Genomic DNA, 72,089 nt, shown 5'->3' with positions numbered 1-72,089 from the left:
TTGTCCTGCTGCAGAATACATTTGGGACGATCAGACGCCTCCCTGATGGACTTGTATTATGAAGAAGAATCTAAACATCTAAAGGGCCCAAAACGTTTGCACAGTGCTCATCAATTCAATGTACAGTATGAGCGTATATCCCTCAATCACACTGCCAACTAGAATAACAATACACAGTGACAATGTGAAAGTAGTAAGTGGACTACTCATAAATGACACAAGTGACCGTGTGCAATAATTCAGAGCTGTCTTAGGACCAACAAGGACGTTTAAACATGCAACCTAATTAGATACAAAACACAAGGTGCTCAACTCTTTCAAGGAGGACCTAATGAAACAAGACTGGAATAAGGTGTATGTGCAAGATGTAAATGAAGACTAGGAGGCATTTTTAGAGAGAGAGACAACTGCTCTCTATAAAACCTCAGACCAGGTTTAACATGGACGCTGGATGGGAAAATTACAACTGTGTCAGTCTTAAACTAACAAAGACACTTGCGTCACTGTGTAAGATAGGACCCATAATCACAAAACATAATGTACTGAGGAAATATCAACTGCAACAGAAAATAAAACAATATGCAGTGGGGGTATTCATAGATCTGTTGACCATGACTTATTATTGTAGAAATAACGAAGCTAGGCAATTAGAGGGGTAGCACTCTTTAATTTAAACTGTTACCTGGAGAAAAGGTATCAATAACTTCAAATCACAACTACTGGAGGTTACTTGTGGGGTTCCTCAGGGCTCAGTGTTGAGACCACTGTTGTTTTTCTACATAAACAATATATGTGAGGTTATTTGCAGATGATAGATATTTATTTCATTGTGTAAGAAACAACTTTTGGATACAGTGGAGAATGAACTGGAGTCTGTTTGATTCTAATGAACAAACGGTGCAACTAAGTAAAACGGAATTTATTAATCTTTGTAAATTGTGTAACTGAATCAAACTGGAAACTCATCTTATATGAAGTAGAAATCGAAAAAGTGTCTTAAATTAAATGTCTTGGAGTCAACTGCAGATTTATATACAGTCGAAGATCTTCTAAATCAAGCTTCGTTATACACCTCATACTGTTCCTGTACAGTCCTGTATGTTACTCTGTGGAAGTGTGTAAACAAAACCACTTACAGAGAACCATCAAACCCACCCTTTATTAAATTAAAAGCACTAAAATCTCAAAATCAGCTGCAAAATATTAACGTGAGAAATTTCCAATATATTTGTAACCAATAAATCTACCCTCGATCAATATAATTTGATCTATATACTGTAAATAATGTAGAGAATAACAGTTTAAATTTTACTAGCAATACATTTAGATAAAACTGTCACAGCACAAAACTGATAACAGTTTCCGAGTTTTTAGACAGTTTTTATTGTCAGCATCTTGTTTTAAAGGAGGAATGACACTTTATGAATCTCTGCATGAATAGATATAACAGGCTCAAAGGATTGTTTAATGTACTCAGTTTTAAAGTGTTTGGAAGATGGATTTCTTTCTTATTTGATGGAGCTAAGTTAACTGTGTCCCTCTGCTTACAGTCTTTGTGCTAAGCTGGACTAACCAAGTCCTGGACCCACCTGTACTGGAAACACAGATGAAACAAATACTGACTCAAATACTGAATAAGCATGTGTGAAATAAGAATAACAATAAGAATCATCAGTAACCAAGATCTTTTTAAAATTTTTATTTCAAGATTAATTAAACTCGTAATGTTTTTAATTAAATTTATAGAAAATGTTTTAATTACTAACATCTGGAGATAATAAGATCTAATCTTTCTTCTCTCTCCAGCTTCCTCCCATCAGCCCCCCCTCTCCCCCCACCATCACCCCCAACCAGACTCCGCCCCTCCTCCCCCACACCTCCCCCCTCCTCCTCCTCAGTATCAACTCCAGTCCCCGCCCCCCTCCTCCTTCCCCACCCAGAGCTCCGCCCCCTCCTCGTCTTCCTCAGCTCCTCCTGCCCTCCCTCAGTGGCCCCCCTCTGACCAGTCTCCCCTTTTTCTGGCCAGTGTGCTCTCTCTGGCCATGAGTGTGGCTCAGTCCTTCATGCCCGCCGCCGGGGCCCCCAACCAGGGCTTTCACCCCCAACCACAGCCCCCGTCTTCCCCGTTCCCCTCCCCCCAGACTCCCCTCTCTCCCCCCATGTCCCCATCCCTGGGCCCTAAGCTCCACCCTCCAAGCCACACCTCCCTCTCTGCTCCCTCCCTCCCCCAGCTGACCCACAGCCCCCCCACGCCTCAGACAGGCTCCGCCCCCGACAGCCAGCAGGGGGCGTCACTCAGCCGGAGTCCAGACTCTCCTCAGGTAGGAAAGAACCCAGCTGTGTGCCGACGGGAGCCCGGTTTTTGTAGTCGGGGGGTAGAACCAGGAAATATTCCTTCATTCATTCATTTTTTTAAATTGTTCATTGATTCGTTACAGCATCAGAGTCCAGTTCAGCTGAAGGTCAGCTCAGCTTCTCCCCCTCAAGGTGAGTCGCTGCTGACGTCACAGAGTGACATCACAGAGTGACATCACAGAGTGACGTCACAGCACACAGAACACACTGACTGATCATTTATCTGACTCATTCACAGGTTCAGAGACTGTCTCTGCTCCCAGTCTGACCAGCACTCCCAGTCCCAGAGGAGAGTTCTCTGACTCCTCCCCCTCCTCCCCGCTGGCCTCGACTCCTCACAACACAGTACTACTGTTCTCATTAACCTCTCATTTATGAAATACAGATCACTTTGCTCTCATGTTTGTGTTTGCTCTGCCTTTTTGTTTCATTGGTTTTATGCTCTTGTTCGTGTGCAGGTGTCGTCCCCCGTCTGCCCGTCACCGGGACCGTCGTCCACACAGGAAGGTAAGACGTAGCTGCCCGTCTCTGGGGATCCACTGAAATATTGTGCAGATGTTATCAGATGTTCTTTTAAAGTTTTATTTAATTTTTAATTAGTGTTTCACGACTGTCCTCCCAAGAAAAACAGCAGCGTCAATCGTTCACAAAGTGTTTTAAATCAAAGAAAAACACACTATTAAAATAGCAATGACAACAAACAGGGCGGAGCTGACAAGTATATAAACAAGTACACAGGCGAGGAAATAAGCCTCCATTCAGACAGTCTGAGTCGTGATCTCTTGTTATTTCTAGTTAAAAGCCAAGCAGCTCTACTTTGGACAGTTTGGAGGTTCAGAGAAGTTTGATTTAAACAGGTAAAAACAGCGTAACAATAATCTAAACAGGAAGAAATAAAAGCATGCATAATCATCTCAACCTCGGTCACCACAGAGCGAATGAACTGGCTGACGTGATTATCAAAGACATGATTAACAGTGATTGTTTTGAAGGTTGTGCTGAACACAATCACTTAACAACCCCATATACTCACTAACACACTGCCCCATAATGCATCACATCTCTTCAGACTGTCCACTTTATTAAGTTTTAATATTTTTCTGACCGTTTGGATTCCCAGTTGTTGGTCAATTTATCAAAATAACATTTGGTTTCCGTTTTGGAAGACACGCAGAAATGATCCTGCTAATATGAGCATCAGATCAAAAATTCTGGAGGGTAATTAAAAATAAAATGTTTTGTTGTTTCTTTCTTTGAGTTTTCTCCGTCCACACTTTCTCCAAACAGACGCTCACTGTAGAGACGAATATTAAAATCGAAAAACAAAGTTGAAGTTGATTTTAATAGAAATGAACTGAATTCTGTCTTATTATTTATCGTTTTGTCTCTAAAATGTCAGTAAATAGTGAAAAAATGATCATTTCATATCACTATTATCATTTCTTAGAGGCCATTCAACACTCCAAAATACAAAGATATTCAGTATTTATAGATCATGTTTGACATATAAAAGCTTCAACAGCTGCAACCAGTAAATGATTAATTTTCTGTCACTTGACTAATTGATTAACTGATCACTGATCACTGATCACTGATCACTGATCATTGATCACTGATCACTGATCACTCTGACGTTTTTCTTCTGTCTCTCTTTCAGTGACGAAACCTTCAGTCTTCACCGTTGGTCGTTTCCAGGTGATGCCTTCCAAAGACACTCCTGCTGTCCATCATCAGGAGCCACGCCCACTCAACCAGGCCACGCCCACCGCACACTCCCCGCCTCCGTCCAGGCCGAGCCAATCAGAGAGCTCAGAGAGCAGCACGGAGGAGCAGAGCGAATCAGAGATGAGCGTCAGCACGGGGAGGGTCTCCCCACCTGGGCATCGTCGTCGTCTGGGTTACCATGACAACCACGGAGAACAGGAGGAGAGGAGAAGAAAAGGGGATGAGGACCAAAACGAGGAGGAGGAGGAGGAGAAGAAGAAGAGGGTCAGCCTGTGGGAGGGGTCGGCCGGCAGCCCCGGGCTGAGCGGCAGCGGCTTCAGCCAATCGTGGACCCGCTCCGCGTCCTACATGAGCTCCGACGAATCAGAGAGTGAGAAGGAGGAGATTTGGGCGGAGCTACAGCAGCTTCGGGAAAGGTAAGCGGGAGGTTGATGAGACGACACCGAGTCTGTTGATCGGACAAAAACAAATGTCTTGATATCGGTGAACAGAACATAGAGTAATGATCCTAAACGTTTGACTTTGTAAATTTTGATGACATCATCCCAAACATGATACTAAACTTCTTAACTGCACTGATCAGATGTAATATTTCCACATTGTATTACACCAAATACATTTATGTCTTTGTTCAATCATTTGAAAATGAGGAGGGTAGATAATAAGATAATATGGCGACGTTTGAAACAGAAAACAGCAAAGCTCATCAATTCCAATCTGATTTTTCTGAGTTTCTATGCAAATTATTTTACAAGACTCGTATCCTGCACATGTGTATATTTATATTCTGGGGCTCCGCTGGAACGTAGCTGCATGATTTACAGTTAAAAACTTCAGTTTCATTGATATTTAAACATTGGAGATAAAGGACAACCCTGTCTCATCCCTCTGCTTGAAGAAAAGAACTCTGATGCATTATGGGTAATGACCGTTGCCGTGAGGTTTCTACATAACGCTCTAATCCAACCAATAAAACAGTATCTCTACAAAAAGAGAGGAAAACCGAATAGATTATGTGTTCTTACCTTTTGTTAATTTGCAAAATAAATGCAAAATAAAATCAAAGATCAATATAAGTAACAAACATTTTACAACTAAATGCCTCGTTTTCTATTTTATTTCAGAAGAATCAGATAAATCAGTCTGACGTCATCAGTTCCTTCAGTTTAACCTCTGAATGCTGAGATGAGCACTATTTTCTAACAGGAAGTCCTTAAATGTCCTTTTTCAACCCCTCTCACCTTTTCCCAGACACCTGGCAGAGGTGCTCAACCTGCAGGTCAATCAGAAGCAAGAGATCGAGGCGCTTTACCTGAAGATGGGTAAAGTCCCGCCCCCTGTCATCGTCTCTCCGGCCATCATGTTGAACCACCGCCCACGCCGCCTCTCCATGACCGGACACTACCCTCCCGCTCGCAGAAACAGCCTGCAGAGACCGGACGTCCTGCCCCCTGCAGGTAGAGAGGACGCACTGCAGCCTGCGCACCACCCTGCTGCCGGAAACAGAGAATAATAATAATAAAGTTTCTTATAATAAGGTGGAATGTCTCTATTGTTGCGTCGTAGGTATCATGAGGAACAGCGGCAGCAGCAGTGGATCTCAGGAGAGGGCAGGGAAAGGTGTGACCTTTGCCCCCGAACACAGCTACATGGTGAGCTCACTGTCACAACTCAAAACCTGCAGCTTTAAGGCCTAATAACACCAAAAACCAGACAATTACATCCTCAGGAATTGACAAAAAACACTCCTATGATAAGACCAACAATACATCTCAAAATCCACAGAATACGACAGAAAACTGGAAATAAAAACTACTGAAAACAAATCAAAAGTCTTTTTGCCTCCTAGTAGTAAAAAATGAGCTTTAACAAGTATTTTTTCTGACTTTATTCTTGAGTATTGTTTCCATATGTCGGGCTTATCTGATGTGGTCTCTATCTGTGACTAACCTTTGACCTTTTCCTTCCAGTGAGCGATAGAGGGAAGTGCTGTCTAACTAAAGACATGACGGAGACCATTGAAGAGGAAGACGAGAAGTCGCCTCTGTACACAAACGTCACTTTATTATCAAACCAGCAGAAACATGAAAATCTCTCATTTTATTCAAAAATCTTCAACTGACTTGAACGACTCTGCTGAAACCAAATAGTTCTTAGTTGAACTGAGAAATAGCAGTATCCCCGTCGCAATGTTTAGCTTGTTTCCAGATAAGAGATTTGTTGTGTTCTGGTTTTGTTTATTTTGAATTGAGACATTTGAAACATTATAATAACGTTTCAGCACTTTAGAAAGAAACCAACGAGCCTTAATGAGCCTCATGCAGAAACAGTTTCTTATTCTTTACATTCTGTGGTTCTGCAGATTTATCTTATAAATCATCTTTAAACGCTCGAGTGTAACAAACACAGACTGCATCGTGGAGTATTATATCACACATCTAATACATCGTACAGACAGCAGAAGCCAGGAAATTTATTTTACATTATTTTGCAAGTAGTTATTATAGATAAAGAGAAAAATGCTGCTTTTTGACTACAGAACAATCATCCAGTGACCTGCCGGGGATGCATCAGCTGAGGCGTCATCATGCGTCGATGCTGCTGACGTCGTTCCCAGAGGTCGAACCTAAAAACCAGAATCTGAAAAACACTCAGCAACTTACACTTCCTTGAGGATAATTCTGGTGATTTTCTATATTTTATAGTCTTCGGAGCCGTTTCTGAACAAACTAACGTGACCAAACTCTTGATGATGAAGGATCATGTGACCCAGTGATGTGTCTTTAATCAGATATATCAGCTTTGACACACACACACAGTACTGGTTAGTAGATCAGTTCATTGATGGTTTGGATCCAAACATGAAGACAATTATAGAATATTAACCAGAATGATCCTTTAATAGTGATTTTCTTAATCAGCTCTAAGTGAACACGTTGTTAGAACCACGCTGCTGCTTTCACATATTTCACAAACACTCAGATTTGTGTTTGATTGCAACGTGAAACAAATCAAACAGTTTAGATGAATGATGTCGTTTTATTACGCAGGACGTTTTGATGATGAGAAATGCTTCATATTTTAGTTTTCATGTGTTATTAGAATGAATCTGTTCTTGCACGAGGGTCTTCTGCACTTTTACACCAGTATCTCATGTCTGTATATCTGGAATACATGTTTATAGTCTGTATACAGCAAATGTAACTTGGACTGAATGCGTGCCTTATTTAAAGACAATGTATTTCACTTTCTGTGTATTATTTAAAGATAATTAAAGAAGTAATGTGTGTATTATTTAGAGAAAGTGTTTCACATCTGAGTTCAGACTCTGTTTATGTGCTTTTAAACAATCAGCTGTTATGATTTGATCTACTTGATGTGACTGAAGTCTGTCTGACATGATTCACATCATCGTTATTATCTTCTGTCCATGTTTATGCTTCACTTCTCTGCTGTTCCATGTAATGAAAAAATAATCACATTTTTGTTTATAAAAGATAGATTTAAGTAGAGTTTGGCTTTTTTTAATGTTTCTGTTTCTTGTCTCTTTAATTTAATTGAAGTTTTATTTAACGCAAGAGTCACATTTAAATATGTGTGAAAAAGGAAAACGTGAATAAATGAGCGGAGAAACATAACGAATGCAGATGCCATCAGATCGGTCACATCTGGAGGTTCAGGCCGTTACACACACGAATAAACGACACGAAACTGATTTATTTCATTCATTGGCTTCATTTCTCCGAACACTGTAGCGAGTGAACCGACCCGTCTGCCTGCAGGGCTCACAGACCTGGAGCTGATCAATCAATATAGATACGGTCAATAAGTTCAAAACACACACAGCAGGAAACTCAACGCCCCGCGTGTTGTTTGGTCTACTGATCATTGAATATAAACTCTATACATTATCAATGAACTCAGTAATTTTGTTCTTATTAGGATTTAAATTAACATGAATATATACTATCAACCTGTAGGAACATCCATCAGCAGAGTCCTATAACTCTACTCTCTGTCATTAAAGTATTAGTCCACTTATCAACGTTAGTTTATGCATTGTTTTTTGTTTTACACTTTTTTGTAACTACTTTTAGATTGATCCACTGGCACACAAAGTTATTGTGGGAATTGTGATGTGCGCTCTACATTCTAGAATTTCACTAATATCACTAATACCACGGGTTTCCTGCCTGATGTATGTTGTGTTTACACGTGTGAATAATCAAAGGTTATGTACCCACATGAGGAAAGAACCACTAAAAGAAAGATTAAGGTGTTCCTGGAGTCTGCAGGGTCAATTTGACTCAAAAATTGTCCTGTGAGTAGTTAAATGATTACGTGCAACAGTTTTCACTAATGTACTATTTACACGCTTTAGAGCATTCATAAGGAAAACAAGCTGTAATGTGTAAAGTGGACATGCAGCACTCTCCCTCATAGATGGCACATCTTAAAAGTGAAGATCTTACCTTCTTTTATACATCCTGATGTGGGTTTTATTATTAACGGTAATGCTATATGTATACTGTATGTATTTCTTTAAATTTGATGTTTGACTTGTGTCTAATCAAACAGAGGAAAATATCATGCAATCCTCACGCCATTCTACTAATGCTACGCTGCATTTCATTATAATCAAAGATGAACAACAATAGAAAAACAAGAGCCGAACGTAGATTGTTTCAGTCATTTCGTTTTCTTTATTGGCTCTATCAACATGAAAAATCCAATATGGAACTCAACATTAACATGATGTAGAGTTATTTATCTGTTTGGTCTCTCGCCCAGATGTGCAGATGTGAGGGCTACAGTGTGAGAAAGCTTAGATATTTTTTGGAATAACATTGTGCAGGTTAACACTTTGCAGAGGGTAAAGAAAGCATAAAGCGTGGAGCAGACAGCTTCCCAGTGTCGCAGGTGTGTGTCTCTGTTTGTATGCAGCTCACATTGACCCAAACATTGTATGAAGGACATACATGTGTGGGGATTGTAGCGTACGTACACAATGATTTTTTTTTCTTTTACGTGTTCTTCATCCAAAATAAGACAAGACCTGAAGTTTCAGGTTGAAAAATTGTATCCTTGTATCATCTTTCTTGTAGAAAACATTTGAAATGGGTCGTTTTGACCCAAACACTACATAAAGGTTAATCTGAACATATTTGCTGAACACTGTTTGTCTTAACAGATGATCTAAGCAGCCTGTGCTTTTATTGTGAAATGGAGGACCAGGACGAAGCATAACGGGTAATTTCTTCACATTGCAAAATGTAGAAAAATGAAAAGGAACATTTTTTTTTGGACTCTATCAACATTAGTGTCGCACTGGTAATTACAACAACAGCATCTACTGACAAAGGCATGATTAATGCTGTGCTCATCCTGTGTAGACATGTAAGATCACTTACTTTCCGTTGTACAACATGTGCTGTCGAAAATTCAGTTTTTAGTTCGGACACAACATTTATGATAGTGAAAACTTCCAAAAAATGAAAGAATAGTAAGAATACTAGTAGTCAATTAATTTAGAGATATACTATATTTAGGGATACTCTATAATGTAAAACTTACTGATAGAAAAATCTGTACATTGTGTACCATGTATGGTTATATATATATATATATATATATATATATATATTAGATTGCAGGATCATGAGGGTAAAAGTGGGACAAAGTCATGGATATCATGTGGAAGGGAGAGCTCTGTAAAGCTTTGTCTGGGTCTGGTAGGAATCTGTAAACAACTAAAGGTGCCTCAATATACACCAGTGAATTTCTTTTCTTCTTCAGGATTCTTCACGGAGACTCTGCGGACTCTCTGTGTCTGTAACATATGTTCAGCCTGTTGATAATTTATCCATCACTTACGTACCCTGTTACAAATCCCTGTTTTCCAGATTTGCTGTGCCACCATGAATGTGTAAGGTGGCCTCCAGTGGATGCAGCCTGTCCCCTGCATGCAAGTAATGGTGCAAATTGGACAAAGAGTTCACAAGTAACAAAGTACTTCCTGTTTAACATGTGTTTTTCCAAAATTCAATTGCATCTATTACAGATTTAAATGTGCACTAAAATGCACCTTTAGATATGATTAGAAGAAATAATGTCTGATTCTTGTGTCATCTATGTATATGTCACTGAATGTAACCTGAGTTTTGCAGAAACCTCAGTAGTAATGTTCTGGAACACTACTGTACAGTACTGGACAGAAAATACTGTTTCAATGCTGTGAATGAAGACAGGAGGACTAATCAGATTCCACATCTTTACCATGTGACCTCATTGTACTGTAACTGAAGTTAAGTGAGCTGAAAAGATCATGGAGTGTTGCTGAAACCTTCTGAAACCTTCTGATACAAACACCAGCTGCTAGTCAGCTTGTGTGCTGAGTTCAATTACACAGCTGTTAGCAATAATTCCTGTTATTATTAGTGACTTACTCTGACTACTTAGAAATGACAGCAATGAAATCCAAAATGTTAATATGTAAGAATATGAGACAGATTCAGGCTGCTAGCTGCTGACGCTAACTGGACCCGCTGCTAACTGTGTTTCTGTGTGTTTAATGTGAAAACTTGAGTCCTGCAGCAGACACAGTGATGACAGAAATATTCAGAGCTCAGACACTGACAGAGAACCCAGTTTGTCCAAAAAAAAAAGTAAATTTAGGAGCAGAAAGAGACAATGAAGGCTCTGAAATAAAGAACAACAGACAGCAGCAAAAACAAAACAAAACAAAGCAGAGCAAGGAGAGAGTCTCAGACTCAGAAGCTTCTATCTGATCTAGAAAACCTCATTTAAAAATGTGGTAGGATTTTGAAATGATATATTTAAAGTACATTAAGAGCGTCTGTTATTTTGAAATATAAAAGAGCTACTAATTCAAAGCAGGAATGCAGGATATACTCTATGCACATTTCATGCCGCTGAAAGCTGCAGGGAACATGTACGGCAGCTGCACACAGTCATCATGTAATGGTTTTACACTGTTGAACACTAAATATGCACTTTACCTCAGTCACCACAAGAGGGCACTATTAATACACTACGTTGGATATAAACAAGCTTAACTCCAAACATAACTCCAAAAAGTGAGTGTCATTTTTAAATTGTTAAACAGGTGAAATAAATGATGATCCTATAAGTTATCTCCACAGCTCTAATAAATATTGATAGTAATATTAATGGTAATAGACTTCAAGAGGAAAGAGGTGAACCACCATCCCCTGCATGTCTGTGGCAGAAAGGCTGAGCAGTGGACAATCTCATCTGAACCCAAAACACCACCAATCTGACTAAAAGGGCCCAGCAGCAAATATGCTTCCTGAAGAGACTGAAACAGGCAAGACTCCCACCCACACTGGTAACCACAGGTCCTGAACTGGGCAGAACATCAACTCTTTATGGATACAGCAGAGTCTGAGCTGGTACACAGAGAGGATGAGAACTACTGTTGAAATTAACTTTGTTATAGTTCCTGGAGATCAACACACCACCAGGCAGGTACGACACGGTCCGAAGTACTACCTTTATAATATACAGTATAAAACAATGTCTGCGTCAAAGTCCACCCCAGTATCTCACATCAAGCCATTGTTTGATTTAGTGTCAGATGTCTTTTGGTTTGTTGCATAAACGGTATCATAAAAGGTTTGCAATATCAAAGCCCAAAGCAATGTCAAATATTAAACCATAATGTCCAGTATCAGACTGCAATATGAAGCCTCTGGCAGAGGAATTACATAACAGGTTGTACTTTTATCAGTCCATTTGGTTAATAGTTAATAAGTGGAGCACCCTGTTATTTAAAGGCATGCTTGTTTCATCTGATTGGCCTCAGCTGTTTTCAGTAAGCTCTCAGTCACCTACTAATTTACAGCTGTGTGGCCGATATGTTTATTGGGGGGATTAGCTCTCTATGAACAATTAAATGCTTAATGTACTGCAGCATCTTGGTAACTCAGAAATGAAGTAGCAACAGAAAATTGGATCTGATGTTTGAACAGTAATTATTGGGCCAGACCAGAAGAGGAGGTCTAATTATGTGCTACTGACCAATCAGTTCACCGAAAAATATTCTGATAAGAGGTGTTTTTCCCAGAAGACAGTCTGACTTATCATAGCAGGAAAAGTATTTAAACTTCCCCATGAACCATGACAATCTGACAGTGAGACAACATTTGATTTCGCAGGACCCTGAAACTGAACTCAGACATCATTCACTTTAGTATTTAGAGCAGACAGTCTGACTTATCTTAGCAGGAAAAGTAAAGGTGTTACTAATCTTAACTTGTTTGTTAAAACGTGGTGTAACCGGACCTCAACCTGTAGCTCAGGTTCAGTGGAGCTCTGGTTTCTGATTTCTTTTGCAGACAAGTGGAGGAAGATGATGTCTGGAAGTGTCAGGAACATATAGGCTTCATTCAGAAGGAGGTGGACAGCCGAGAGCACAAAGGAGCGCACAAGTAAGGAGTGAAAAATCACTGTGTGCTTTCATCACTCTGTGTCTCTGTGTAGTCGTTTCTCTTTGTGGTTGTTTGCATCTTTATAGTTGTTTTCCATCTCGTTGTAGTCATTTTGCATTTCTTTGCACTCTTTTGGTTGTTTTTTTGTCTTTGTGTTTTTGTGGTCGTTTTGCATCTCTTTGCGGTTACACAATGTTTGACCCGGGTGGATGGGAGGCTCATGAGGGACCACTACAATATGCAAGACAAGGGTCACATGAGTAAAGAAGCTAGTAAACTTTGAGCTATTACTTTAATTTTATCTGACAATCACCACTAGTGGTTTTATTAATGAAAGATGGTTTTGGTTAAATAAAGTTAAGATGAAAAACACCACAATCTTTCTGGAACCTTGTTGTGAGTTCCTAAACATAGCCATGAAAAATGTTGATTGAATTTAGTTGCTACAAGTGGAGAAAAAATATGTTAGTGCTGCTGTGCATTGAGCTAACGTCAGCATGCTAACATGCTTGTTGAGCGAGTGTAATGTTTACTATGTTCACAAACACAAAGTACAGCTGAGGCTGATGGGAACATCATCAGTTTTTGGTCATAAACCAAATTGTTGGACAAATTTGGGCATATTTTGGCCTGCTGGTGGCGCTAGAAGAAAAGTCAGGAATTCACCAAAGTAAGTAGATTTAATTTCCTGAGAAACATGAATGTCTGAACCAAATTTCATGACAATCCATCCAACAGTTGTCGAGATATTTCAGTCTGGACCAAAGTGATGGACTGACAGACCTTACTATTCATGGGGCCATGCTGCTAGCATGGCTAATAACATAATTAGGGTGGCATTATGTTTCTGTGAAAATGTATTTTCTGTTGATAATTAATAGTACAGAGATGTACCTCCTAAGAGACGCCAGTGATGTTTGTCAAACCATTGAAAGTGACTATAAGGGCCGACTAAATTGAAGCTACTACCGAAATGTTTTCTACATTCCTCTTGGCTATTAAAAAGAGCGAGGAGACAAAAATGAGTTTATAAATTTGTTAGCATCTAAGCTTATTGAATCTGAGACCAGGAACCGGATCCAAAATCGAGAAGGGCTACTGGAACCCAACCCTACCTTCAGCTGCTTCCGACAATAACGTGACCCTTGCTTTGCGTGCCGGAGGGATCTTTTGAAAGCAGCCCTCTTAAGCATCAGAGATCGCTGCTTGAGGTTTTATTCTAGCCTTGATATGTTCTGCTATCAGTATCCCAGCAGCTCCCATTACACCTCCAACAACAGCTCCCACTGGAATCCCTACTGCAAATGAGCTACCAAGAAAGTGTACTGCTGCTCCTCCAACACCTGCTCCAGCTACCGCGGTACCATTAATAGCCAATGCAATTTTCTTTCTAAGGCCAGCACGGAGCTCGTAGTGGGATGGATTATTTTTCTTAACCATTTCATTGATCTTCCTCAGTAGCTCAGTGACTTGAGACTGATCCTGGTCCTTTTTCTCAGTGACATAAACCCACTGACATTTGGCAGTGAACTTTTTGAGATCATCATTTTCTTCAATGAACTCGACTATGTCTTTCTTGTTTTTCTTCAGCTTGTCTCCATGGGTGAACACAGCTGCGGTGTAAGCTTGTACCTTTTCGCTGAAGGTCTTCTGAAAAATGGCCACTGTGTCCTGTGCTTGCTTTGTGAATGGCTCCAATTTCAGCACAAACAGGAACACATGAGGACCAGGAGCAGCAAGTGTGACACATTTTTGGATCTCTTTCATCACGTCCTCATCCTTTCTTTCTGCGTCAGCCAGACCCGGAGTGTCAACAACAACCACATCCTGCCTACCGATCCTTCCTTTTTTCATCCATCCATCATCATCTTTCTGATTTTCCTCTGAGTCCCTCAGAATGGTGTTCATGAGCGAAGTCTTCCCAGCTCCGACCATCCCAATGAGCACAATCCTCAGCTCTGATTCGTCTGCTGGAAAAATTTACACCAACATTAATGATGTTAAAAACAGACGTCAAACTTCACTTCTACATCATACATTCTATTACATCTGATGATCTGTACTACCAGTAGACTGAAAAGCCGGATATGTGCAAAGGTTGACGTATCTTTTAAGTGTCTTTTTTTCCACAGCATTTAGTCTGGTCTCACATTTTTAATTATAAGTCTGTTGTAATTTAAATATCACAGTCCAGGGGCCTCATTTATAAAAGAACAAAACAGGGCTTGAAAGATACGTACGTCACTTCCTACAAAAAAGTTGGAATTTATAAAAACTAAAGAATGTGCGCATGTGTTTGGAAATTCTGACCTGAGCATACAAACATATCTTGGAGAAAGGAGAAACTGACAGGTGGTGAATTGAAGTCTCTCACACATTTAATTTCACTTCATGTCAAACATTAATTATAGATCCACATGATTGTAAACATTCAAACCAGCAGTGTTACTTCTGCTTGTGTTAGTGACTTGACTCTATTCTCCAATTTCTATCCACACAAAGTCAACTTAAAGAATTTTTAGAGTAGATTAATCAATAATTAAATAAAATTACATTAATTATCTAGCTTGTCCTCTGTGTTTTAATTTGTATCCACTTGTCTCACATCTGTCTAAAATATTTTCAACTAAACATGAGTTTTATTGCTGAGTCCTTTAATCTTTTAATCTGTATGTTATGTTAGATTTCTAGTTTTGTCTTTTAAAAGAAGCAGTTTTAGCCAGAACTTAATGTTAGTTTTTATGTCTCCAAGACCAACAAAATATCAGGGGATTATGCAAATGCTCTTGGAGAGTAAATATAATATATTTATGGCAAATTTTCATTGTAAGATGAAGCAAAGTGTTAGGTTGTAAGGTGAAGAAGTGTTAATTAGGTCTGTACAGACATTAAGAAAAAAATAATATATGAAATATCATAATTGTAGATGACTTTCTAGATGTTCAGCCATGAATCCTGGAGGCAGCTTTACAGTCTGTACAGCAGTACAACATCAATATTATTCCATATATAAAATCCAAATACTACCTCAAGCAGTAAAAGTAACACACTTACCAGACTGAAGAAGATGTTTGCTGGCCATCTGTGTCTTGTAAATGCAGCTGATCTGTGATGTCTGGTAAATGTTGATGTCTTGTTCTGACTACTTTTATTTCCATCTCATCATTATATTATAGCCTGCTGCTAGTTCCCTCCCCTGAAATCCACATCACCTGTTCCCAGCTGAAATCTGACCAATCACAGAGCAAACAAACCAGGGGGCTGCACAGTAGGTAATAGACATTTCCACAAGTACAGAGGACTGCTCCATTCACACATGAACATGCAGGTTGGAGTATCATTATTCTGAAGAATCCCACAGCAGTGACATGTTCAATGAAATACCAGTAAAACCAGTAAAATAGGAATGCCTGTACAACAAAGTGCTGTTGACAGTGTGTCAGAGATGAAAGACTGGAGTTGATTCAGCTCTGTGGTCATTTTGGAGGCTGCAGTTTTAGTTGTGTTGCACTGGACTGAGAGGTGTTTAATATTAATTTATCAGTGCTCCACATCACTGAAATGTGTCAATAATGGTTCCATAATGAAACACAATAAAAAATATATCACATTATCCAACAACTATATAATTGTAATTGTGATATTTCAGTGAAAATCATGTTTGTACAAACTTTACTTTGACCGCAGTTCAACTCCACCCAAGAAAAAATATTATCCATAAAAGCAGAATTTTACAATTTTAAAGTCTTAAAGTTTTGGCAGGAATTCAAATACGTTCTCAGAGGCTGTCGGACTCCGGCAGGAATTTTCCTTCTCACCGATTCTGTTTGTGGTTTTCACGGACAGGATCTCAAGGCGCAGCTGGGGGGTGGGGGGTGGGGGGGGGGGGGGGGGGGGGGGATGGGGTGTCCGGTTTGGAGACCTCAGGATCGCATCTTTGATTTTAGTATTTAGTAGATGATGTGGTTCTGTTGGCTTCATCAGACTGTGACCTCCAGACAAAGACAAAGACATCAGGATGAGAGTCAGCACCTCCAAGTCTGAGGCCATGGAAGCTTCTCGATGCCATCCCATCCTGATCATATTCTTCATATATGTTATCAATCTCTCAATAATTTTGTCATCCTGTTTTTCCATGCTCTATTCTGCACACACATCTATTTCCTGTCTGTCCGTCCTGGGGGAGGGATTCCTCCTCTGTTGCTCCTCCTGAGGTTTTTCCTTATTCAAATCGAGGGTTTAAGGTTAGAGGATGTAGTTGCTGTACAGATTGTAAAGCCCATTGAGGCCCATTGAGATATTGGGCTAACCCTGCTGGAAAACTGTGATGTCCGGGTCACGTTACTCAGTCTGCTGCCACCACGGCCCAGTCCTGGATAAGCTGGCTGGATGGATAAGGACTTTTTATATCATTAATAGAATAACAGTAATGAAAGCACACAAGAAATGAAAGAGATGGAGTGATTGAAAAAGACAAATCAAAGCCTTGCCTTCTGATCCAAAACCATCTGGATGCTTCAACGTGGTCTTGATGGCTCTTTGCTTCGCTGCATCCATGAAGCTCAGCTATCACTGCTAGGGCTGTAACGATTCTCCAGATCCACTAACGTTATAAATAAAACATAAATAAATACATACATTTTGCTGAGGACCCATCTATATATTAACTACGTGAACAAACATAAATAAATAAAACACTTCTCTTAAGACCAGTCTACATATTAATTAAGTAAACACAATTAAATAAATAAATAAATACTCAGTAGAGTGCAGATCTCTGCCAGGTGTGATCACTTGTGGCTTTGAGGAATCAGCAGTCAGCCAGTCAGTGGCGGTTATAAAATAGGTTTTTAAAAAAATTGTCAATCAACAAACCATGAGAGGCCCTGAAGCTCATAAGTGGAGATTAGCTGCAGACAGATACGTACATGACCAAACACATAATCACATGATGATGCTCCATAATGAGAGCTCAACACAACCCAACTGGTGAAGGCAGATTCCAGCCATCTAGAGCCCAGTTCAGCTGCTCATGGAGGAATGTTGTGTCTGTAAATTACAGTCTAGACCTGCTCCATGTGAAAAGTGCTCTGAGATAACTTCTGTTGTGATTTGGTGCTATATAAATGAAATTGAATTGAATTGAAATATTAATTTACATGTTATTTTTTTGATTTTCTCACCACACAAGCGCTTCATCCCAGTGCCCTGCCAGTGCCATATGCACACTAGTGATGTGCGGAGAGCCCAGTATTTGTATTTGTATCTATATTTGTTGAGGCAGCAAAATTATTTATATTTGTATTCGAATAAAAGTGGAAATAGGTGTAAAAAATACAGTTTTTGTTTTTATTACACTTAATTTTAGGATATTAAAGTGTTAAAATAAGTGTTTATGATTAAACTATCTTATGAAGGAGGTCCCCACGCCGGGTTTCGAATTCAAGTCTCCCAGATCGTAGACGACTGCGTTGACTACTGAGCAAAAAGCAGATATGTTGCAAATGTGGAGACAGACCTCTACTTATTTATACACCTGTAACACAGAGACAACACAGCATGTAACAACAGAACTTCAAAGGTGATTCTTGCTTTGCACTTTTCATTTATTGCCTCTTTTTTTACAACCGAACGTTGTGGAAAGGAGAAGAGGAACAGCTGGTTATGGAGAGTCTCTTGGGAGGACTTATTTGGATTCAGGCACACCCCTAATGCACACAAGCGCGTACCAAAGTTGACTTAGCAAGTGTTAACAGCAGTGCATGGTTTGCATCTGTTTTTTTAAGGAGTCAATTTTATCGATCAAATGCTTACATAAAAGTAAAATATACAGCTGCAAGTAAAGTAGAATTGTTTCAGGTATTATCTATAATTTCAGTTAATTGAGTCTTTAGAGAGAATTTTTTTGGTGAAACATTACATTAGTGAAATGTTCATCATTCAGTTGTTCACCATCAAAAAGTTGTGTCAGCTTGGTGTACTCAATTTCTGTTATGACTCATTAAATATATAAATTGATTTTACAACATTTTGTGTGTTGTTCTTGCATATTGTCGCGGTTCAGGCCTCTAGAGAGTAATGACCACAGATGAGTAGACGTGCTGGTCCTTCGCTGACTGGTTAGTGGCTTCATGGGAACCCTCCTTCGCTTCACACACACAGTTTTTATTACTTTACTTAAAGCACCTAATGACCACTTAGAGTAACTTATAATCACATTACAATGCATTATAAAATTATTATAATACTCTATGATCCTTGCAAAAAGCAGATTAAATTATGATACTTGACCTTATAAGTCATTATAAAATGCTTTATAATGTGTTATGATTATTGTTATAAAGTATTATGATTATTGATGAGTGCTTAATACTATAATTTTACAGTGCTATATGCAGATTATGATGCATTATAGAAAATGTTACCCTGCTTTCTCCTCCACAAGGCTAAACTCTCTGCAAAGTTTACAACGGCTGCCGTCATTGTCTCAAGCGGTCCAGTGTGCTTCTCTTTTGGCCGCCACCTCAATGCATCTTCCTCAGACTGCAGCCATGCCTCACACTCACTGGCCGGAACCCAACAATATTCAACTACTCCACTTGGGGCAGGAACCTCTGGAGTTTGGAGGTTCTGGGCTCCACTTGCATCTTGCCAGGAGTGGATTCTGTGTGTTTTGTTGTTCTTGCCTGTCCCAGGCACTGATGGATTTTCAGGCCTTTGCGTGAATGTGCTCCATTCATGCGAAGGTCTTATGATCCACATGCTGGGGGGCCAATTCTGACCCGCCTCTTAGGCACTCTTGAGGGTGTCTTTCTGAGGGTCTGTGTGTCGCTATCTTGGGTTTTTCTTTACACAAGAAGCGGGTTGGGCTGCTAATCATTCATTACCCAGATGCCATGTTTCTGAACTGCCAACTGCCTCTCCAGTCATCCTCTACCTGCAAAAATTGAGGTTAACATATGTAAAAATGCTCCTTGGAGGTCAAAAGCCAGGGCTTCAAGCTGCTCTGAACGCTTTGTTTACAAAGTTACCTCTCCTTCATCCTCGTGAAGACATCAGGTTGTTCACACATGCCCACAAACAGCCGTCCGTTCCGTAGTTCTTGTTGCTAAGGTGTTTCCATGGGATGTTTGCATTGTCCACTGGATCTGATTCAGCTCCAACATGTACGGATGGATTTGAGAAGTTGACATTTGGAGTAAAGAAGAAGAAAAAGAAGTGAAATCCTGCTACTATAGTTCATTTACTTCTGCTTTCCTTCAACTGGCTGATATCAGTAAATTTAGCTGATAATACTTCTGTACCTTTACTTAAGTAGGATCTTAAATGCAGGAAGTTTACTTGTAATGGAGTAATTTTACATTGCGGTGTTGTTACATTTAATCGAGTAAAGGATCTGAGTCCTTCACTTACATACAGTTCACTGAACTTCTGTACAAGTGACTTCCAAGTGGAAAAAGTGCAGAAGCAGAGAGGACGGCGACTGTTTGTAAAATACACACATGCAATGTGTGTAATTATATGTCAGAAATTGTGAATGTGTTGTACAATAATGGGCTTCAAACAGATAGATTAGGCCCATTTATATTTATTAATATGATGCAACATGGATAACATACCAGGGATGCACAGGGACTGAACAATAGCCCTGGATTTTACACCACCACCCATACAGCCCACATCTCACATGAAGAAGTGATTCAGGATAATAATAAAAAGACATAATAAGAGATAAAATAACACCAGCCTCATCATTTAAGCGTGATCCTCACACAGCGTTGCCAGATGTACAATAATTATCATATCTGTATGATTATTTTGCCCTTTGTAAGACGTATGATCAATAATGGCAAAAGTCCCATTATGTATGATAATTTCATCATTTTGTGACACTTAATATTAGTACAGGGTAACCTGTGCGTCTTGTTGTGGAAATTTTCTCTCGAGAAAGAAGGCACACGGAGACATAACGAAAGCATTAAACATTGTTACTTGTTGAAGCAGTTGTAAACACTGTACAATCCATCACATCATCAGTAACAATTATACAAATGTCCAAACACAAACAAAAATACAATCATCTTGTATTTTTGGAGAGAAAGCATGTTGTTCAGCCGGTCCTTTCCCTAAAGATTGTGAACTCAAACTAGACAGCTTTATACGTCTCCAGAAGCAAAGCTAAAAACAGTCTGGTCCCTAAACGGACACTTCCACAAACCGTTACACCTTCTTACAAACAAGTATGGTCTCTAAAACAGCAGGCTTAAGACAAAGATATCTCTAGTTAACCCCAGAGGTCAGCAAGCAACCCTCAGATAGAAACAGGTTCAAGAGTTCAACTAGCCTAGGAGCAGGATTTCTTCACCAACATGTATCCCCAAAATGACGATGACATTACATCACATTCAGTTGATAACAAACATTGACTCCTTAGTTTGAAAACATTTGTAACATATATACAAAAGATTTATAAAATGATAGCCTACTATTCAACTTTCTTTCACAGTCTTCCAGTGCTGTGGGAAATTAAATCCTCACATCTACAGCACAGATGTCCAGAGCAACATCTAAACATCACACTGTGTAAACAGCCTCTAACATGCATGTTTTCTTCTCCAATACGCCTCCTATGAAAAGATATTTTACATCAGTAATTTAGAAATGTTTTTGAGTCGTATTTTGACCACACATGTTCAAAGTGGGACTTTATGATGCGTCAGCGAACGCAGCACAGGCAGCAGCAACAGACCCTGTTTTCTAAAATTACAGATTTACGCCTGTTTGTTCTCTTGGTTATGACTCACGTACGATAATTTTAAGCCTCTGGTACAATTATTTAACATTTCCCATCTGGCAACGCTTCACTCACAATACATCATTTCCCAAAAAAAAACAGAATATTGTAATTAAAGAGGAATTCTGTTCAACAGACACATATATGTAAATAAGCATTCAAAGATTTTTCAACATAAGTTAATTTCAAAAAAAGAAAATTTTAATTAATTCCAGCGTTTGATGATCATTTACAGAAATGTCTGAAGGTTTATACAGTTATACAGAGTAAAAAGAATAAACTGATTTTCCTTTAACACAAAATTAAAATTGATATCATTCATTAATTCATTTTTTGTTTGTTTGTTTTTATTATTATTCTCCATTTCATCAAACTATAGATGCTATAAGCAATTATTTATATGCCAAAATTATGGGAAGAAAATCAGACATCTGATCGAGAAATCAATTCAAAGTTGGCGCAGTTTCGTCTTTGGTCTCGACTTTTAATTTGTTTAAGTTCTGATTTGGATTTTTTTTAATAAAGCACTGATTTTAGCATTGATTTTGTGAAGTTATATATTGAACAATGTGCGTCGTTTCTCCCAGAAATTAGCCTGTTGTTTAAGATACTTTCATGACAAAGCAGAAAAATAAATGAAATGAAATGAAATCGGCCTTTCATCACTATGACTTTCTCTGTGCCGTGTGGTTTTTAGTGCTGCTTTAATGAGCTTCAGGTGGCATCAATTTCACCACCAAGTCCACCAAACACTTAGTAAAGTTTTTCATATTTCCAAAAATTGGCATTTCTATTTTCTCAAGTATATGATCAAAGATTTCCTCTTTACGTTCTAAGAATCGCATCACACTTTCAGCTGCTGAGTCTTTCTCGGCCTTTTCCTTTTCTCCTTCCTTGATTTCCTCAACTCCTTTGAACAGATCATTGCTGCACCAGCCTCCTCCATTTTTCTTGACCACTTTTTCGATCTTCTGCATTAGGCCGTCAACATCTGGCTCCTCGGTGAAGACATGGAACTCCACTTGACCTTCATCAATGAACTTTTTGAGACCTTCGTTCTTCTTAATGAATTCCTGACAATCACCTTCATCTGTGAACAAGACGATAGTGTGACGGGCTTCTTTTTCTAAGAATTGCTGGAAGAAATTCAGCACACTTTGATCTTCTCTGGAGAATGAACCCAGCTTCATCACCAACAGGAGCACATGAGGACCGGGAGAAATCAACGCGGCGCATTGTAAGAGCTCTCTGGCCACCTCTGCTGGTGTTTTCCTGGTGTGACACAAGCCTGGAGTGTCAACAACAAGCAGTTTTTTTTCACCAACCTCCCGTGTCTTCTTCTCACACATTTGGGTCACAGATGAAGAAGACAAACCAACCTTAAAACCTTCGCTCCCAGTAAGCCCAAGGATTGCGTTTCCTGACTGACTCTTCCCCACTCCAGTTTTTCCCATGAGCACAATCCTCCGCTCGAATGTCTTCGAAGGCTCTGTTGGAAAATTTTACACAAACATTATCAATATTATAAAGAGTTGTCTCAGCACACACAGTAACGCTTCAAAATTACACCGAGAGACAAATTGTGGAATGCAATGCCAATAAATTACAGTAAAATGATATGGCATACTGTATTGTTTTAAGAAAATATATATTAATTTTATTTTTCAGGCTCATATTTTTTGGGCCTGAACTCAAACATCCTTCTTGAACCAAGTAATTCAGAAAGAAAGAACTTTGACTCTTTGGCCTCATGACATAAACTATAACATTTACATCAGGGCGATGTGTGTTTACGTTGGCTGAGTAATCCTGATGTGTACGTGTGTGTTTGACAGTCTTTATGAAATAATACACCAAACAAGTCTTCATGATTAAAGGACAAACTCTGTGATTCATCCATAAATGTCAGAATGACAAACAGGAGTGTTTTCTGATCTGACGCTCCAATCAGCAGGACCACATCATCTGTCTGAGCCTTCAAACACCGTAATGATGTTTTATGACGGGTTTTGAGGTTCTTGTACTTTACTTGAGTATTTCCATTTGGTTATGGGATGATGTTTGTTTTAAACCATGACCACAATCAGCTTCTACTCTCAACCATGTGGTTATTATTGTAACCATGACAACAAAGTATTGATTTTAAAGGTATAATATGTAATTATTCCACATTAAAATGTCTAAAAACAACTAGACCTATGTTATATATGTTGTTGAGTTGTGTACTTACATTATCCCAAATGTTTCCAACAGTATTCAAACCCAGAGAAATCTGTAATTTAATCAAAGTAATGGACCGTTTCATTTGGTCACCTGTCGATGGCGTCATACCTCCTCTACCAAAGAGTAAACACGCACCAGATGCATACGGCGGCGCTGTGTTTGTCCGCTACAATGGCGTCTACCAAAGAGTAACTTACACACACGTTAGCAGCAGCTCGGCTAACAGCCCGTACCGGACGTCCGGTGGTCACCAAACATCGTCGGAGAAATATTGATTTTTTAGGTGAAACAGCTTTAATTAGTATTTTTAATGATTTTAATCTGCATGTACGTTTGTTTTTGGAGAGGAGGAGACCTCTGCGGATAATTCGGCTCCCGGTAGAAACCGGCCGAACGTCTGGATCTAAAGTTATAAGAGAAATAAACAGCTTTATTCAGTGTTTTTACCTGTAATCTCCGGGTCCATTTGTTCTGGAGAGGACAGGTTATTAACAGGTTAGAGCAGCTACAGAGCTGCTGCAACATCACGTCATCTAAAGATTCAGTGTCTCACTTATTTGTTGATAATTATATTGACATCATATCAGCAATATTACACTTTTCACTATAGTTCGAATATCTATCCATTGAATATGTCACAGACATGAAAAAATATAAAGTGTCACTACTGCAGGTCAACCTGCATGCTGCACGCCGGGGCAGGAAGCCTCTCTGGCAGTGAAGTCCAGCAGGGAACGTCGGTGACACACAGAGCTTCTTTTCTCGACTCCTGCTCACTTTCTGTGATATTAGTTCAAACCGGGACTCCTGCCTGTTGTTTCACCTGCTTACAGACAGAGATTTGGTTTTGTTATTTTCCTTATTTGTTCTCAGTTTCCCTCCTGACAGTTAGTTTGGAGGATTGTGTTTGGCTTGTTTGGGGAACTTGGTGTCGTCTGGAGGAATTGAAGAACTGACAGAAGCGTTGGACTATAACAAAATAATTTCAATGTTCAATGTAATCGAAAGAAGCTAATTTACCATTTCAGACTGTAGTAGCCTATTTCCTGTTTTAATATTGTTTATTGGCTATAGTTACAATTAGATTTTATGCTGTATATATGTTTATGTTTGCCATCTGTGTGTGTGTGTGTGTGTGTGTGTGGTTTATGTGGCCATATTAACTCTGTTCAGGTGACATTTATTAATGTTACTGGGCATGTTGGTGCTGGTGTGCTTCTATCCATACGCTCAATTAAAGATGCTGTTGCGTCTGTCAGCTGTGTGTGTGTGTGTGTGTGTGTGTGTGTGTGTGTGTGTGTGTGTGTGTGTGTAACATGACCTCTGATGATGTATAAGGCTTGTATGATTAAACTTTGGTGCATTCAGGCACATATAGTCGTAATGGCCTGTATTAGTTAACATATGCATTTAAGAACCTATTAAGTATGATTGATCTTGGACGGGCTCGGCCCACTCTGTGATTTCTGTCTATGCTGCTGACTTACAAGGAGTTGGTTCCATTCATTTAACAGTATGCACTCAAATTAGCTTTATTGCCCAAAGAAATTAAATGTAATCAGTTAAATTACTTTGATGAAGTAATTCAGATATTCCTTATTACATATTTAACAGGGTAACTAGTAATCTATAACCTATTACATTTGAAAACTAACCTTCTCAACACTGCACACAGGCTAGAAGGATGAATGACGTCTTTCATTTTTCATCCATCAAGCAATTTAGTTTTCTGGTGGATAATGAACATTTCAGCCTCACAGGGGCATTAATGTGGATATATATTAATAATCTAAATGCAGCTTGTTAACGTCATATATTTTCTATATGCTGATGACACTGCTCTCTATATGTCTTCAGTGAACTTGTGTTTACAAATTCTCTCTCTTACTTCATTATATAAGTTGGTTTCTGATAACAGGATATATATATATATATATATATACATATATATATATATATATATATATATATAAACTATGACAGACATACAGGTTTTTGTCAAGATCGGGGAATATTTTCCTACTGCAAGAAATATGTTATGTGGGATGCAAACTACATGGGTATCTATTAGGTAAAAAATACAGTTGTATCAAAAAGCTAGATGCTATTTTAACTGGTTAAGCTGCTTTTCCTGATGGTGAAACTTTCTTGTCAATAGTTTGAGAATTTATTAAAAGTTGTTTAATTAGGCTGCCACAATTCAATGAAAATAAGTAACAAAAAGCTAAATAAGAAATTGATATGGGTCATTTTGAAACTCCATTCACATAAAATGTGGTAACAGTAGAACAATTATCATTTATGTGTATGTTGCTCACATATACCCCGAGGAGTCAAAGGTTTTTTACTTTTGAAGAATAAATACATAAATGTAGTTACTTCAGGTATTTTCTGATACAGGAATTTATAAACCAGAGCATAAAAGGTCATCAAAACAAACATCAAAAAAATCTGCACATCTTAAACATGTGCTGTGAAAAGATAATCAAATATAACACAGTGCAATTATGGGGAAAATAAAACATACTACATGAGTATAGATATCTAAATAATAAGATGCTGTAAAATATGAATTTTGTTATGAAGTAAAGTGATGTGTAAAACAACAAATCTGATCTGTGATGACTGAACAATCACAAATAAAATCAACTTGTAAGTTGTAACTCACTGACAAGGTGGTCAGTAAAATAAACACTAACAGTGGAGGCTTGAATATGATTTCTTTTAAACATCATTACTGTTACAGATTCATGAAAACAGTAGAAATAAGAAGAGGATGAGATGCTCAGCAGCTGGTTTATAAATCCTCAAAACTTCCCTGAGTAGAAGTATGAAATATACTTACCAGGCTGTTGATGTTTGCTGGCCATCTTTGTCTTGTAAAGGTGTAGTTGATAAGTGATGTCTGGTCAAAGTTTAAGTAGTGTTGTTGAATAGTTTGTCATTTCATCTTTATATTAGAAAGTGCTTGTAGTTCCCTCCCCTTCAACACTTGTCACCAGTTACATCAAACAGAAGCCAACCAGTCACAGATTAGAAACAAAATGTAGCTGCAAGCAGCAAATCAGGGAGTGCAACAAGCAGAGAACATTTTACGATGGGATTGACCACTAGTTTACAACATGTTTCAGTTGTGTTTGTCTTCATGTTGAGGTTGAATCACTGATTTCATGTGTTAGAGAGGATTTAGTATATGCTGATTAAGCCTATCACTACCAGATAAATCTGTCTGTATTTCATAGCATACAGAGTTTTTAAATCTCATGTTGGGAGGGACATGAGACAGCACACGCAGAGACTTCCACCGGCCAAGCTGGCTAACTTCTGGTTAGCTCTCTGCTAACTTGAAAGGGGATAAAATAATTTAATTCTGAAGCTCTTCTAGACTTTCCAAATGTTATTGGACCAAATGGATCAAATTCTGACAGTTAAATGAGTTATTTCGTGGGGTTTGTGTGATGATCAAAACAATTTATCCACTGTTTTTCAGCCGCAACAGTAGAAACAGAGTTGGCCATGGTGGAGGCAATGACATAAGCACGTGTTGACAGTGTTTTAGTAATTACTCTCACTGCCAGAAGGGGGAGACACAAGTCCCACACTCCAGCTTTAATCAATGTGCTGTTTCCTTGCATGTAGATATTCACATTTGTTGGTATATGTGCTGTGGGATTAGATTATCCATGTGTGGACACAGTCAGCCTAATGAGGGTACCTGGTAAATCGGCCTTCCTAAAAAAAGAAGCATGTCTAAGGGCACTTTCAAACCTATACTTAATTTGCTCTGATTCGAATCAGTGGATGAGTTATTAACCTTGTGTTTTACCCCTTGGGCAGGGTGACTATCTGGGTCCAAGTTCTGGAAAACAAGCAGCTGTTTGGAGGAGTGAGAACTGATGGATTGTAAAAAAATGGAGGAGTGCAGTGTTCTAATTGGGTAATGGGGTACTATACTATACTATGAGCTCTTTAAGATATTATGGTGCCTTACCATTCAGGGCTTTGTAGGTAGTAGTAGGAGTAGAAGGATTTTAAATTCTATTCTAGATTTTACAGGAAGCCAATGCAGCGAAGCTAAAATGGGAGAAATGTGATCTCTTTTTCTAGTTTTAGTCAGAACACGTGCAGCTGCGTTCTGGACCAGCTGGAGAGTCTTTAGAGACTTGTTAGAGCAGTCTGATAATAAGGAATTGCAATAATCCAGTCTAGAAGTAACAAATGCGTGAACTAGTTTTTCTGCATCTTTTAGGGACAGGATGTGCCTGATTTTTGTGATATTACGTAAGTGAAAAAAGGCAGTCCTTGAGATTTGATGTATGTGGGAGTTAAAGGACATATCCTGATCAAAGATAACTCCCAGATTCCTTACGGTGGTGCTGGAGGCCAGGGTAATGCCATCCAGAGTAACTATATCATTAGATAATGTGTTTCTAAGGTGTTTAGTGCCAAGCACAATAACTTCAGTTTTATCTGAGTTTAATAGTAGAAAATTGCAGGTCATCCAGGTCTTTATGTCCTTAAGGCATGCTTGGAGTTTGTTTAACTGATTGGTTTCATCTGGCTTCATTGATAAATATAATTGGGTATCGTCTGCGTAACAATGAAAATTTATGGAGTGTTTCCTAATAATATTACCTAAAGGAAGCATATACAAGGTGAATAGTATTGGTCCAAGTACAGAACCTTGTGGAACTCCGTGTCTAACTTTTGCCTTCACGGAGGATTCATCATTCACATGTACAAACTGAAATCGGTCTGATAAATATGACTTAAACCAGCTTAATGCAGTTCCTTTAATGCCAATTAAATGTTTCAGTCTCTGCAAAAGGATTTGATGGTCAATTGTGTCGAATGCAGCACTAAGATCTAACAGGACAAGTATAGAGACAAATCCTTTGTCCGATGCAGTTAGGAGGTCATTAGTGACTTTCACCAGTGCTGTCTCTGTGCTATGATGCCTCTAAATCCTGACTGAAAATCCTCAAATAAACTATTGTTATGTAGAAAGTCACATAACTGATTAGAGACTGCTTTCTCAAGGATCTTAGAGAGAAATGGAAGGTTAGATATAGGTCTATAATTGGGTAAAACACCTGAATCAAGAGTAGGCTTCTTAAGAAGAGGTTTAATTACAGCTACTTTAAAGGACTGTGGTACATAGCCTGTTACTAAAGACAGATTGATCATATCTAGTAAAGAAGTGCTCACTAAGGGTAAGGCTTCCTTAAGCAGTCTAGTTGGGATGGGGTCTAAGAGACAGGTTGATGGTTTAGCTGAACAAATCATTGAAGTTAGTTCAGACAAGTCTACTGGAGAAAAACAGTCCAAATATATGTCAGGATTTACAGCTGTTTCTAAGGTTCCTGTGTTTGGGGAGAGAACGGTGCCTGTTGAGGGCAGGAGATGGTTAATTTTGTCTCTAATAGTTAGAATTTTATCATTAAAGAAGCTCATAAAGTCGTTACTACTGAGAGCTATAGGAATACATGGATCAGTAGAGTTATGACTCTTTGTCAGCCAAAGTGCTGAAAAGGAACCTAGGGCTGTTTTTATTCTCTTCTATTAATGCTGAGTAATAGGCAGTTCTGGCATTACAGAGGGCCTTCCTATATGTTTTAACACTATCTTGCCAGACTAAGCGAGACTCTTCTACTTTGGTGGAACGCCAAATCCTTTCCAATTTTCACGATGTTTGCTTTAATTTGCAGGTTTGGGAGTTAAACCATGGAGCTAACCTCTTATGTTTTATTATCTTCCTTTTTAAGGGGGCGATGGAGTTGAGTGTTATTTGTAATGAGCCTGCAGCACTATCAATAAGATTATCAGTTTGGGAGGAACTAAAGTTAACATAAGAGTCCTCTGTAGTATTGAGACATGGCAGTGAATTCAGTACTGATGGAACTGCTTCCTTAAATTTATCTACAACACTATCAGAGAGACATCTAGTGAGGACATTTTTGTCTAATGGTGTGTAATCCAGTAATAGGAATTCAAAAGTTATTAAGTCATGATCTGATAAAATAGGATTTTGTGGAAAAACTATCAAATGTTCAATTTCGATGCCATAAGTCAGAACAAGGTGGAGGGTGTGGTTAAGACAGTGAGTGGGATTATTTACACACTGAGAGAAGCCAGTTGAGTCTAATAATGAGATAAATGCAGTACTGAGACTGTCACTATCGATGTTCACATTATTATATTAAAATCACCTACTATAATTACTTTATCTGTACTAAGGACTAAGTTTGATAAAAACTTTGAGAATTCAGATAAGAGTTCAGAGTACGGACCAGGAGGACGGTTCACTATAACACATAGAACTGGCTGTAAAGTTTTCCAGGTTGGCTGAGAGACTAAGAACAAGGCTTTCTAATGAGTTATAATTAAGTTTTATTTGATTTATTGATTGGGACAGTGTGCAGTTTTTAAACATTAAAGATGCACTGCACCGGAGTTAGCTCAAAGCTAATTTGCATTCACAGTCCCCTACAATCAAAACATTTAGGTCTAGAGTTGATAATTAGATCACTTTAGATGATAGTGATTTAATGTTTAAGAGTCCACATTTCTCATGTTTTGTTGTGCAATTGCAGCTGTGGTGTTATTTTTTTTTAACATTTTTATTTTTATTTTTATTTTAAGATTTTTATGAATCCTCTTCTGTTTACTTTGGATTTAATTGATTTAAGTGGTCGGGGAACAGACACGGTCTCTATGTGGTTTTGGGGACAGACACAGTTTCTATGCGGTTTTGGGGACAGACACAGTCTCTATGTGGTTTTGGGGACAGACACAGTTTCTATGTGGTTTTGGGGACAGACACAGTCTCTATGTGGTTTTGGGGACAGACACAGTCTCTATGTGGTTTTGGGGACAGACGTGGTCTCTATGTGGTTTTGGTTGGGTAACTGCTCTAATGGAAGTTCAGAGAAGCGTGTAGGACTGCAGCTCTGCCTCCTGGTCTCAGCTCTGGGTTGTCATGGTTTTGGTCTACTAATAAACTCAGGCATATTTCTAGATATGAGAGCAGCTCCATCCAGAGTGGGATGTATGCCGTCTCTCCTAATCAGACCAGGTCTTCCCCAGAAAGTCTGCCAGTTATCTATGAAGCCCACATCGTTTGCTGGACGCCACCTCGACAGCCAGCGGTTGAATTGTGACATGCGGCTATACATGACATCACTGGTCAGATTAGGCAGCGGCGCAGAGAATATGACAGAGTCCCACATTGTCTTCGTATATATGCACACTGACTCAACATTCATTTTAGTGACCTCCGATTAGCTTAATTGCCTTGGCATGTCTTTCAGAGTTCTCAAGAAGAGAACAATAAGCGCTGTCATAAACTCACCTCCTGTTTGCTCTTTGAACACCTGAGCATGTGTGTGTGTGTGTGTGTGTGTGTGTGTGTGTGTGTGTGTGTGTGTGTGTGTGTGTGTGTGGTCACTGTTGCAAGGGCCTCATAGCTTTTTACCTTTTATCTTTACCTGTCTTGTGTTTTGGCTGACCCTCCCAGTAATAAAACTCCTGTCAAAGACTGCCTGAGTGGTGATAAAACCTCTCTCTGACATATATATCTTTAAAGTTGCAATAGTTTATAAAATTTACAGGTCATTTTAATTACATCACACCAAATCACAACAAAAGTCATCTCAGGGCACTTTTCACATAGAGCAGGTCTAGACTGTACTCTTTAAATTACAGAGACCCAACATTCCTCCATGAGCAGCAGCAGGAAAAACTCCCCTTTAACGGGAAGAAACGTCAAGCAGAACCGGACTCTAGGTGGACGCTGCCTTGACCGGTGGGGTTGATAGAGAAAGAGGGAGGGGGAGAGGAGAGAAAGAGACAAAGAGAAGCACAAAAAACAAAAATAATAACACTAACAACAAAAATAATAATAGAAAAATAACTAATGATAATAATAGCAGCAGCGGTGGGCGTCACACTGGACAGCTGTTGGTCTGCAGCCGAAGGTCTCCTGCGAGACGAGAAAGCAGAAAACTCCGGGGAAGAAACCATGTTAGTAATATGTATTAATGGTACATGAATGTATAGGGATGGAGAGGAAGATAGAGGAGCTCAGTGCATCATGGGAAGTCCCCCAGCAGTCTAGGCCTATAGCAGCATAATTAAGGGCTGGCCCTTAATTAGGCCTGACCAGAAACGTTGATCAATGGTCAGCTCATCAGTGAAGAAATTGTCCAGGAGCCTTCGATGTCTTATGCTGAGAATATTTATTGAACACTTGGCCAAGCGGAGAACAGAAACAGTGATCATCATAGTTGTCAGCACAAGATGCCATCTCTTACTGTTTTGGTCTTTAACCCCAACAGATCATCCTACAATATGACGTAGGAGCTTCAGGTCACCATCAGCACATTCTGGTTTGAATGCCAATGGATTGTGCCATTGGAATTTACGCAGCCACCTATCTGTGTTGTCTAGGAAGGCCCCCGCCGACCTTGGTAACCACAGCAACACCGATTTACCCTTTATCAGAAAGGCTTCCGCCTCCCCAAACATCACAGACAGTTCTGAGTCTCAAGGAGAGGAAACATTGTCTCCTTCAGCCTAAGACCCAGTGTTGCTCACTCTGTGACCTCAAGGCCCAGGCTTGACCCAGTGTTACTCAATTCTTAGCTCCTACAGATAGAAAATTCCATAACACTAACTATAAGCTTTATCAAAAAGGAAGGCTTTGGGCCTACTCTTAAATGTAAAGAGGGTGTACAAATAGGCTCAAATTATCTGTGTTGAAACGATGCAAAATCCAGTGGGAGTGATGAGGGAAATTCATGTCCACAGCCAAAATATACTCATTTGTGCACTCAATACACTGATTTTTGTCCACCCACAGTTACACTGCATTCACTGAGTTTCATTATTACCTCAGAACACTTAACTGAGTCTCTAAGGACGCTCTTTATTGGCAATTGAAACCTTATTTCCTACCGTGTGAGTCTCTTTCACCAGTCTGGCTACAGCCACAGTAACTTTCCCTTTTGTCATCTCAATAAGCCAATAAATAAAATAAGGTGTGTACATTCATTGATTTACTAATCTTGTTTGCATGTTGGGAATATTTAGTTATAAAAAGAACAATCATCCACTTTTACCCGACATACTTTATGACAGAACAAAGGGTCTGCAGGATTATTGTCATGACAAAGAAAGCAAAGCGAATATAATCAGAGGCACGGTTTAGATAACAGTTTTACAAGGTGCGTCTGTTTTAATGTGCTGAGACAGGAAGAGACCTTTTTATGATCAGCCTTTAAACACAATAATCTGTTACTCCAACCGGACTTGCTGGATCGTATTTCATTGTCTCACCAGCACTTTAAATAACACGCCCGCACCAACACAGCCCCTTACTGTTTTACACAGTGCTGTTTTCAGCAAATCTTCAGTCAGACATTTGGGGAGGGAGTCCAAGTGGGTATGGGGTTTTAGGCTTATCTCAGCCAAATGTCCTGACAGCTATGATGGAGCTCAGGATTCATCCATAACGGTGCTTTATTACAAACAATTCCACTTTATAAACCTGGAATCTGTGTGTAACAGCTGACCTTTTTATATACAGTCAATGGTGTAGATGTGTAACAGAATGCAGAACATTAATAACCGTCAGATCCTGACAGGAGCGGGTGTTAATGAAGTTATTGCTGCTGTGCCACCTGCATAAATTTGTACATCAACTCTCAAAAGACATGTATCATTTCAGCTGCTGCGTGATGCTACACGTATTTAATAAAGTCCAAGGCAATAATCAGATGCACAGCAGCTGTGGAAAACAGAACATCATTGCTGATGTTTCTGCAGCATCTCAGATTATATTCAGGGCCCTATTTTAGTGCAACAACAAGGACAGCGTGGTCGGTCTTAGATTCACAGACAGTGTGGGTGTCTCCACGCAAATCTGCTATTTTGGTTCATGAAGAGCAACATGAGAAAGAGTTGGATGAAGGTGATAGTTTATAGTCAACAAATGTGCGTAATGGCACCGTGCTCTGGCTGCAGATTGATCAACATATCAGTCCTGCTGCCTTCAGACGCTGCAGGGATTTAATGAAGTGAAGGAGAAGCTTTTCATACAGTATAAACAGCTGCAGATACGGTGAGAATCACCCACATTCATTTATAGATCAATATAGACTGATTTATACCTTTCTTGTTTTAACCACATTAAACATTATTTTCTGTGCCGATTTTGGTCGGAGAGTGTTTAATTGAAATAAATAATTCATATTTTAAGCATTAATCCATTATTGCAACATGTCTGCAGCAAGTATTTAGGTTGATCTTGTCTATAAAATCACCGAATCATCAGTGGATTGAGATTGCACCACAAACGGATGTGTTTCTGAGACGTCTGTTTTTAATGAAACCACTCTACCTCCTGAGCCACAGTCGCCCCAATAAATCCCAACTGTGGTGCGATTGTCTCTTCTCACCAACACGTCTCCCCTGAACCAGAGTCAGGAAGTGTTGGAGTATCAGGAGCACCACCTGAAGTTCGAGGAGGTTGATGTTTCGGTTCTCCCCTGAAGGCCGCACACCACCTATCTCTCTCAGCAGACAGTCCATCTTTTTTCAAATGCATCTTCCATACTTCTTATTTTGTGAGTCAGTTCACCAAATTCAGTTGATTGTGATCAGTGCATTTTTTTCAACATTTACATTTGCACCAACAGGAAAGAGTCTTTTCAGCCCTGACATCTGAAGAAACTTTATTCCGCCATCAAATCATGAAACTGTGACATCTAGTGGTGAAAGCTAAGCATAGACCTTAAAGGACCAGTTCCCAGTGTTCCCAGTGTTTCCAGTGTGTTAAACCAGCAGTCAGGTGTCCGTATGAACAGTGAAAGAGATTTTCCTTGCTGTAATCATTCCTCCTGTTCATACTGGATATTAAAGATCCTTCAAATGTGTTTTCAATGGAAGTGATGGAGGATAAAATCCACAGTGTGTCCACACAGTCATTTAAAAGTCTGTGTGAAGCTTCTATTCAGCTTCAGCAGTCTGAGTTAGTCATATCAAGTGGATATCTGACACATTTACAGTCTTTTTAGCATCAAATTCCCTCTTTGTGTTTCCTCGGACAGTGTTTCCCTGTCAAAAGAATGTTAATTGTTTGTTAAACTGAGGCCAGAGACATGAAGCCTGTTATTGTAGTTGTTGTGACGCCACGTTTTAATACTGACTGTTAATAAGACATTAACAATGAACTGTCTGCTCTCTGTGTGCACATAATTTATTGTTTTTATGTATTTATTACTTCTAACTACTAACATATGAATACTTTCTCCTTAATTTCGACTGGGAGCAGCTCTGCAAGGTTCAATCATTTCTTTAATAAATTATTAGAAACACTTTAGTCTGAACTTGTGCAACAGTTCATTGTTAATAGTATTAAAAACTGAAATTGGGCTTCTGTCACCCTCAATTAGTATTATTTTAACAAATTATTGACAGCACATAAGTAATGATGAGGCTGCTATGCGAAGCTTTAACACCGGAACATATTCATACTGAAAAGTTCCAGTTTGACACATTTACTTGCATATATTTCAGTTGTATGGAGGATATTTTCGGTCATAATTAAAATTAAAAGTCCAAATAGAAAATTAAAAGAGATAAAATAAAAAAAAAAGATTTTTATTTTATTACACTACTAAGAATAATCAGGCCACAATAAGCTTAAAAAGAAAAAGCAAATTAAAAAGGAAAAAGTGAAATTTGAAATGCAAAAGGTTAAATGGAAATGCTCAAACTGAAAGCTTAAATTGTAAAGATTAAATTAAAAATGGCAATAAGAAAAGGGAAACATCAAATATGGAACTCAAAATGAGAAATGGAAAAGCTTAAATGGAAATACTTACAAGCTTTTTTTTTGCATTTACACTTGGCATTTGATTTGGCATTTGATAGTTAATTTCAATCTGTGAACTGAACTTTGAGCTCTTGTGAAGTGTGAACTTGTAGACACTACTATACATCCAGGTCCACCAGCCTTTAAGAAATGAATGGTGTAATCTCTCCTGTCACCACCAGATGGCAGCGTTTCATTAAACAGCTGCACTTTGAGTTTCAGGGCAGCTGTCCTCAACTCTCATGAGACAAGAAATTGTTCTGTGTTTTTCATAATGTTTGAATAACATTATAATAACATTTAAAGCTTTTTTCTCCTTTTTATCTGTTTGTGATGCTTTTGGTTTATGATCAAATACCTGCAGAACTGAAGACGTCTCCATCAGCCTCAGCTGAACTTTGTATCCTGACTGATACTGGATTTATTTCCTGCTGTCACTGTTTATCTGATAACACACAGAAACATCTTTCATAAGGATTCCTGAAAATTAGTTATCAAATAATCAGGATATGTACAGTAGTGTTTAGGACATTTTACAGTGTAAAAACAAGCTTGTCAGTTGTGATTTATCTGGAATAAGCTCATTTATATCTAGTTTATAGCTGCTAGTGTGGCTGTAGACTCCTGTTTCCCATCTGACTGAATAAGTAGATTTCTACAGGACAGGATCACAATTTTTCATGTGTGTCTGAAAACAACAGTCAGTCATCAAATGAACACTAAAGCTGTTTTTCTTGCTGTAATCATTCCTCCTGTTCATACTGACCATTAGAAGATCCCTTCATAATGACCTTACAATGGAAGTGATGGAGGACAAAATCCACAGTCCTCCTTCTGTTGAGCTGCAGGTGGAAGTATAGTAACAAAAAGAGGAACTTTGGCACTAAAAAGACTGTAACGTTGAAAGATATCTACTTGATTTGACTCGTTTGGATGCTGAAGCTTCATATTAGCTTCAGATAAACTTTTAAATACATTTGTGCACAGAAGGAGAAGGTTTCACTTCATTTGGGCTCCTTACTGTTGTTTTCAGACATAATTGAAAAATTGTGAATCCTTGTTGTGAATAAAAAAGACGCTGTATTTAATTAGTGAGGAGGATCTTTTGTCTTTTATTATTTAATGACTTATTATTATTTTACCTTTTAATTTTTTTACCCGTTTATTTATAATAAACTGGTCATTTTGCTCTTGCTGCTTCAGTCCCAGCATGGCCAGACGGGGGTACTGCAGAGCTGACATGATCAGATGATTAACTGATTAGTCAACTGTCAGAAAACTAATTGGCAACAATATTGATAAATAAATTAATTCAGTTTTTAACACAAAAAATGGCAGCAGCTTCTCACATGTGAATATTTGCTGGTTCTTCTGTTTTCCATGACAGTAAACTCAACATCTTTGTGTTTGTGACAAAACAAATCATCTGAATATGTTCACTTGGGCTTCAGGGAATAATGATTTTGTATGAATTATATGAATTTTATGCACTGAACAATCAATGGATTATGGAAGACAATAGTTACAGTCCTCCTATGATGGAATAATTTAATCTGTCTAAACCTCACCAGGCCTTAACCACAGTGTTGTCACATCATAAAACATATTTATTTGTTTCTAAAGACACAGACATGGTGCTGGAGATGCAAGGTCAATTTAGTTATAGGCTTTTATAAGTAAATAAAGTTTAAAAAGGCTGAATAATAATGCATACTGTGACAATGAATCAGTCAGATCAGCAGCTCATTCTGTTCTCAGTTGCAAAATAGGATGTGGTTACAGTGTGGTAACTTCCTGAAGGATGAAGAAACAATAAAGATCTGCAGTCAAGACTTCAGTTTGTTCCAACAGGTATGGCTGTTTGTTCAATTTCTGTTAATAAATCTAACTTATGACAGTTTTATCACAATGTTAAATGTCTGTGAACACAGCTGGAAAACAGAGTTTTTAAAACAAGACGGACGTCCTACTTGTGTTTTGATGTCTCTGCGTTTGTTTTAATGTCGAACATCAACCTAAAACACGACATCGCACTTACGATGATTCATGTGTGTTGCCTGAAAAGTAAAGTAAAACTTAAAATGTGTGATTTACTGACAAAGGGCTGGATATCATTATTCCTCATGAAACCAGTTTCTCTTTTTCATTTTATCATCAGCTGGTAAAATGATCTGAACTCAAAGGTACCACTTACTAGCTTTAACTGACACATTGTGTTCACTGGTGAACAGGAACAAGACAGGAAACCCAGTCACACACACTGATATCTTCCACAATACAGATACAAATCACTTATGCATTTTGTTTTACGATATACAAGTCACGTGACATTTTACAAATCACGTGTTCCCTGCATTTGTGGATTTTGTGTGGAAGAGTCCAAACAAATAGGTAGAGATTCACAAATATATTTCGATTTAAAAATGCTAAGTTGACGTTGAAATGATGATGTACAAGTTACAAATGATGATATACGAATTGTAAATTAGAGGCACAGATACAGATACGAATTACTCTGCATTTATTTGTGCATTGTGTTTTAAAGTTACATAACTTGACATTTGCTTGTAAAAGGTTATGAAACTGTAGTAACACTATAACAACTTTCATTCACAGAAATATTCTCAAAGAATGAAAAGAAGAACCAGAAATAAGCAGATACATTTATCAGTGTCTGTAGTCGTATTAGAGGAGCTGAAACTATTAGAAAATATGAATCCAGCTGCCTACGATGAGTCATCAGAGCAGACGACCAGTTTATCTCCTAATATTCACATAACAATAGTATGTTCTTTTGATCATTTTCTGGAAATTTGGTTAAAATTTGAGCTAAATTTGGAAGGGCCATGTCTCTTCACCCACAGGTACTGCTGTGATGAGGTGAAACCTTTAACCGTCCTCGGAGCTGAAGACTCCCTCTGATTTCAGCAGCGATGGCGACGGCCATGGAGATGCTGGAAGCTTTAGAGGATTTGGGAGACAGGGAGCTGAAAAACTTCAAGTGGTACCTGCAGCAGGCTTACTTCCTGAAGGACTTACCAACGATCCCAAAGAGCCGGCTAGAGACGGCCGACAGGCCGGACACAGTGGACCTGATGGTGCAGACCTACAGCCAGCAGTGCGTGGAGGTCGCCAAGAGGGTTTTAAAGAGGATGAAGAGGAATGATCTGGTGGAGAGTTTATCAAACACAGAATCTGGAGCTGAAGGTCAGTCATCGAAACACATCATGAAGTCTGAGCACTCTCAGAAATGAAAAAACTAATAAATGATATGATTGTTATTTGCTGCAGGTCAGTCAGCTGGTGCAGCACCTGGTGCAGGTGAGCAAGCTTCAACCACTGAACACCTGCTCATCAAAATATTATACATACAGTATATGACAATGGTTGTGAGCTAGACTGCTGTCAGTAAACTGATTATTTCTTAACCTTTGAGGCTGTAGAGCCTGTGGAGCAGAGCAGGACTGACAACGTGGTTTAGAGAAATAAAAAGCTAAATATTGACTACAGAGATAAATACCTGCTAAAGCAGCACTGCCATCTGCCTTTACTCAGGAACAAGAAGAGAAAAGTGAGATAACTATAATGATAACTTAGAGATGGGTATAAAATAATGGCATGAATCAATTATTAGCCATTCTTCTGTCCAATGACATTAATGGGACATTCAGGGTTTATATATATATATTCAAAAAAAGGAAAATAACTAATTTTTTAGGACCGAGCAAAGATTTATTCAAAAGAGTAAAATAGGAAACAGAACAACTCAAACAACACACTCAACACGAGTTCAAGAGTGGATATCATTTAATAATAATGATGAAAAAACATAATTAATATTTCATAACCCAGCTCCTAGGCCATGACAAACGTGGGACACAATGGATGAAATTAAATTAAAGATATTTATTATAATAAAGTAAACAACTGAAGAAATAACTACAAATATGGAGTGAGCTAGTCAGTAACATCAGTAATGTAGGTGTGAATGCATGAACAGTGAAGGCTAAGGTGTTGTGGAGTGAAAACAAAGCTAAAGACAAAGAAGAAGCAAAAGCCTGCAGCTGTTGGCTGGGATGAGTCAAGGTGGGAGAGCTGGCAGCTGTCCTTTATGATATGGAAGGATTAGGCCCAGGTGCTCTGAATCTGGCTGGCTTTATCAACTCGAGCTCAATCTATTATTCGATCATCAAAAAATTAATCAGCAACTATTTGGTTAGTTGATTTTTTTGACTAATTTTAAAAGAAAAAAAATCCTCAAATTCTTTGGTGATTATTTGTCTTCTGCAACTGTTCACAGAATATTTTGGGGGTTTGGACTGTTGATTGGGACAAAACAAAGCATGTCCTGATGTCTGTCACTGCAATCAGAAGAAATGCATCATTTCATACAAATCACAAACACTGATGCTGTAAGAGAAATGTAACACTAGCATCAAGCTAACAGAGATCAGCGGGGAGTGGCTCAACATCGGCCCCGTGTAGGCAGATCGCTCCGTCTTTAGTGGTGCCTGGTCGGCCCTTTGTCGGCACGCTGCTCAGAATGAAACATGAGGGTTTAATGGAGATTTCTGAAAGTCAGAAAGATTTGATGGAGCAGAGGTTTGTGGTGTCAGTTTGTCGTTGGAGCAGCTGATAAAAAGTTCAAACTGGGACATTTAGTTTGTAGACTACAACCACAACTCGTGAGGAGTCACCACAGTGATGGAGGCGTCTACTTCCAACTACAACCCTGATTAGTCAATAGACAAAACAAAATCATCACATTATTCAATAATGAAATAATCATTGGTAGCAGCTCTAGAGGGAACATTAATGAATAACACAACATCGCTGATAAACATGAAAACATATAATGTGACATAACAACAGACAATATTAGCAATTTAAAAATGCTCCTTAACACATGAATTATAAATCATAACTCAAAACAATGAGTCACAACATGGTCAACAATAAATCTGTCATCAGCACAGTAAAAAGCATAATGTGACCTACTGATATGTGTCTTCCTCTCTCAGTGGAAGTCAGTGATGTTGGAGAGACTTCACAGAATAAAGAGGCTTCATCTGTTCAGCCACAGACTGCTCTCCTTCCTGACCTCCCACCTGTCAGCAGGCACACTGAAGGTAAAGTTCTTCTCACAAACAACAAAAAATATCCAACCATCTTTACTACTGTTACACTTTTGCATATCTACTGTTCTAAAACTTAGCTGTGGGTAATAGTACTCATACAAACTTGTTTTTTTGTGCAGGAAATATCAACTACAACAGAAAATACTAAATAAATATAATATAACAATAAAGAATATACTGTGGGAATATCCCTGGATCTCAAAAAAATGTTTGATACTATAGACCAGGACTTACTACTGAAGAAATTAAAAAGATATGGAGTTAGAGGGGTAGAACACTCCTGGTTAAGTAGTTACCTGGAGAAAAGGTGTCAAAATGTCCAAATAAATCATTTTAAATTCACAGTTATTGAAGGATACCTGCGGAGTTCCTCAAGGCTCAGTGTTAGGCCCATTAGTGTTTATTTTGTATATTAATGACACACACACACACACACACACACACACACATATATATATATATATATATATATATATATATATATATATATATATATATATATATATACGTACATACATATGTAAATGAGTTGAATTTACATGGCTATAAAACAAATTGTGATGTAAAAAAAATGTTATGTTTCAGTAAAAGAGGTGCATTTATTGAACAACTCCAGTGAGGAACTGAACACATGCAGCACACTTGGTGAGTCTAAAAATAATTCACTGAACAAATGTGAAAATGTCTGATTAGAAAGGAACATTGGCATGAGTATGATCTGCTGCATGATGCTGCAAATGTGTTGCTAGATGTTTCCTCTTGTGGTAAATCAACCGCAGCTGCATGTTACTGTGTTGTCAACAATTTTCCTGCTTTCCTAAACAATACTTCAAAACCTGAAAATGTTTTGTTTTCTGTAAAATAAAATTTTGACAAAACAGCAAATCTATGAAATTGAGAAAGTGGAACTACAGAATATTTTTGCTGGATAAATGACTTTAACATGCTGAGTCACAACATGGTCAACAATAAATCTGTCATCAGCACAGTAAAAAGCATAATGTGACCCACTGATATGTTTCTTCCTCTCTCAGTGGAAGTCAGTGATGTTGGAGAGACTTCACAGAATAAAGAGGCTTCATCTGTTCAGCCACAGACTGCTCTCCTTCCTGACCTCCCACCTGTCAGCAGGCACACTGAAGGTAAAGTTCTTCTCACAAACAACAAAAAATATCCAACCATCTTTACTACTGTTACACTTTTGCATATCTACTGTTCTAAAACTGAGCTGTGGGTAATAGTACTCATACAAACTTGTTTTTTGTGCAGGAAATATCAACTACAACAGAAAATACTAAATAAATATAATATAACAATAAAGAATATACTGTGGGAATATTCCTGGATCTCAAAAAAATGTTTGATACTATAGACCAGGACTTACTACTGAAGAAATCAAAAAGATATGGAGTTAGAGGGGTAGAACACTCCTGGTTAAGTAGTTACCTGGAGAAAAGGTATCAAAATGTTCAAATAAATCATTTTAAATTCACAGTTATTGAAGGATACCTGCGGAGTTCCTTAAGGCTCAGTGTTAGGCCCATTAGTGTTTATTTTGTATATTAATGACACACACGCACACACACACACACACACATATATATATACATATATGAGTTGAATTTACATGGCTATAAAACAAATTGTGATGTAAAAATGTTATGTTTCAGTAAAAGAGGTGCATTTATTGAACAACTCCAGTGAGGAACTGAACACATGCAGCACACTTGGTGAGTCTAAAAATAATTCACTGAACTTATGTGAAAATGTCTGATTAGAAAGGAACATACTTTCAAATTTATGTTTCATGGGTGTCCACAGATGTGGTGATACCAGTACCACAGCCTCCATGCTCCGACACATTGCTCCACCTCACACTGCAGTCTGACCTCCAGAATCGGTTTAAGTGTGCACAAGAGGTGTGGACTGAGAGGCAGCACAGCGTGAACATGGAGCTGTTCGTCACAGACAGGCAGGACGGACATGCTAACGTGACATCAGCAAAACCAATTAAACCCTGCGACATCTTCAAACACCTCTCCAAACAAGGCACACCTGTAAGAACAGTGCTGACCAATGGGATCACAGGTTTTGGCAAATCATTCCTTGTGCAGATGTTTGTGTCAGACTGGGCTGAAAAAAAAGCAAATCAAGATTTGCATCTCGTGTTCCCATTCACTGTCCAGCAGCTGAATTTCTGGAAGGGAGAGAAGTTTCATTTGGCAGAGCTCATTCACACATGTATCCCAGAAACCAACAGCATTAAGGAGGAAACTCTTAATGACATTTTCACAACATTACAGAGCTCCAGAAACACTGACAACAGTGAAGTCAAGCTTCTGTTTGTGCTCGATGGACTAGACAAGAGCAACCTTCAATTAGACTTCAGGACCAAAGCAAATACCTGTCTGGATGTAACAAAATCCACCAGAGTAGAAGTCCTGTTGACAAACCTCATCAAGGGGAAACTGCTTCCCTCTGCTCGCCTCTGGATAACCACACAACCTACAGCAGCCAATCTGATCCCTCCTGAGTATGTCGACATGGTGACAGAGGTCAGAGGGTTCACTGACCCACAGAAGGAGGAGTACTTCAGGAAGAGATTCAGAGATGAGGAGCAGGCCAGCACTATCATCTCCCACATCAAGACATCACAAACCCTCCACATCATGTGCCACATCCCAGTCTTCTGCTGGATCACTGCTACAGTTCTGGAGGATGTATTGAAAAGCAGAGAGGGAGGAGAGCTGCCCGAGACCCTGACTGAGATGTACATCCACTTCCTGGTGGTTCAGATCAACCAGGCAAAGCAGATGTACAGCCCAGACAAATGCATTCAATACATTCAGTCACTGGCTAAACTAGCTTTTCAGCAGCTGCTGAAGAACAACACAATCTTCACCGAGGGAGACCTGAAACACAGTGGCCTTCATCTGAGAGCTGCCTCAAAGTACTCTGCAGTGTTCACTCATATCTTCAAACAGGTGAGCAGCCAGAGGAAGTACGAGAACCAGAGAAAGATGTTCTGCTTCAATCATTTGAACATCCAAGAGTTTCTGGCTGCGGTTCATGTGAAAATATCACTCTCAAACTACAACAAGAACGTGATGCCCATGTCACGAGTCCAAAGTTTGCAGATGTGTTTCAGAAAAACATCGACAACAAATGTCCACAAACTTGCAATGAACAAAGCCTTAAAAAGTCCAAATGGACACCTGGACTTGTTCCTCCGCTTCCTCCTGGGGCTTTCACTGCAGACCAATGAGACTCTCCTACAAGGCCTGCTGATACAGACAGGAAGTAGCTCACAGACCAATCAGAAAACAATCAGGTACATCAAGAAGAAGATCAGAGAGAATCTGTCTGCAGAGAGAAGCATCAATCTGTTCCACTGTTTGAATGAACTGAAAGATCATTCTCTAGTGAAGGAGATCCAACAGTACCTGAGATCAGGAAGTTTCTCCACAGATGAACTGTCTTCTGCCCAGTGGTCAGCTCTGATCTTCATCTTACTGTCATCAGAAAAAGATCTGGATGTGTTTGACCTGAAGAAATACTCTTCAGAGAGAGCTTCAGAGGAGGCTCTTCTGAGGCTGCTGCAAGTGGTCGAAGCCTCCAACAAAGCTCTGTAAGTGTTTGGGAGAGATCAACTTAAATGTGATGATTTATGACAAAATGTCACAGCTTTTATGTACAATTCCAAAAGTCCTGCTGTAGAAACCAGCAGCATGTGTTTGGCTATAGTTTATAGTTTATTTGGGGGAATACTACAACAAAGCCTTCTCAGAACAAACTTTTATCCAGAGGTGGAAGAAGTACTCAGATCCTTTACTGCGGTAAAAAGTACCAATACAGCAATGTAAAAATACTCCATTACAAGTAAAAGTCCTGCATGAAAAATCCTCCTACAGTACAAGTACATAAGTATTATGAGCTTGATGTAGTTAAAGTATTGCAGTAAAAGTACATAAGTATTATGAGCTTGATGTAGTTAAAGTATTGCAGTAAAAGTACATAAGTATTATGAGCTTGATGTAGTTACAGTATTGCAGTAAAAGTAGTGGTTTGGTCCCTCTGACTGATATATTATTATATATGACATCATTAGATTATTAATAGTGAAGCATCAGTGTTAGAGCAGCATGTTACTGTTGTAGCTGCTGGAGGTGGAGCTAGTTTACACTACTTTATATACAGTTAGCTAGTTTAGTCCAGTGGTTCCCAACCTAGGGGTCGGGCCCCTCCAAAGGGTCAGCAGATAAATCTGAGGGGTGGTGAGATGATTAATGGGAGAGGAAAGAAGAAAAAACAAAGTTCTGATGCACAAATCTGTTTTCAGTTTTTGGACTTTTTCTCTAATCTTTGATTTTTGCTGAAATATTGGATCATTTGAACATTTATTGAAATGAAAGCATGTGAGAAGTTTAGAGGGAAAAATCACTATTTGGTGGAGCTGTTAACAACTCATAGACATGTGAAATGTGACCCCGACTACACACTGCTTTTTGTAAGACGTCAAAAGCCAAAAAGGTTGGAAACCACTGGTTTCATCTTTAACAATGTGTTGTATTTTAAAAGCTTGTTATATTATCCATTGTGTCAAATTTTCATCTGAACTAAGTAACTAAAGCTGTCAAATAAATGTAGTGGAGTAGGAAGTACAATATTTCCCTCTGAAATGTAGAAAGTAGCATCACATGGAAATACTCAAGTAAAGTACAAGTACCTTTAAAATTGTTTTTAAGTACAACACTTGTGTAAATGTACTTGGTTACTTTCCACCACAGCTTTTATCTTATTATGGCTGGGCCACATGAGTACATTTTCATTCAGTTTCAAAAGGAAAGTTGTGAAATTAAAATGACAGCATGATCCACAACAATTTCAATTCAATTCAATTCAATTTTATTTACATAGCACCAAATCATAACAAAAGTTATCTCAGGGCACTTTTCACATAGAGCAGGTCTAGACTGTACTCTTTAATTTACAGAGACCCAACATTTCTCCATGAGCAGCACTTGGCGACAGCAGCAAGGAAAAACTCCCCTTTAACAGCAGAAAGCAGAACCTGACTCTAGGTGGGCGGCCATCTGCCTTGACCGATTGGGTTGGGAGAGAAAGAATGAGGGACGGAGAGACACAGAGAAGCATAGTAACAACAATAATAACAATAACAATGATGATAATAATTGAAATATGACTAGTAATAGTAATCGCCGGAGTAGGTATGGGTGTAGAGGCAGGACACCCATAGGACCATGCCACCATGGCATCCCTGCAGTCATGTTCCTGGCCGTCCGCAACCAGGGGGCCCAATTCCCTCATCCTGTGAGACGAGAAAGCACAAAAACTCCAGGGAAGAAGCAAAGTTAATTAAAGCTGCAAGCAGCGTTGGTCAGGGCCTCGCACTCTGGCCCGTTGGGATCAGATCATTTTGCTTTTTAAAAATGAGGGATATTTCTTACAAGTGTGGTGTGCTTTTATTTTGAAAGTTTGATTGACAAGATGAGAATTTTCTGCAGGGTGAGACATGTCTGTCTTGCTCACACCTGTGGCATCAAAATCATGCAAGTTTTGGGCCCATTCACTTGAATTTCACTTAGTAAATTGAAAACTCTTAATGAGTTTGTTTGTAAAACAAATTATTTTCCTAATTTTCATCAAGTCTATTTTTAGAAAAGGAAAGACTTTTAACCCACATGACCTGGTCAAAGTTTGATTGACATGTGTACTGTCAGGTGTGTAGAGACAATAAGTAACTGCAGCTGGACAATGAGTCACAAGACTTTGACCTAAAAATCTTGACATTACGTGTTTTTTCTATCTTTTATTGTTTTTTAGATATTAGAGTGTTAGTTTTAAAGTCTTTTCTTGCTCCTCCTGTGATTTTACAATGAGTGTGTATTGCGGAATGTTTCGCAGCACTGAGGGAGTGACATCACCAGGAGCAGTTGGAGAGGAGGATTTTAGAGTATGCTTCTTGTGAAATCTCCTCATAAATCCCATGACTTTGGCCAAATCTTACATTAAAAATTATATTTTTTTAGTAGGAAATTTCGTTGAGAATCCATTGATACAGGTTTGAAAGTGGTCAGACGTATAGTTTAGTCATCAGAAGCCTCAGTTTGACACAAAGTCCATGCCCATAGATTGCCTCCCCATTGGTTTACATTATAAGGTGTGATGTGGCACTGCAACTTTCAGGGCTTATAAAATCCAAACTGTTTGAGTTATTACAAAGTTTTCAACAACTTTTTTCAGCATAGTGTCATAAATCACCTATTAAAGCTTGAAGCCTATACCATTAATGCTCTCGGAGGAGATAGCGTTTGTTCGGGGGCCAAAATTGGGGCAAAGTCTTATTTTGAAAGGCTAATTGCAGACCTCCTGTTGAATTTAGGTCAGTGGTGTCTGTGTATGATTTGTAGGTCTTGATAAGATGAAGATGTTATGATTTCCTAGTTTTTGTCAGTATTTGTGCAGCTGCATTCAGTTTTAAATTTGATTCTTTGTCTTTTTTTGCCTTTATTTGACAATTAAAGTCCAGAGAGACATGGGTGGAGAGAGACCAGTGTAGTGCCTCGTAACAAGGTTTTCTTCATATCAGTATACAGTATACAGTAAAGCACTTCAGATGCTCATAAAGGAACAATCTATAATCATTGTTTGTGGTTTGCATCTGGATGACAAATCTATACATGTAAATACACAGGCACAATTGGGAATGCTATATGTGCGATACAAACTGGACCTTAAGGTATTAGATTTAAATATTTTATTACAATATATGCAAACTGGACCTTAAAACATTAGACTTGAACAAAATGTAGTAATTTGTTGCATTATGTGCAAAAGTTATATATATTTTTTTTTTTATTTCATAATAGATAATAGATTATTAGATCATTACTTTTTTATCACTTCTTATTACATTATGTGCATTCATTCCAATATGAGTCTCTACAGGGGGCACAGTGAGCTAAGGCTTTTATCAACTTGCTCCACATTGTCTTCACTCTGATCAATCTCTACCATCAACAGAAACTTGTAGAGGAAAAGACAAGCAGTCAATCACAGATCTTGTTGTCTCCATGTGATATCACTATAGCCCCAACATGACTAAGGAGACGCATGTCAGCCCTGGTGAAGTTTTGCTATAGGTACAATGTAACACTTAATGCAGAAATATAAATCCAGCTTTACTTTTCTTCAGGCTGACTGGCTGTAACCTCTCAGTGAGAAGCTGTGCAGCCCTGTCTTCTGTTCTCAGCTCCCAGTCCTCCAGTCTGAGAGAGCTGGATCTGAGTAATAATGACCTACTTGATTCAGGAGTGAAGCTACTGTCTGCTGGACTGGGGAGTCCACACTGTACACTTGAAACTCTCAGGTCAGGAGTCACAATTTTTCTCAGCAGATTACTGTTTAAATTCTGCTCTGCATGCAGGGTAACATCAGTAAAAAATAGGACACAATATCTTCTGAAAATCTTTGATAGTGATATGATACCTGAGATCTATACCTTACTTTATGAAATCTTAATATGTTTTCCTCCAAAATCCACATTTAGCTTTTCCGCTGTTACATGTCAAAATGCAAGCAGTTTTACAAGAACTAAAACTAACAAAACTTCTGTAGCTTAAGCATCATGTTGTATGCTTCATTGTGAGGTAAGGTTAACTGACATCTTAACCTATATAATTTAATATTTAGTGTAAAACAAGCATTTCTTCTCACTCTGCATTCATCGCTGTGTCTTCAAGCTCAGAAAGGATTTTGTTGTTCATTTGAGTTAAACCAAATGACCAGCTACTAAGTAGATCATCACAGGCAAGCTACTATTGAGTTAACTGTTTGTGATGGTCAATAAAATATATTCTATGTATAAACTAAGGTACATGTTATATGACCATGCAGGCTGTCAGGGTGTCTGATCACAGAGGAAGGCTGTGTTTCTCTGGCCTCAGCTCTGAGCTCCAACCCCTCCCATCTGAGAGAGCTGGATCTAAGCTACAATCATCCAGGAGACTCAGGAGAGAAGTTGTTGTCTGCTGGACTGGAGGATCCCTACTGGAGACTGGACACTCTCAGGTATGGACAGACAACAGACTTGACAACTGACTAGTTAGATCATTTCTCCAAACAGGGAAACAGTTATTACTGAGCACATCAAACCAAATCTGAGATATTGGTGGCGATTCAGAGGTTCAAAACCAGACCAACAACTGTAGCAGCAGCCATGACAGTCAAAGCAGCTGCTGTCCAACAAATGAAGAGACTCTGGTCTCTTAAATATACACATCATCTCTCTGCTCTACTGTGTATCATAAGCAGATTCATAGCCACCCAGCACCACCAGTGTCTGACTGTGTTTCTCCTGCAGGATGGATCATGGTGGAGAACAGAGGCTGAAACCTGGTGGAAGGAAGTGTAAGTATGTTTATTCAGTTTGAGAAGAAAACAACAAATGCCAATTCATCTAGTTACAGTTCAGTTTCAGTTCAATCCAGTACAACCTTTTTATCCTTGTAAGGGGAATAATATAAATCAGTTGGACACACAATAAATAGGAGAAGGAAAACAACAAACAAAAAAATACTGTTTATCACAAAACTAGATACAAGCTTATAATGTTGATCCAGTAATAAAAACATTAATAAATATGTTTTTAAAAGCACAAAGTAATGACACTATATAAAAAAATAAAAGGTCCATTTTCACAGCAATGTTAGAAGTCCATTTAAAATCCTAATATGAAAGAAGATAATGGCTGAAGCAATGAAACTGTAGAATAATGTTATTATTCTTCAGATTTTTATTATTAAAAACCCAATTTTTTGTACAAATTTAAACACATAAACCTAAAAAAAATAGGATTAAAGGTAAAAAAATAAAGGTTGTTTCTCTCTCCTTCTTGCTTCTGCATGTTTGTGAGAGGGTCTCATACCATATTATGCAAACTTTTGCCTGAATCTGAAATTGTTTACTTGGCGCATTTTCACAGCATCTTCGCATTGACTTTCTATATAAAGTTATCTGTTTCACTAAAGCAGGAATCAAACCACGACTAAAACTCATTTTGTTAGATTTTTTTGTAGGAAATTCACCTGCACGTTTGATGACATCTTCAACCTGAATGTAAAATGATGACCATGACCAGAGGCTGTGGCCTGATATAAACATCCTTATATGTTGTGTCTTCTTCTCTCCATCAGATGCCTGTGAACTGGAGCTGGACCCAAACACAGCAAACACAGACCTCAAACTGTCTCACAACAAGGAAGGTGACATGTGTGGAGGAGTATCAGTCATATCCTGATCATCCAGAAAGATTTGACATCTGTCCTCAGCTGCTATGTAGAAATGATCTGACTGGTCGCTGTTACTGGGAGGTCGAGTGGAGAGGAATGGTTTTTATATCAGTGACTTACAGAGGAGTCAAAAGGAAAGGAAACACTGCTGAATGCAATTTTGGAATGAATGATCAGTCCTGGAGTCTGCACTGCTCTGACGTTATTGACGTTAGTTACTCTGTCTGGCACAATAAGAAAAGCCTAGAAATACATATCCCCTACTCCTCCTCCTCCTCCTCCTCCTCTGTCTCTAACAGAGTAGCAGTGTATGTGGACTGTCCTGCTGGCACTCTGTCCTTCTACAGAGTCTCTTCTGACGCACTGATCCACCTCTATACCTTCAATACCACATTCACTCAGCCTCTGTGTGCTGGGTTTGGGTTTAGGTTTGAGGTCGAGCTGAACCCACTGCTTCATATTGAGTCCTCAGTGTCTCTGTGCAAGCTGTAGGAGGGATGAAACTGAATACTTATAAATCATTCAGTCATGAACAGATCATGCACTCAAGCAGAGTAGACACTGTATGATTCATCCCTGACTGATGTTAGAATCGAGTTGAGTTTCAGTCAGATCAGTTGTTGTTCCTGTGCAGTTTGAGGACACAACAACTTATTAATGGATCCTTTTCATGGCAGATATTTTGATTTGGCAGAGTAGGAAAAGTACAGGTGTAAATAATAACTCTAAAGGTGGCTCCATTCCATTAAGTGTCCCAGTAAGCCATGTCAGTGAGTGAACATGCAGATACCAGAGTGCTGAAACTGGCTGCAGTTATCATTAATGTTATGAGTTCCACCTGTGATTTTCCCTCTTTGACAGGTCAAAATGTCTGTTGTGAAAAAGGGTCTATTACACACTCAAAACCATTTAGATCAATACAGCACCAACAACTCACTTTGTGCTGCCTATTTGCACGTCTCCTCCCAGCAGTTCACCCTGCATGCAGCGCCGCACCACAACACCACACAGATGGGCAAAGTAAATTTCAAGATCAGTAAAATACAAAACTCTCCATGTGCTGCTTGTGCTGGTCAAAAAAATTATTGGTCAAATTATTTAAACTAGCTGAACTGGCAGCCATCATAGTCTACTCACAGTCCTCTGTGTTCTGGTTATGATTGGACTTAAAGATCCAACATGTTAGAGTAGGCTTAGACATTATCGCTATGACCATAATACCTGGCTTTGACATTACCACTTTATTACCATACCAAATTAAAGTGGAGGGACAAAATGTCTCGCTGTCCCCTCTTTTCTCTTTTCCGGCGCCAGTGCCTCTACGTCATAGAGCCACAATTTCAGGCCCACCCACAATTCAGTGCTACATAGTTCACAGTCTTTTCACATATTTTCAGCAATTATTTTCTAACATGTAAAATGTGTTTAAAAAGAAATCTCTGATTTTTCTTAACATGGACGTTACAATTAATAAAACACCCTGACATGTAAGTTTAAAAGGAGTAGAGCAGATTATAACAAGATTTAGTTACTTAAACACCATTGATTTTTAGTGTGTAAAATCAATCAGCTGATGGACGATCGGTTGGATTTCTGACCAGTCAGAAGTTCTGGCTGGCTGTCTGCAGTTTGAGTAGTTTCCCACAATTCAGCATAAAGTTATCTGAAACAGTTCAGAAGTAAACAACAACAAACACACTGCAGACAAAGGACATGTTGTGTCAATAGAATCTGTAGAAGCCAGGTTCATCCAGGTGATTTCTGTACAAAATTAATTATCTAAAAGTAAGGCTGCCTTTTTCTCTGTTGACAACAACTTTGATAAGAACTTTACTGGAATTGTCAATAGACAAACTATTCTGGGAGAGGCAGCAATGTTCTGCAAGACATCTAGTCTGCTGGAAATCCATACAAAGAAGAAGAAGAAGAAGAAGAAGAAGAACCTGTTTGGAGATTCTGTGTAAACATTCAGAGGAGCATCACATCATGACGATCAATCAGACGTCCAGAAGGTACAGAAATCATAGGATTAACAGCTAATTATAATATGTGTGACAGAGTTAACACAATGTACACAATTAACAGAAATACACAGTGTCTGCCAGCTTAAACAGATACACACAACATCCACATGTTTGCAGTAAGATTCTTTTTTTGTGTTTCCTGACCACAATTCGACAAAAATATCACAACACTCAACAGCTGAGTCAGATCAAAGCACACAGATATTATACACACACTGCTAGAATCAGAGTAACTCATCTTTCCACTGATGGTTGGGTCTCTGAATGTTACTAAATATTGGTTTATAAAACGTTCCCTGTTGAGCATTATGTTCAGTCGTACTCCCAGTATCTGTGATGGTATTGTGAAAACTTCTCCAGAACGATGTGCTAAGTTTGTGTCATCAGTTTAATTTCACTTCAGAATGTCCAGACTCTGGAAAACAGAGCTTTTAGCTTCCGGCCTCTCCTCCACTTTACATCCATCTATACTGTATATATGTTTGTCTTTGTGTACAAATCAAATCATTCAATCTTTTATAAAGTCTTTTATTTTTTATGTGCAAACAAATAAATACAATAAATAAATCCTGAACATTATCACAGTAGATGAATTTACAGTGAAGACAGACAGATGTGTTGATTATTGATGATCAAAGCACAGCAGAAAGCTCTTCATATCTACATTCAACCTTGTCTCCTCGAAATGATGTTCATATACGACTAGATTGTTTTCCTAATTATGCTGCGTTGACAAACATTATCTCTGCCTGGATTATGATCCTATTATACGGCTCAAACACTTTGGTTCGAGTTGGTGAAAGATGGTGGTTTCACTTAAATGTTATTAAACATGTTGAGACGTCTTTCTGTATTAAACAGAGACCAGGATCCTTCTCAGACCTGAACCAGGTGTCTGAACACAACCACAAACACTTTCACACTGCTGGAGTTTCTGCTAGAAGATACTTTACTGCAACAGCTGTAAATATAATACATTACTGCAGCAGAATCATTAAGAATAGAGTCATTTAGTCATTTTTTTTATTTCAATGTTTGAAAAAACTTCCTGATCATCTTCACTGATCTGCACTCGTCAGCGTGGAACTAGATTCTCCTGATTGTTTGATTTCTCTGACGTAGCTCATCTGCTAACAGCTGAACGTCTCGCAGCACAATTTAGTTTCCATCTCACACCGTTTCCTGTTATTTCATCCATATTTATATATTTATACATTATAACAGTTTTCATTCACTTCTGTATTTAAGAAAATATTAATATATGATAATATATTTCACATGCTCTTTATTCCTGCAGATTTAAAGGTTTCACACCAATAAGATTAAATAAAATAAATAATCATACATCTTTGTAGTGTAACACACTACTGAATACACCATAAGGAAGAAATAAAGAATATACAATATTGCAGATCCATTGTCAATCAATATCTCTGATTGGAAATTCCTTCATGATCACTGGGCTGTCAGTAGCAGTAAGGTGTTCTGAAGTTTTGGTCATACAAGTTTGATAAATACATTCCTGATATTTTTCCCAGGAGTTGAGACCAAAGTAGAGCTAAAAGAACAGTGACATTATTTTGCCCTCCAGTGGCCAAAGAATAATTGTTAATTGCTGTAATAATTGAAACATGCATACTATCACCACATGCATAAATACAGATAAAACGTTTGCCCACACTCTTGTGAACATGCTTAAATAGAGTCTGTATGTATAGATCACTGTGGAGCTCTGAAAACATTCAGTATTAATCACAAACATAATAACCAGCAGATTCTACAGAATCAGAAGCATAAACACGTTGTAAATACTTTCCTGATGCTACACTTGACATGTTTGACACTGTCACAAACCTGTATATTGATGACAGGTTGGTAACTGTCTGACATGGTGGCTCTGATGGTAACAAGATCACTTTTGTAAGTCAGACTGGGACCTTTAGCCATACCTCTGACAAACCCTTTCTGTGCATTGTAATACATCTCCATATAAAGATCATAATCGCATGTTTTGGCCATGTCAAAGACTCCCACTGCATACCAGTTAAAGTACCAGTTGAAATCATAAGGATTAGAGAACATGACAGCTACTTTTCCATCGTGTTGCTTTGTGGATCCATTCAGGAGATCGTAGGTGAAGACTCCAACAGATCCACAGGCTGTATGAGGAGTCTTGATGAACAGAGAGCTGCCGGATTCAGAGGGGCCAAGCGTTGGTGGCAAAGGTGTTACACAGGATCCACTGTAAGTGTACCAACTGGTCACAGAGACAAGAGAAACAGCTGAGTGAATGAAGAGACTGACTGAAATCCCCAGAGTCAGACGACAACAAGGATATCAGTTTCAGGAGATGCTTCCAGTCTTTGTGCTAAGCTAGGCTAACAGATGAATCTGATATGATCTTCTCATCTGACTCATCAGGGTTTGCAGGGGTATCTGGTTTAATGTGAGAGAGGAAAGTTGAGACCTGGGGTTACTCAGGGTGAAGTCACGGCACTGATTCATGATCTCAACGGTGCACTGGCGATGTGTTAAAGCCATGATGTCTCTGATCTGTTAATAACATCACAGAAGGAGTTTTATAATCATTACATGTTCACACATGAAGTGTTTTATGCAATATTTTCACATATTTGAGGACCTTGTCTGCAGCATCAACACTTCACTCTGTTAATGAAGGAGATTTATTGATCATCAACACTGAGACTCATCAAATTCTTCTCACTCCTTCCAGTTTTCATCTTCAGCTTTACAGATGTCCTCTTACTTTTTATCTAATGGATTCCAGGTGGTTGAACTTAATGACTTAATTCATGTCAGTGTTCTACCTGTCTTTTCTTTTATGACATGATTGACTTTTAACTCTCCTCTTGCTTAAATTCCTCTTTTAACTGCTTATAAGTAGAACACTTTACTATTAATTTACTTTGTTTCTCTTAGGAAATGTCCTTGTTTTGGGCGACTGAAGTCTACTGTAAATTTTGAACATCTTGATGTTTATCTTGATATCCAACTCATGTTCAACGAGCTGCCCTCACAGTCCCGTCTAGATAAACTATTTCCCTGGACTCACAACTGTGGTGTTCGATCAGTGTAATGTCTTGATTTTGATAATCATACATCTCATTTAAGGCTGACAAGATCAACTTCATAATTACCGTATGGATGCTTCTATTTGCAGTATTTTATTGACCATAATTCAACAAACCTTGAGTGCTTAAGATACTTTTCCTGAACCTCTACTGAGATTTTGAAACAATATTCCACACCACATCAGAATTATTTCATTCTTTCCACATTTTCCACAAAACCTCTCTATCATGATTATTAATTATTATATTATATTATTGATGGAGAAAATTGTATAATGTTGCTGAGGGAAGATTTGTGGAAGACATTTTGAACCTTGAGATGCCGCACGGTGTCCTCCCTTCTTTATCTTAACTGTGTGTGTGTGTGTGTGGGGGGGGTCCACCCAGCTGCCCCTTCCTGGACATACTATATAACCCCTCACCCATCCTGTGTTTTTAGAACTTTGTGGTGTATTTCTCATTCTGATGCGATTTTCTTAAGGCTTTGACAAATGACTGTTAACCCTCAAGTATCCTTCTGCATAATGCAGATAGTTCTAACAGTGAACACTCCAACAATATTGACTAATTAGAGAAAATAAAGGAGAAAATAAAAAGGAAATAAAGGAAAAAAATATGTTTGAATATTTAGTAAGAAAAGAAAAGCTGAAGAAGCAAAAAGAAAGAATCTAATTTGGATTAAAGATTCAAAGACAAATCAGATAAAAACATGAGCTGAAGAACGTCTGTGACTTACAGCAGTGATGAGATGAAGTCAGAGTGTCTGGATGAGTTCTCAGTCAGCTGTGTGGCTGTAACATCCTTTTATAAAGCCAACAGAAAGAGTCGAAAGTGAAACTGTAACAAAGGACTGCAGCTTCTCCATCCTTCCTTTCGTTTTCTCTGTCATGTGATTTCTTGTAGATGATTGGCCTGCACAGGGCAGCTGCTTGTCTTCTACAAAGTGTTCAATATTTACCTTTCGACATTTTATTGTCTGAATTCTGAGTGTGTAAATTTATCCAAAATATAATTCCCTCAAAACTTACTTGTAATTTCTGGTCATATTATTTCATAATCACATGACCTACAAATAATATCATATAATTTTACTTAATCAATATATTCATACATCATACAGTGGTTTGTTCAGTGGTTTCTATTAACAGTGAGTGAAAAGTCAGTGTCTGTGGCATCTCGTTATGGTCTTTTCTCTCGTCCACAGAGAAGGATCTCTTATATTAATTTAATGTACTTCATTTTTTTCATGCTACTCTATGATTGGCCAAAAGATGTTAAATGATGCTGCAAGGGAAGACGTCCTCTTTAACCAATCAACAACCAGAATACAATACTGACATTGTGTTGGTCCGATGATAGTTTCCAGATTTCATCATCAATTCTCTACAACTGTATGCAGTAAAGTGACAGATAGATTCACACAGTAGCATATTAGAAAAAAATATATAACTACAAATTGTGAATTAATTTTAAACACATCACTTAAAATTACATTTTATTTGGGCCTTTTCAACAGAATCCAAATTTCCTGTTTTAAGATTTATGTCTCCCTTTTTTTATGGAGCAGTAGATAACTACCTGCTACTTCTGTTAGCCAACTCAACGGTTAGCTTGTTGTAGCAGCCCTGAAGGACTTTAAGCTAACAGCCAGAATGGATCTCAGCTGGACACACCGCAGGAATAAGGCCTAACCTGCTGCTTCTCTGAAGTGAACTCCTCTCAACCACAGTAGAAAGTTAACAACATAATTTAAATGAAACAACCAGGAGAGTTAGCTTGTTTGTCATTGTTGCTAATGATATCAGACTGGTTAACCAGCAGCCACAAAGTTCTGTTAACTAACAAACAAGATGAACAACAGCCACAAATGGACGTTATGACATGAATACTTCATCTCCATGATAGAAAGAAGAAGACATCAGATAATGTGAGTCAGATACAGCTTCTCTCTCTCTGTCTCTTTGGTAGCTAATTTAATCTCTGATGGTTAAATGTCTCTGTGTGGCTGTTGTGTGAATTTATCTCCTTAACAAGAATGCAGCAGAGATATATATATAATGTGTTGTGGGTAGTTTGCTTGTTGAAGTTACAGTGAGCTGTCTGGACTCACTCATTCATGTGGAATTGATCCCGTTTTTAATTGAGTGGTTGTTCAGTCATCTGTTGATGTTGTGTGATTAGTGAATGAGTGTGCAGGAGGTCTGGCTGCTTGCTTCTGACAGTTTCTTAAATTTGTTTTTAAGCTGAGACGTATATTGAGTAATAAGCTTAAAGTAACTAGAATAATAAGTGTTAACATGTCAGCTTTGTAGACTATATTTTGTATGTGATGCATATAGATCAGTGTGTAACTCATGTATTTGATACATGCATTAATACTTTCTGATGTGAACCTACACTTTTAGATCTGTGAATGTTTCTAGTGTTCAGCACTGATCTGTACCTGTATCAGATTACAACCTTTGTGGTACTTTATATATTTCTGTATACAAAATACACAGGAAACACATGTAAATCATGTGATATGTTGTCTGTTTTTGATGAGAACATAAATCTGTTGTCACAATAGAACAATACTATAAATCTGAAGTGAGCACTTCTTTGTTTAGAAGTAATATGTATAAATGTATTTAAAGAAGCAGCCTTTTCACCACTCAGAGGTTTTTGTTTTTGAAAGCAAATTATTTTATTGGCATCTAAAATTGTCCCCCTCTGATTTCATCAGGTGGGGGGATAATAATATAGTATGATATAGTAAGCACATTGAGTTTACGCCTGTCGTATGACATGTGCTATATAAATATATTTGACTTGAAATTACTTGATGCAGTTTGTTGTTATATTCCATGTTACATTATGTTTGAATATGAGTTGCTATAATTCAACAGGTTATACTATAAATTATGTTGGTATATGATCTGGCAACACCAACCAACCAAATCACTACTTTTACTTTCATACTTTAACTCCATCAAGCTGATATGCAGGACTTTTACTGCTAATTACTATACTAATGAGTATTTTTGCTCCTTTAAACAATCATTTGTCTGTTCGTCTTCGTTCTCGTTCTCAAAGTGACTTTTATTTAGTTTTAGTCTTTTTTTCATCATGAAAAAAGGTTGAATATTTCTCGTCACAGTTTTCATGGATGAAATGACCACAGCTTTATGTTTATGGAGAGTCTGTGGTCATAGTTGATATAAACCAGTGTTGACTGTAAGTAGGAGACAGGATCCCTGTCAGCTAAATAAGCTTAGCACAAAAAGTAAGTAAATTTGTGTTTGGTAGATTATTTCTTTGTTATAACAATGCTTCTTGGCAATACATCTTATACCGTTGGAAAGAAAGTTTAATATGAACTTTATTATCTATGAACTCTACGTGTCATCCTGTCACCTGTTTTCATCACAGTAACAGTCTTCTATGTTTGAGGCAGAAACTGATGACTGATGAGTCTATCTGACCCAAATGTTGCTTTATAATCACGGAGCCAGTTAACAGTGAGGATTATTTTTCTTTGGTGTTTATTTGAAGTTTTCATCACACAGTTACTCTCATCTTATTCTGACTGCAGTGATGAATCAGAGAGTAAAATCATCCACACTGTCAGCTTCACTCCGGGAGAAAATCTACTTAAACTATTAAATTATGTGTTTAATGTTATAAACGATCTCAAAAATGAATTTTCCTTTTTATCTTTTTTACTTGAAACTTTATTGTAAATCAGGACTTTTGCCCATGTTGGGATCCTGTAGTAGTGATGACTCTTTATTTCCAGTGATTTGATTGGTCAGTGGTCAGGGTGTTGACAGTCAACCTGCTCCGGAGCAGGTTAACTGCAAAAAATGTATTTAAAAGTTTATCTTAGGCTAATATGAAGCTTCAGCGTCCAAACGAGTCAAATCAAGTAGATATCTTTCAACGTTACAGTCTTTTTAGTGCCAAAGTCCCTCTTTTTGTTACTATACTTCCACCTGCAGCTCAACAGAAGGAGGACTGTGGATTTTGTCCTCCATCACTTCCATTGTAAGGTCATTATGAAGGGATCTTCTAATGGTCAGTATGAACAGGAGGAATGATTACAGCAAGAAACACAGCTTTAGTGTTCATTTGATGACTGACTGTTGTTTTCAAACACACATGAAAAATTGTGATCCTGTCCTGTAGAAATCTACTTATTCAGTCAGATGGGAAACAGGAGTCTACAGCCACACTAGCAGCTATAAACTAGATATAAATGAGCTTATTCCAGATATCAAAGATATGTTTGAGATCATTTACAAACAGAGACGACTGACAAGTTTGTTTTTATACTGTAAAATGTCCTAAACACTACTGTACATATCCTGATTATTTGATAACTAATTTTCAGGAATCCTTATGAAAGATGTTTCTGTGTGTTATCAGATAAACAGTGACAGCAGGAAATAAATCCAGTATCAGTCAGGATACAAAGTTCAGCTGAGGCTGATGGAGACGTCTTCAGTTCTGCAGGTATTTGATCATAAACCAAAAGCATCACAAACAGATAAAAAGGAGAAAAAAGGTTTAAATGTTATTATAATGTTATTCAAACATTATGAAAAACACAGAACAATTTCTTGTCTCATGAGAGTTGAGGACGGCTGCCCTGAAACTCAAAGTGCAGCTGTTTAATGAAACGCTGCCATCTGGTGGTGACAGGAGAGATTACACCATTCATTTCTTAAAGGCTGGTGGACCTGGATGTACGTATGTGATGATAGGAATCAGTTTCTATTGATCATAAGGTTCCCTTCAGTTTGTGAAAAATGAATTTGTTATGTATTTCAGACATGAATGAGTTGCAGAGTGAGTGTGAGGAGTCGCTGGTTCCTGAAGTGTTTTTCCTCGTTCTGTTTTCTAATTTAAATGTTTTTTTTAATCGATGAGACTGAACACAGAAACTCTGGACTCTGATGATGTAACAATCCTACAGGTTTACAGGACACTAGTTTACATTATTTACACTTTGTTTCTGTCTGTGAGAATACTACAGTACCCATGAGCCTCTGCTGCTGTTGCTATGGAGAAGAAGCCAGTCAGAGGTGTGGCTACATTGTCATGGTTACTGAATCCACTCAAAGTGACCCAGAAATTAAAAGTAAACTGATTTAATCGACGAAGAGGAGGAAGACCACCTCAGTGAGTCATTTCAGCTCGATGTAACTTTAAAGTGACATCTAACGCTGCATTTCATACACTGATAAAAGTTCAAAGTGAGATTAACGTAGAAAACCTGAAATATCTTGTAAATTTAACTGGATGTTGTCTCAGTCTACATACCAATATGCTTTAAGTTTAACCAAAGAAGTAAAGGTTGCTAGCAACTTTCTTTTTTCACCTGTAAGTTTTACTCAGACTACCTTTGTATTGATTAATAATAATACTTTACTAACTCTGATATTGATATAATATTGATATTGGAGCAGCACAGAAAAAGGCCCCTCATGTTCAGATCTTTGTTGTTGTTTAAGCCAGTTTCACTTGTGTATTGAAAATGAGTTTTTAGTTCAGATGGTGCGGCGTTCCATATCTGTGAGCCTTTTACTGAAAAAGATGGCTGACCAAGAGTTGTTCTGCGCCTCGACTTGCAGAATTAGTCCCAAACAAAAAGACTGGACGTCTCTGTCTAAAGCCCTGAAAAAACATCAATCTTTGAGAAGTGAGGAAGTTTCACTGAGCTGTTACAGCCTTTAAGTTTCTGTAATGCTGACAAAAATCTAAAATATCACCTAAAACAATAAAATGAAATATGGTTAAAAGCCAAAAACTTACAGAAAGTAAAAATCTTTATCTCAGCCTCGCTTTAGAGAAGTGACTCTGTTTTTCTTTACTTCTTTCCTTTTCCTTCTTAAACTGATCTGAAAACAGAATCATCATCAACTCAGGATAAACATGAGAGACTTTGATCCACCAGCAGCTCTAAACTCCTCTTCTTCACTATCACCTGGTGTTTTGTTGTGTATTTTACTGTTGATACTAGTTTATGTGAATATAAATCTGCATTTATCAAGCGTCTATATAAACACTGAATCTAACAACTGTTAATGTGACGTCGTTTTCTGTTATTTAAAAAAAAAACAGCCGTGACTTAAAATTTGATATTTTTATTAATTTTAGCAAATCACAAAGTCAGAACAGAAGCAAAGCAAGAAAAGCATCTCATTGGTTTAAACTCCATCCATTCAGATCACATGGTCAGGCAGGAGGTCATTATGACATCACAACAGGTCATACAGGAAGTTATGACATCAATAAAAATCAAACAGGAAGTCAGTCAAAATTACTTCAAATTTAACATTTTTCTCATCGTTTCTTCACACAGTTGTAATAAAGTTTGTATTTAGTGTTTCTATTTTCCAGTGACTGATTCTTCTGAAACAAACCAGTCTTCTGACAGAAACCAGTTCATCTGAATCCAGTCTGATGTCTCCTGTCTGTGGACGGAGGCGCTCTTTACTTAGCATTTTGCGTTACAGCTGAACTCTGCCTAGCAACTGATGATGCATTAACTGACAGCCCATAACATGAAACTGTTATTAAATATAAGTCTGAAAAACTGCAATAACCATCTTTATGAATGATATTTTATATATAATTAGGGCTGGGTGTGGTTTGATACCAGTCCAACCATTAAACATTTTCCAATAACAAACCAATTTTCTACCAAATAAACTTCTTTCTGTAAATATTGTGACCCCAGCTGGTCAGATGCAGCTCTGTATGAGGCATCGAGGAGCATTTTATGTTGTTCTGCAGTTTATACATCATCAGTCACATTTTGACACCCAGAGGAAGCAAAACCACCAACATCTCATGAAATGAATCTGAACTCTGACACTCAGGTCAGATGAGGTTCCTCCATCAGTAAACCAGGAAGTCACATGGTTTTTAAGGTCAGGTTGGGGCGGAGTCTACGTGCTCCACAATGTTTCATGTATATTTTTAATGTATAATAATAAAAATGTATTTCATGTTTGGACAGTTAAGAGCAAAGTTTTTTGTCAGATGGGCTCCAGCAGGAGGAGAACTTGCTGTGATGCAGTTATCTAACAGTTTAACTGGGAAACCTCTAATCATTAAAATGTTTTCATACAACAGACTCATTTCATGAAATTCTGTCACACCAGGCTGCATCAATTTTCAGGCATTTCTTCATTCAACATGACATTTTTGTATTTGACATGATTTTCTCAATCTCTTGTGAGCTCCCCTCACATTCAGCTCCATAGTTCTGCCCCTTACACTCACACACTGGTATTAAAGTGTTTTCCACAAGTTCACATTTGCCTTTTGTCGCACCACCACATTTCTTTTTGCTACAGGGATCTTTGTTCTCTATCTCTTCATCACTTTTAATCAAAACAACGAATCTGCCAGGCTTCAATCGATCTCTCACACAGTCTCCTTCATAAAAGTAAGCAGTCTTAGCTTCAGGGTCTTTTGTTGCATGTTCTACATTTTTTGCACTGGTGCTCTGATGACTTTCTTTTATAAAGGCGTGTACCGCTGTGAAAGTCTCAAGCAACGGATGTCCATTCGCAGTTTTACAATCACCGAGTGTCTGTGGTACCTCCGAACATTTAACTTTTTTCTTATTTTTCTCAAGACATGATTTAATGTCATGTGAAACCTGTATTGCCTTGGTGTAAGTCCCTTTCACCTGTTTGGCTACAGACACGGTAAGTTCCCCTACTGGTATGTCTTCAAATCCATAAGTAGTGTGCAGGTTCCTTCTTGAAATAATTTTTTCTGAATGTTTAGTTATAAAAACAATAACCATCCAGTCATAGCTTTCATATGTTTTCTCCAAAAACGACCTGATGTTCTCTGCTACCTTTTTACGATCTGTCTTATCTTTAACAAGGTCTTCAACATCCAAATGAATGTAATCCGTAAAGTTAGAGATGCAGTACTTTTTAATTTGGAACAAAGCCGATGCAGAATCAACATAAATTTGAGCTAGATCTTTTGCTTCGTTCACCTTGTCTAAATGGTCCATGAAATGACTCACTACGATGCCCTGATTGACAAGTAAATATGTCAGCAAGGTGAATACTCTGATTTCCTTTACATGACATCTAACATGGTGAGCCATAACCTGTCCAAATTTATTCAATTCTGGTCCACTAGTGGCAGTAAGATCTCTATTTTTCAGTAAGTCGTGTAAACTCTCAGTGTAGCCTCTAACTTTTGGGTACAATGTTTTGAAATGATTGATATGATTCTGCTTCTCCTCAGAGCTTTTATTTGGATCTGTACAAAGTTCCTTAAGTTGTGTATATTTCGTCCAGGCGCGAGAAATATAATTCCCATACTTGTTGTACTGATCTGCCATAGTGTCCCATTTCGTCTGTACATATTTGAATTCCGTCTTTAGCTTTGCAATGTCATCCCTGTAGACACCAAGTGTTGGATCTGCATGAATGACGCCTGAATCTTCAAGAATTGCTTGTATAGTTTCTGAAATAGCTTTTAAATATGGCCCGGCAACTGGTATGGCCTCAAAGGCAGGGGTGAGCACATGTAGACCCTTATCCACGACATATGCAGCAATCTTAAAACCCTTTTTTGCTTTTTCTTTTCTGCTCATTTTAGGTTTTCCCAGCTGGACAGAAGCACTCAGGCTGGAGAGAATAAGGGAGGACGACACCAGCAGCAGCAACAGCAGGCCAGCAGACGCCATGACTGCAACACACACAACATGACGTCAACACTCACATCACTACATCATTTAAGATATGATTAGATAACTCGGTGCTCTCGCTGGGCAGAAGCACCAGGCTATGACTCTTTTTGTCTACTTTCTTTGGATCTTCAAATTAAAAAAGGGGAGACAGGATTAGTTTTCATTACACCCGACTGGCACAAGACCAAACTATTGGTAGTGACCTGAAACCCCAACAGAGCTTAAACAAAATCCTTCTCTGCCCCCATGTGTCCTGTTGTGATCCCTGCTGGTCCAGATGGACCTGCAGATCCTCTATCTGGACTCAGAACATCCCCTCACAACCATGTAAACAAAATAAACTTAAAGTAGCAAAAGTAAAAGTTCTCCTTATGAAGCAGAATGACCCGTCAGTGTAAAATAATTCATATTATATTATTGTATTATTATTACTGATGCATATAAGAAGCATTTTAATGTTGTAGCTGGTCAAGATATATTTTAACTACTATACTGTTTAATCTGTAACACTTCATCATATTTTATAAACTGATATATTAAAATATTCATCTGTAAAGTTATTACTGCTGTCAAATAAATGCAGTGGATTAAAAAGTACAATATTTCCCTCTGAAATATGGTGGAGTAAAAGTATAAAGTAGCAGAAAATGGAAATATTCAAGTAAAGTAACAGTACTTCAAAATGTACTTAAAATACTTAAATAGAAGTAAATGTACTGAGTGATATTCCACCACTGGATTTATCATAGTAAAGTTATTATATTGTGCAAACACCAGAACTTATTATTAAATCTGCTTTTGGGTGAAGCTAGAAGACAAAAAGTCAAACTAGCACATTGAATGTTTCAGTAGTATAAAGTGAAACATGTGTAACAGCAGCAGTGGAGTTTTATTACAACAACATGCTGAGACTTTGTGTTTGTCTCTGAACAAACCACCAAACTGGCTGATTATTCCAAAGCTTTAAAGAATATGAATCATTAATAAAGGGTTAAATGATTCACACTTTCTGATGAGTCATCGGGTCTGCAGTTATATTTAATAAGGCATTCATGAAAATAAGTTATAAATGTTCATAAATTGTTAATAAATGTATTTTCTTTCTTCCTGTATGTGCGAGAGCAGCAGGAATTTCATCGTGTGACATTCTGCCGTGAAAATCAAACTTGATTATCTGAGTTCTCAGTTATATGGAGGCTGTTTGCATCTGCAGGCTGCATGTTAGACATTCATATGAATTTAGAGTAAATTATCTTGTGCACACAATAATATAATAAATATAATAAAAATAATATTAAATAGTAACTTGTTTGCACAAGATAAAGAATCACCTTTCAGGACTTTAGGGGCTCCGTAGGAAACACAGCTTTTCAGTATAAATATAATCTGTTGTTCTTTGCATAGTAATAATACTAATTTGCTGTAATACTAATTGTAAGACAGAAGCCCAGTTGTTGTATTTTTAATACTATTAACAATGAACTGTTGCACAAGTTCAGACTAAAGTCTTTCTAATAATTTAATAAACAAATGATTAAACACATTAAACACTTGCAGAGTCGCTCCGAGTGGAAATGAAGGACAAAGTATTTATGTGTTAGTAGTTAGAAGTAATAAATATATAAAAACAGTGAATCAACAGTTCATTGTTAATGTCTTTTAACAGTCAGTATTAAAACGTGGCACCACAACAACTACAATAACAGGCTCCATGTCTCTGGTCTCAGTTTAACAAACAATTAACATTGAGTTGGTAAAAAGATGAATAAAGCAGGTGGAGGCTGCAGACCTGGAAAGATGCTGGGAGAGCTGGAGACCTGGAAAGATGCTGGGAGAGCTGGAGACCTGGAAAGATGCTGGGAGAGCTGCAGACCTGGAAAGATGCTGGGAGAGCTGCAGACCTGGAAAGATGCTGGGAGACCTGGAGACCTGGAAAGATGCTGGGAGAGCTGGAGTCCCGGAAAGATGCTGGGAGAGCTGGAGTCCTAGAAAGATGCTGGGAGACCTGGAGTCCTGTGAAGATGCTGGGAGACCTGGAGAGGGTCTGTGTAGTCCGGCTGGTCAGCAGGCTGGTTGTTGGTTGATGTGATCGAGGTCAACGAAGTCAACCTGGAGGCTGTTTCTCAGAGGAGGAGAGGGTCACTCTTATTGGAAGCTGATTGGCCACACCTTCTTGATAGTCAAATGATTCTTATCTATTTTAGGTAGCCTGAGCTGGGGAGAAAGGTCTCTACCTTTTATGGTCAAATGAAAAAACGACGAGGAAAAGCTGATAACATTGAAAACGTATTCAGAGCCTTTACTCTTTACGCCAAAGACTCTATTACACATCCCAGACTGTGGAGGTACAGAAATATGTTATAGATTCTTTAAGAGGTTTTGTTTTCCTGAGAAGCATTTTTTATTGTCTTTGCAATAATTAATTAGGATGACAGGCAATAATTAATAAGGACTGGTGTTCCATCATCCGTCCGTAATGATTGATGCAGATAGATTGATGTGGTTGGTCTCTTGAATACAAAGGATGCTGTGTCACACTCAATTGTGGGATAAACTTCATAATGGAAACACTTGGAAGATAATAATGGAGGAACTTTTGCTGGCTCGCAGCCCTCTAACCTCTAACTCTATCCCTGACTCATATCTTTTATCCAGGTACAGTATGTAGAGAGTTCCTGCAGTTTATTCCATATCCTAAAGCAAATATTTAATGAGGAACCAAATGCAGCTCTGGACTTTGGACCAATTTGAATACTGGCCAAAAGAAAAAAAGGATGTGGGCAGGAATAGTTCAGGTAGAGGATTGTCTGTTTGCACAGCACTAATTCATCAGTATAACAACAGAGTTATGTCATACTCACCTCTCTGCTGAAAACACTCTGTTTCAATCATATGTCTGCTGATTTTCTATATGTCTCTTCATGTTTGGATCCAAACCAACAATGAACTGATCTACTAACAAGTATTGTGTGTGTATCAAAGCTGATATATCTTATTCCTCCGTTGTTGTCCAGAAACTATTAAAAACACGTCGGTGAGTCACACCGCTGCACTGGGAGACATGTTCCTTCATCATGAAGAGTTTGGTCACGTTAGTTTGTTTAGAAACGGCTCCAAAGACTAATAACAGATTATTCTCCAGAGAGCATTTCCTGTGATGCATTCTGGGTTTTTACATGAAGGAGGAGGAGATGATGTTTTAAGGTTTTAAATTGAACTAATAGACTTTTTGGGGAAAAAACACAACTTATTTTTCAAAGTATTTAAGTATTTTTATGTCTGAAAACATGTCTGGAGGGGATCTTTAATATTAGGTAAAAACACTTTTGTGATCATGAAAACTGATCTGATGAATAAACTGAAGAACAGTCTTTCAGTCGTCTCTGGCCTTCTTTGTCCTGCAGAGTTGATCTGATCAATAATAAAGAACACTCACAATCGCATTTTATGACACATTTGAATAGGCAGCTGTGGCAGTAAGTCCAGGGTGAACAATGACTTATTTTCATTCTATGATTAAGATAAACTTCTCAAATAGACTGTTAAGTGTTCAAATTTGCATCTTGAGAGGTACAGTTCATCAGAACATAAAGTTATATTCAACAGAGCTCCTTATAATACTACTACTGATTCTCCTTCTCTTACTACAGTTACTAATACTGCTGCTAACTTCATCACTGGACTAAAGCCTGATGCTTTCATTTCAATAAATGTTCAAATGATCCAATATTTCAGCAAAAATCAAAGATTAGAGAAAAAGTCCAAAAACTGAAAACAGATTTGTGTATCAGAACTTTGTTTTTTCTTCTTTCCTCTCCCATTAATCATCTCACCACCCCTCAGATTTATCTGCTGACCCTTTGGAGGGGCCCGACCCCTAGGTTGGGAACCACTGGACTAAACTAGCTAACTGTATATAAAGTAGTGTAAACTAGCTCCACCTCCAGCAGCTACAACAGTAACATGCTGCTCTAACACTGATGCTTCACTATTAATAATCTAATGATGTCATATATAATAATATATCAGTCAGAGGGACCAAACCACTACTTTTACTGCAATACTTTAACTACATCAAGCTCATAATACTTATGTACTTTTACTGCAATACTTTAACTACATCAAGCTCATAATACTTATGTACTTTTACTGCAATACTTAACTACATCAAGCTCATAATACTTATGTACTTTTACTGCAATACTTTAACTACATCAAGCTCATAATACTTATGTACTTTTACTGCAATACTTTTACTACATCAAGCTCATAATACTTATGTACTTTTACTGCAATACTTTAACTACATCAAGCTCATAATACTTATGTACTTTTACTGCAGCAGAGCATTTTTACATTGCTGTATTGGTTCCTTTACTGCAGTAAAGGTGTGTTTGTTTATGGGCGAGTAACGGGAGGTCAGGTGTACCTGGACAGTGAGGCAGGTGGTCGCAGTTCTCCGTCTGGCTGTCGTCACCTTGGCAATGTCTGCCAGGTGGGCTGGATGAAGGGGCGGGGTTAGAACAGGAGCGGTGACGCCTCCTGAGAGGAGCTGGACCTTTTGGGATACAGGAAGAGGAACACTCACCCCAACTGGACCAACCAGTCCAGAACCCGTCCACTGTCAGAGACACAGAGACACAGAGAGGTGTTTCACGATTTCAATCAAGCTGAAGTTTTGCTTTAATCATATCTGTCCAAACTAACTGATCACTAGCATCATTGATACAACACTACTTTGGTACTTTTACTGTAGTAGGATTTTTCATGCAGGACTTTTACTTGTAATGGAGTATTTTTACGTTGCTGTATTGGTACTTTTACTGCAGTAAAGGATCTGAGTACTTCTTCAATTACTGCACATGATGAAAACAAGTTGTAAAATCCTGCAAACCAAATAACTCCAACATTAACACTCAACACTAAAGTCAGTGCAGTGCATACATAGATTCATGTGGCAGTCAAACACTGTAAACTGACAAGAAAATATGTCCAGAATAATCTGAGCTGTAGATCCAAACTTACACAATATGTACATATTTATTTGGACTCAGTCCAGTTTTTCCTTTCATCTGGTGAAGATAAAAGTCAACCATTAAGTTCCAAACATACTGTGGAAGTGAGAGAGCTGAGAAAACTCCAGGGTGAAAGCAAACAATCTTCAATGAAGAATTTTCAAATGTTAAAGTTAACATGTTAGCAAGTAGGGGAAACTTGCTAACAAAAATGCTAATGCTAATACAACTTTGCATGTTAAAGTAACTCAAATCTGAATTATGTCAACTTGCTTTAGCTGCCAAGAACCAATAATGCAGAAACTAAAAGTCTGAGAGGCCATACATACAGCAGTGTTTTTATAAAATGCTTACATGCTCACAGTGATAAAAATACTAACTACGACTGTAGTTTTTACTACTGTAGCTTTTACTACTGTGGTTTCTACTACTGTTGTTTTTACTACTGTTGTTTTTACTACTGTGGTTTCTACTACTGTTGTTTTTACTACTGTAGTTTTTACTACTGTTGTTTTTACTACTGTGGTTTCTACTACTGTAGCTTTTACTACTGTGGTTTCTACTACTGTTGTTTTTACTACTGTTGTTTTTACTACTGTTGTTTTTACTACTGTGGTTTCTACTACTGTTGTTTTTACTACTGTTGTTTTTACTACCGTAGTTTTTACTACTGTAGCTTTTACTACTGTGGTTTTTACTACCGTAGTTTTTACTACCGTAGCTTTTACTACTGTGGTTTCTACTACTGTTGTTTTTACTACTGTGGTTTCTACTACTGTAGCTTTTACTACTGTGGTTTCTACTACTGTTGTTTTTACTACTGTTGTTTTTACTACTGTGGTTTCTACTACTGTTGTTTTTACTACTGTTGTTTTTACTACCGTAGTTTTTACTACTGTAGCTTTTACTACTGTGGTTTTTACTACCGTAGTTTTTACTACCGTAGCTTTTACTACTGTGGTTTCTACTACTGTTGTTTTTACTACCGTAGTTTTTACTACTGTAGCTTTTACTACTGTGGTTTTTACTACCGTAGTTTTTACTACCGTAGCTTTTACTACTGTGGTTTCTACTACTGTTGTTTTTACTACTGCTGTTTTACTACTGTGGTTTTTACTACTGTTGTTTTTACTACTGTTGTTTTTACTACTGTTGTTTTTACTACTGTTGTTTTTACTACTGCTGTTTTACTATTGTGGTTTTTACTACTGTTGTAATTATTACTGCTGTTTTTACTATTGCTGTCATAGTATTGAACCACAAAGTCATAAAAAGCATTATTGGTTTGAAAGTATTCTAGGATGTGAAATAAAATGAGGTGCAGATGAAAATAAAACAGCAGTTGTGTATCAGCCATCACATTTGGGTCCAGGTGAGGCGTCTATGAAGCCCCCCAGATCTTCCTGAACTGTGCGGGTCTCTTCCTGATATTCTCTGGAGTACAGCAGGATGTTAGTTAACTGATCCAGTGTCTTGGTGAGGGAGGGAGCTCAGGTTTCCAGTTACTCATTTGCATTTTTCCCAGATGTAATGGAGAGTAAAATGAAGTGCTTATCAGGGTTAATTATTTTCAGTGGGTTCAAGTCTCCACACAGGACCCACACTTCAGGAACCTGAGGAATGTTCTTTTCTATCATTTCTGAGGTAGTTTTAGTAATACAGTATATTTCCAAATCTCTGAAATCTCAGTTGGGGGTTTAAACTGCTTCTTGTTAACTGTTTATTAAATAGTGAGTACAGACACATAATCACAGGACAAATTATGTGAATAACAGTGAGACAAAGACTCAGAACACATTGAGGATGGAGGGAAAGTTTAAAGTCGAAGAAGACGTCAGAAACAGATTCTCTAACAGGTTTAACCCAACGATAAAGCCAACAGCCTCAGGATCACTACACATATTTTGTCTCTCAGTAAGATCTGTGTACAAACTGAATTTCCTAAATATACATGTACAGAACTCAGGGCATAAATTAAGACAAGGTCTAGTCAGGTTTCCATCCGGATGTATCTGAATTTATCTGAATTTCCAGAAAATGGCCAGAGGCAAATGTTGTGAAAGGCTGTTTCCATCCACCACTGTTATGTTAATTTTAGGAGATAAACAGGTTTATAACTGAGAGCCTGAAAACTGTTCAAACTCACATTGAGATGAGAACAACCTAAACCTTCACCTGGCCAGGTGTGTTTGTTAAACATTATGTAACAGTGTTTGAGGGAAAGAGGGAAAGTTTAAAGTTAAAGAGAACCAACAGCCTGAGGATCAGATCACACATTCAGTCTATCAGTAAAAAACAAACTCAAGTTCTTTGTTTGCTCAGCTGCATGTTTACATGACACCTTTTAATTATTTAGAGAGCTTCGCTTTATGTCAACAAACACTCCCAAATTATTCTGGTACCATATTTATCATACTGAAAGGGTTTTCTCAAGGTCAGGTCTGTATTTCCTCAAAGTGTTTAAAGCACAAACTGTCAGAGTAGATTTAACAGAGTAGGTTCAGTAGTTAGTCCTCATTGGATAGAAGTTTCAATCATTCTTATTCAGACTGATAGTGAACTCCAGATTGATCATTTCTGTCCTGTAACATCATCAGACTCATGATGGACAGTTTTTAAAAAAGAAATGAAAATTGATGTCGAGATATTGTCTTTTTTATTCCACACATTCTTCATTGTCAAAACCTGGTGCCCACTTTACCCACAATGCAACTGGACCGCTAATGTAGCCTGGAGCTGCTAGCCTCAAGCAGAAATGAGCAGCAGGCTACAGAGCTATGCTAACATTACTTTTTAATCCTAACATAACTTTTTGAACGTTCTGCTTGGAAATGTCATTTGTGCAGACATGAATGATAATTATCTACTTCAGGGTGAGATTTTATTATGTCTGGAACTTTGTCTGCAATGTTCAGCACTTTGGCGCTGGGGAAACAGAGGATGAGTCTTTCTAACTCTCATATTTCTGATAATCAAGTCTCCAATTATCTGAGTTGTTGGAGGTTTATGGGGACGTTGTGGAGAGGTGGTGTTAGCAGCATCCCAGGGATCTGCAGCAGCCAGGTGAGACACCGCTGGCTCCGTGAGGAAGTTGCACCACAGGAGCTGGACCCGGCACCAGGGTGCACTGCACCAGCCTGTGGCCCGGTGGTTTTAAATACTAACATTACTTTTTTAATGCAAACACAACTTTTTAAATACTAACATTACTTTTTTAATGCTAACATAATGAAATATGTCTGTAATGAAGTTACAGAGTCAAACATGTTTTAAGTGCAGCTGAACAAACGGCCTCAGGATCAGATGGAGCATCTCCGTTACCTTCAGCTACAAACTGAAGCTCTTCAGTTTGTAGA

The 72,089-nt window shown here is 38.2% G+C and overlaps 3 protein-coding genes across 3 annotated transcripts in view; 2 read left to right on the top strand and 1 right to left on the bottom strand.

Moving 5' to 3' along the window:
• LOC121884733 (serine/threonine-protein kinase WNK4-like) overlaps positions 1-7,581 on the top strand; it is a 28,411-nt gene extending 20,830 nt beyond the window's left edge. The window contains exons 18-25 of the mRNA XM_042393706.1: positions 1,807-2,321; positions 2,439-2,487; positions 2,594-2,700; positions 2,814-2,862; positions 4,013-4,496; positions 5,332-5,537; positions 5,647-5,732; positions 6,051-7,581. Coding sequence (XP_042249640.1) covers positions 1,807-2,321; positions 2,439-2,487; positions 2,594-2,700; positions 2,814-2,862; positions 4,013-4,496; positions 5,332-5,537; positions 5,647-5,732; positions 6,051-6,053 — 1,499 coding nt within the window. The 3' untranslated portion in view covers positions 6,054-7,581. The remainder of the gene's footprint in view (positions 1-1,806; positions 2,322-2,438; positions 2,488-2,593; positions 2,701-2,813; positions 2,863-4,012; positions 4,497-5,331; positions 5,538-5,646; positions 5,733-6,050) is intronic.
• A 29,672-nt stretch (positions 7,582-37,253) lies between these two features.
• LOC121884951 (NACHT, LRR and PYD domains-containing protein 3-like) lies at positions 37,254-52,717 on the top strand. Its single transcript, XM_042394081.1, is given in 13 exon segments — positions 37,254-37,294; positions 38,308-38,650; positions 38,735-38,764; positions 40,465-40,572; positions 41,167-41,226; positions 41,616-41,723; positions 42,252-42,311; positions 42,403-44,209; positions 47,798-47,971; positions 48,499-48,672; positions 48,965-49,011; positions 49,797-49,860; positions 49,862-52,717. Coding segments are annotated over 12 exon segments (3,429 nt in total). The 5' UTR covers positions 37,254-37,294; positions 38,308-38,376; the 3' UTR covers positions 50,385-52,717.
• Positions 52,718-61,120: 8,403 nt separating this feature from the next.
• The window catches only part of LOC121884732, a 13,318-nt gene continuing 2,349 nt past the window's right edge, over positions 61,121-72,089 (bottom strand). Inside the window, exons 3-6 of the mRNA XM_042393705.1 lie at positions 68,148-68,339; positions 65,752-65,834; positions 65,508-65,667; positions 61,121-63,717 (exon numbers count right to left, since the gene is read on the bottom strand). Of these exons, the coding sequence (XP_042249639.1) occupies positions 62,189-63,717; positions 65,508-65,667; positions 65,752-65,834; positions 68,148-68,339 (1,964 nt within the window). The 3' untranslated portion in view covers positions 61,121-62,188. The remainder of the gene's footprint in view (positions 63,718-65,507; positions 65,668-65,751; positions 65,835-68,147; positions 68,340-72,089) is intronic.

Source organism: Thunnus maccoyii, chromosome 18 (assembly GCF_910596095.1).
Source record: "Thunnus maccoyii chromosome 18, fThuMac1.1, whole genome shotgun sequence".
NCBI classification, from domain to species: Eukaryota; Metazoa; Chordata; class Actinopteri; order Scombriformes; family Scombridae; genus Thunnus; species Thunnus maccoyii.
This window is presented reverse-complemented; position numbering and strand designations above follow the sequence as displayed.